Genomic DNA, 72,089 nt, shown 5'->3' with positions numbered 1-72,089 from the left:
TAGAAGAGGCTAAAAGAGCAAAAGGTGAATTGCCTCAGGAAGGTAATTTTCCTGAGGCAATCAAAAAAACTAACAGGCCAACAGATCAATGGGAGTTGCTCCACCTTGCTGCTCATCTCTTCAAACTGGTAACATGAACCTCTGACAACAAGATGTCAGACATTCACCTTTATCATCGGTGTAGGTAATTGGCATCAGATGATGGCATTGGTTTCATCAAATAAATAACCATTGATCATGTAACATGTTAGTTGAGAAGGCTACAAAAAGGAGAGATCAAAATGATGATGGAAAAACATAGGGAAAGAACAAGGAGAAAACAGAAACACAAATATCAACTCTCCTTTCCAGGGATATAGTTTTCCACTTGACATTCTGATACAGTGAATGAGGTACAATACGCTTCAGTAAGTAAACAGCCTCTATAATCCAGCCTTGTTTTTGTATAAATTTTCATTCACATCTTGAGCTTCTGATACAAAAAGGGGTATAAATAAGTCCTAAATATAAATCAGTATACTAAGCCACAACTAAAGCTATAATTTGGTCCTCTCCACAGAATAATTTGGATCAGTTTCTATACAGACCTTCTTCCAGCGAGAGAGTTTCTATAACGTGCATGTGACTTTCTGATGCTGTGCCAGAATAATCCCCACAGCAAATCATCTGTAATTTCAGATACATTCCCAGAAATATATTCTGTATCCCATATCTTCAACAGTTGCTGTTGTTGATGGCAGTGATCCTTCGTTCCCCTGAGATGTGGTTCATGCTCTTTCATTATGCACAGGTTCATCTTTTCAACGGTTTGAGGATTTTGCATTTTGAAAGATTTCATCAGATCATTATGAGTGCCAGCAGTGGTATGTAATGTTTCTTACAACTGTAGCTGGGGATGGTTATTTCACAGGTCATTTGGCAAAAGCCACACAATTTTATAGGCTTTAAAAAAAAAAAAAAATATAGGAAAGAAAAGGTGGAGACCCTTTCTGGAGGTGTCTTTCCAATAATCTTTGACCTCCCAGTTTCTACCTCTGAGCTGTCACGCGCATAATGACTTTCCATGGGTGATGTTATTGCTTCTAAAAAGGGGCAGCATTCCAGTGCTACCATGTGCAACAAGTTGATTACAGCCTATGGGATCCATAAATCAAAATGCCATGGCTCACTGTTTGACGACTGTTTGCCCTGCTGTCAAGTGCAATTTCTTGGTGGCAAGAAAGCAATTCCTAATTAAGGAATTGTGCAATTCTATATGATATGCCCAAAGAGAGAGATGCAGTAGTAGACAAGCTTCCAAAAGAAGGAAGCAAGGAGTGAAAAACAACGTCAGAAGCAGAAAATTTAACATTGACTGATAATACCTAAGTAGCTTTTACCCTGCTTGCTGGGAGCAAGGAGCATTTCAGGACAGTTTCATGTGCCTGTGAGGGTATTCAGTTACATTTTTATCGCTTTGAGCTGTGATGGTGTTGATTTGGCAAGCAGTGGGGCATTTTTATTCCAGCTGGGTGACTTTTAATGCAAACAGGAATCTGTGCTATTCATCAGATATCTGAATCAACCAGTACTTCTTATTTCAAGGTATGAGTATTTAAAAAAAATCTGGAAATGGGATTTTACATTATGAAGAAAAATGTTCAGGAGACTGGAGGCTAGTTGCAAACATTTTGTAAATGAGTAGCAGAGTTTCCCATTATCTTTTTACTTTAGTGTTTTCCTGGAAAATACTAAAAGAAAGCAGCAGAAATTAATAATTCTCTTCAGCACCTTCAGTACAGCCTATTCAACTGCACAAATGATAATGATTTAGAGACATAACTACCTTCCATCTTTTTTTTTCTTTTTTAAAGACAGAGTTGTCATGGTTGAGATCTCTGCCCAAAACAGCAATCCTAATCCACATAAGAAACTTCACATTGTTCACAGAGCTTGTGATTTATTTTTTTTTTTTTCCTGTAGAAAGGGTACTTCTTCGCTTGCAAAATTAAAAAAGACTACTGTATACTGATATTTTGAGATTGTTTGGGAAGGAACTTCACAGTGTCTTTCAGTGTTGAGTACAGACTGGCCCTCAGTTCATGGTAGTCACTCTACAGAGAAAGAAGTGTCTGGGTCATTTAATATAACTTTTGGCGTGAGAAATCTGAGAAGCACCAGAAGTGAAAACAATGTCCATGGGTAAGCACTAGGCTAATCTACCAGTGAAACCTACCCTTTATAAAGAGCCTTGGCTTTACGGTCTTCCAAAAAGTAACACAATCAACTGAAAAATTAAACCACATCAAGCAATGGAGAGCAACTATTGTAAATCTTTTCTGAAAACACTCAGACAAACACACTGTGCTTTATTTATGTTTCTGGATATATATTGACAATTTTCTGGGAAAATATTCCAATGGACAAGTTTGGAGTCTGCAACACTTTTGGGGGAAAATAATATTTTAAGTAGTAATCTCAGTTACTGATGTGAACATTCACACTTACAGACTGATCTGCAGGAGTTACGCCTCTCCTATCACAAAACACTGGAAGAGCAAAAAAAAAGAAAGTCTGTGCAGCATGTTTGAAAATTAGACATCAAATGAGAAGCTGCTCATGAATAAAGCTGCACAGAGGAGTCTTATTATCTGAATCTCTTAACATCAACAACATCAACAGAAAAGAGCTAATGGGTGAATTACACAAAGACAGCTGATACTTTTCTTATTAGACTCTCATCAGTCCTATCCTTTTATATCCAGCCTGCAAATTTTAACCTCAGTCTTTTATTTACAACGCTGTAAGTTCAACTTATTGTTTTATCACTTCTGTATTCAGGTGTGCCCAGGGAGGGAATGGCTCAGCTGACAAAATCTCTTGAATATCGATAAGGGGAAAAATAGCTCAATTATAAATTGATAAAAATGATGCCCATCTTGTCTCAGTAGTGATTAAGACTAGCAGCCCCAGTTCTTTCACACTGCTGAAAGTATGCAGTACCAACATCAGCAAGACCCTTGGCAACACAAGTTTCTTCCAACTGTTGTAGCAACAAGTCAGACCTCTGTTAAACAACTATATCATCTCAGACATGCTATTTCCCTGGTCTTTCAGAACAGATTTTTCTCAAACTGAAGAAGATTAATTCAGACAGATATATCATATCCATTGTAGTGTTCTCATTAAATACCGTTGAATAAAATTTCTACCATTAGAACTACCTGGGCTTAGGCTAAATCTACAGGGACTTCAGGGAAAAAAAGGAAAAAATGAAAAAAAAAAAAAAAAAAGAGTTGATGAGACAGAGCTAGTCCTAAAATGATGAATTTAATCTCTAAGGGCTTACTTTGTAGGGAACAAAACAAAGACACTTTGTCTTTTGTCCCTAGAGCATTCTCTCAGAGGTGTCCAGGGTCATGTTAACCCAGACAGGAGTCTCCAACGCAGATCATCTAGCACTACTCTGGTCTGGTATCTTATTAAAAATTATACAAATGTTCCAAAACCATTAATAGGTATTAACATTAAAGACAGGCTCAGAGGGCTCAAAAGAAAATGCAAAGGGGAAAGGGCTGAGAGACTTATTTCCCCCCTTGAATGTAGTGTCTCAAACATGATGGTGGGGATATTTGAATCTTTACGTGCTGAGTTCCTTTTAGCTTCTTGCAACCTGAGTTCACAGGAGGTGCTCAGAAGCAAAGGCTTCTTCAGGAAATGCTGGGTAGGCAGTATTGTTTTACTTCTGCATCTGAATGAAAATCTGCCAGAAATTTGCAAGCACTGGAACGTTTTCTTTATTTTCATAGCACAGTCATTATTTTCTTCACAATGTGGTTCCAAAAGCCTTTAGGGTTTTTCAGCCCCTCCAGTCACTGGCTAATGGCTGGCACAATTTAGACTGATATTTACTTATTCTCCATGGTGTCTCTCAATAAACTTCCAATTAGAGGAGGCTGTTGCTATGACCTCATCTCAACCATCCTCAGCCACAGTTCGAAACTGACAGCAAAGAAACAGTAAAAGTTTGATATGCACTTCTCATTAGTCCCTATTGCTACAGCAGTGAGTACCCCTGCAGTGAGGAATGGAGCTGGAAGCATCTTGGAGGGATTAGCTGTGGGACATGGTAGCTTTGGAGGCTTTGTGAAGAGGATAGAGATTATACTCCGTAGCTATGGCCATACCGCCACTTCCCATGGAATTTAAAAGAAGTATGTGGCTTAAACGCACAGAATCACAGAATGGTTGAGGTTGGAAAGGGCCTCTGAAGGCCATCTGGACCAGCTCAAGCAGGGACACGTAGAGCAGGTTGCCCAGGACCATGCTCAGATGTATTTTGAAGATCTCCAAGGAGGGGGACTCCACAACCTCTCTGGGCAACCCATACCATTGTCCCCTCACCCACACAGTAAAGAAGTTTTAGACTTCAGCAACAATATCCATGTTGAAAAGCATAAGTTTTGCTCTCCCTGGGGACTGGATGACTGTCTACACTTTAATTTTAGTGAGCTTTGCAGGACCAAGTGTCACACAAAGCAGGCTTACCTGGATGCGACACTCCTGAATCATTGGATGCCACAACCAGACATCTGACAGGTTCAGAGGGACAGAGTGAGAGAAATAGGTACTAGCTGTACAAAGACATGGCGGTGTCTGTGCCTTTATCCATGGTCACATCATTTCCAATGGTGACTCAGAGGTAGCTCTGTAGAAAACAGGACTGAGGCATAGCTGCTCTAATGTTCCCATGACAAAGAAATGGGTTCTTACAGGCATCCCTTAATGAAAATGCAACAGGATCTGTGTATGCAGAAACAAGCACTGTTAATGTGAATATGTAAATGGCTGTTGCAGTTCAGACAATTCTCGCAGACCCTGCTTGGTCCTACACTGCAGGAAAACAGAGACAGAAATAACTGTGGAACAAAATTGCAAAGAAATCAGGTTCCAGCTGGAGACGTGGACCTTAACGTCTGATGATTCCATTCTGACAAGAAGTTCTTACAACAAAATGATTTTTAGTCTATTAAAAATGAATGATTACATTTGTTTACAGCACAACAACTTCCAGCAAAAATTATATGTAGATTTGGGATCCACTGTTTGATAATGGGAATCGCAGCTCTCTATTTAATTGTACATGTTGACTACTTACAGGACTGTGGTCCTGCTAGGAAAGAACCATCCATGTCTCTGCTCTGACCAGGACTCCCACATTGTCTAAAGGATAACTGCTTCTCTGTGCATCCTTTCTTCCCAGGGTTTCTTTATTCCTAAGTAGCCCAATAAACTGAGCAATACAGTAATGAGCAATATCGCAAACAAAAATCTGTTCTTCCCTGTGGTTTGGGATCTCCGAGAGGCTTCTCTCACATCTACCAGCTAAGGTCAAAGTTTTCCCTCTGACTGAGCTTTCTCTTTCCTGAGCTGACTTACCTTAAAATGGAGAATACATTATGTTGAGGCCTCTTTCCTTGCTGAGGATGATAATGTTATCTCCTTAGCCAGCTACCCGTGCTCATGGAATTGACAGTTAATTATTTTATCCATTTCGTAACTGTTTTGAAATTGGCCCATGGACCAAATGTTGCATAAAGAGAGGGAAGAGCACCTTGTGTGCACACACTCACACCACTCCAAATGTGTCTTATTTCCTTGCAATACAAGAGTGAACTTTTATCTGTTGTTATAGATAAAAACCTCGTGTTTTATTTTCACACTCTGGCCTTCTCTTATGTACTAAGTTTTTCTCTCCACATACATAGCCAGAACTAACAATTGTGCACACAAGTGACTGAATTTCCATTTAAAAAAAAAAAAAAAAGTTTTTTTAAATGGCATTTTTGTTTGTGAAAGGTTTATCCCCAATGGGCAGATGCAATAGGACTATTGTCTACAGAAATAGTACTGGAACTGGGCCTGTGTCACCAGAAGGCATGCAGCTCTTAGCAAACACATTCAGTCCAAGCTGAAAAATCACATTTTCTTTCATCAAGAAAAAAATTGTACTGTTATAAATAATGCCTAGATTTAAACCTGGCACTTGAAATAACAGCTAATAGTCCCATGCAACTTTTGGGTGATTTGTCTAAGTTTGACTGCAAGTCTCTAAATCATGCCCCTAATAATGAATCTTCATTATTGATATTTAATCCACTAAAATGCTATTTAAATAAAGCTACTACTGAAAATTCCAATATACAGAAATTCAAAGAGAGCAAACATCATTTTATTGCCAACCACAATCGTCTTCCTGATTTTACCAGGGTGATCAAAGCAGTAATCAAACTTTATACCACATATGCATATTATAACATTTGTATACGAGCACCTTAGAGTTGTCTTAAGTGTATGTATGATTCAGATTCAGATCTTGCATATTTTCTATACTATATATTGGGCTGGAAAGTGCTTCTAAGAAACTATCTGAAAAAGAAAAAAATACTTATACATTTGTTGGTTTACTCACTCTAAAGGACTTCTGAAAAGTATAATAAAAGCATGAATAGACCGAGACAACTTTTAAGAAGGTGGAATTCCTTTTCTTCTAGAAAAGATAAATGAGAGTAAAAATAATAAAATAGTATAAGAATTTGTTTTCATTTAGGTGGTTTACTTACTGTTTCTCTACTTCACTAAGACTTTTGGCTTTTTCGGAGAACAAATGCTACCTTGAATTACTGTCTTGGGTTCACATGGTGAGGTTTTGGTAGCAGGAGGCTGCAGGGGTGGCCTCTGTGAGCAGAGCCCAGCAGCTGCCTCATGTGAGATCACAGCCAGCTCCAGTCAGCTCCAAAAGGGACCTGCCGCTGGCCAGAGCTGAGCCAGGGAGCGACAGATTGGGATAACAGATTTAGGAAAGGGAGAAAACTGATGTGCAACAGCAGTTGGGAGAGAGGAGTGAGAAAATGTGAGAGAACCAGCCCTGCAGACACCCAGGTCATTGCAGCAGGAGGGCAGGAGGTGCTCCAGGCCCCAGAGTTAAATTCCTGAGGCCTGTGGAGAGGCCCCTGGTGGAGCAGGCTGTCCCAGGGATCTCCCTGTACTTATCTCAACCTTTGAGCCCTTTCCATTGTATTTTCTCCCATTTTCTTTGAGGAGAGGGAGTGAGGGGGTGTTTGTGGTAGATTTAAGCAGCATAGTAGGGTAAAACCAACACAATTACATGAAAATCTTACATAGAAAACAAAACTGAAATATATTATTAACTAAGTTTACAGGAGAACCCAAGTTGAAAAAAAAAAAAAAAGTTGATTTTGATTTATATTCAGGTAAATTTGAGTGTATGTGTAGACCACACAATGAGTGTGTTTGTTCCATGCATAGAGAAACTGGGACCACCAGGGAATTTTAATATTTCGCAAAATGCAGAAATATACTGTGTGTAAAGGTACTATACAACTGAGTTCACTGAAAAGCACATTACTTTAAGCCACAGAAATAGAACCACTCTTTGTAACTTTATCTCATTTGTAGGTTTGGTTTTTGGACCATGTTTCTGCTAAGCAACAAGACATCCTTACATGAGTTGTAAGGATAGAGTTATTAACTCATAAATAAAAAATACAGCACTCCTAATGCCCACAAATGGGATCACAGATCCCATCATTTCCACTTCATGATACTCTAGCCCATATAGAAACTTTTGTCTTCAACTGCTGAAGACAAAATTAAAGCCGTGGGCACATGATGAGATCTTTCTAGGTTGAAGCATGTTTTTTGTACTTGGAAAGCAAGTACACCCAGTTCCAAGTGAAAGACTGATTGGTAGCTCCAAAGGCTGAGAAACAAGAGGGGTAATTCCCTCCTTCCCTATGAAACCCAAGTGCTCCTCAGTAAACACACAGTCACATACCCTATGAACAAGGCTCTCCAAAGGAGCCCACAAAGGAACTGCATAACCGTGAATCTGGGAAGAGAGCAAAGTAATATTAGCACTAAGCCATCCCTGTGGTGGTCAAGGTGCTTCCCCCAGTGTATACCCACAGCCCATATTGCTGCTCCCAGCAAAGCCAGGCTGCAAGCGGCAAGCATGTGTAGGCCTTTTCAGGTGCCTTTCCCTTTTCTAGCATCTCTGTGCAGTAGCAGACAGGAAATGTGTATTATCCAAACCCAAGAGTTTGTCATAAAATTATTTTCCCCACACAAAACTGCGTATCCTTTTAGGATACTTTCCCCACTGTTGACTTATGCTTTACATAGTTCAGTGAAAGCAGGTCAAAGAGATTAATTGAGGATAAGGTGTATCAACAAAGAAAGAAGTAATTTCTTAGATTTTCAAACACGATTAACTTTTTTTTTGGTGGTGGTGGTGGTTCTGTTTTGGTTTTGTTGTTACAAAAATATATATATATATGAAAAGTTGCTTTGTATATAGCAGTCTTTTAATTATATGAAATGCTTTTGTTGTCAAGACACCATACAGTTATGAAAGCTTTTGCTTTTATCTAGGATTTGAAGTCAAAGTCAAAAACAGTTATGTTCAGGTCATCTTTTTTTTCCTCAAAGAAGAGTGTTCTTACACCAATTTCATTTTTTTCAGTCAATATCTAAGTAGTTATAATTGAGTCTGAATGACTTTTTTTGACAAAACAAAAATCCAACAATGCAGTTTTCTAATGTGCTTTTGTTAATCACATGATTGTTTTGACTGTCAAATAAGCTCTGACATAGCTGTGAGATGTTTTAGCAAAGCATTCTGAAACGGCACTAGCTGACTCTCCTCAGCAACTGCACACATAGCAGATAAATTTGCCCTTGCTTACACAGTGTAAATATGTTTCAATTACACAATAATAAGTAAAACATGGAAGATTAGATTTTGATGAAAATCTACCTTAGATATAGGAGCTCTATGCATGTCTTTGTATCAACTGCAGCTTTTGTTTGTTTAATCATACTTTGCTGGCTATAGCACAAGATGCTGTTAATCTATTAGAAATAATAGCAGAATAAGCTTTTAACTTGTTAATTTTATTACACCAAAGATCAAATTTACTTTCAGTCTCCTGTGCCAGAAGATCCTGTCTGTTTATTCTAGCTGGAGAACATGACAGTCAGCGTTACTTAAAAGGGATCATTTTTCCCACCAGGAGATAAATGTTTTAAAACATTTAAGCACTCTAATTTTTCTTCTTCAGAACACATGGCTGTATGTTGGCACTGCTGGGAGTTATTATTGTATTTAATAGCATACCATTATCTAGCCTCCAGCTGTCTGGGAACACAAGTGAGGAAAGCACAGCTAGATATTTTTACCATGTATGATGCTTAGCCCACAACATATAAGGCTGATCAGAGGGCTGTGGACGGTATCCAGCAAAAACTTGGTTGAGGGGTTGTTCTTGTTTTGTTTTTAAAGGGCTATTCAAAACTTCAGCTGCCATCCAGGTCTTTGCACTGTTTTCTCTTTCTTCAGTTTGTAGTTAGCAAGGAAATAAAATGCAAATGAAGATTCCTCCCCAGTTTCACTGCTTGCCGTGGCTTGGTTTTATCAGCCCACACTAAACATGCACCAGGAAAAATGCTGTCAGTGTTTTAGGAACTTGGGCAATAGCAAATCACAAGAGTTTCCAGTTCAAGACTGGTGCAGTAAAACGAATGAGAAGATGGTGGTTTCAAAGAGAGTCAAGGAATGGATTCCTGACACCAGCAAACCTCTCCCAGACACTGCTACTGGAAAAACACTGCCAGACCTCATGGCTTGACCCGAATCTAGGAGCTAGCCAGCCCCAGCTGTGTTTCCTAGAAAGTTGCTGCATTTCTACATCATAAGTGCAGTTAACTCTCCTGCAATTCATTTGAAATAAGTCTTGTTCTCTAACATCAGTTTTCTTGCACCCATTGCAGAGCAGCTGAGAAACTCATCAATCTACGTGGTCAGCTATTATATTCTGTTAGTCTTCCCCATGTCACCCTAGCCAGAAACATCCCAGTCTAACTCTACCTTGTAATTAAGTTTTCACTGGCACAAGGAAGCCTGTTCTTGCAGCTCCATTGACACTGGCAAAATGACACCTGAATGCAAATACTGTGAGATTAGAATGGTGTCTAATGTGTGTTTTCTCCTTCAAAAACTGTTTTGAAATCAGCTCATCCTCCCATTCGTTTCACTGGTCACTCATACAGAGCAGAAACAACCATGTAAGTAAGTTGCAGTAATTAAATTCAGAGTCCATGAGATGCAAAAATGTGGGGGGGGAGGAAGGACGGAAGGACAGGGGGAAGGAAGGACGGAGGGAAGGACGTAAGGAAGGAAGGAGAACTTCAGTGAAGCTATGTCTAAACTGTGCGATCCAAGAGTACTTCCCACTCTCAGATCCTAGTGTTCACCGTTGCTGAGTCCCGACTGGAAGAGGTCTGGGCATGTCATCCCATAAAGTCACAGAATGATGGAAGTCTCCTAGATAGGTGAAGATCAAAATGAAATTTTTGATCTTGATGCAAGATTTTACTTACTGCTTCTATTAAGGAGAGTATCTTGCTACATGATTTAAAAGATTCCTCCAGAACTTAAATTTAAGATATTTTTGCATCATTTCCATCACAGGTCACCAGCTGCTTCCCCAATTAATTTGTTTTTTCCTCAGCAGCAGGCAATGCTAGCTCCTCAGTGCAATCCATCTTTAAGAGCCAGATCCTACTGAGAGCAATAGATTACAAATCACCAAGCTGGGTGTTACTTTAAAAGTTTGGAGTTGTGATTTTTGTTTCTTCTGTTCTCTCTCAGCTTCAGTCCATTTGTTATATCAATTACCAATGCCAGAGCCTGATTCTGGTATAGAAGACAGGGGTTCACAGGGTTGTCTATATATCTGACTCAAGTCAGTTTTCTCTTTAAATGTTGAATAAACATAGCATCTCTCACACACACATCTATTTAGGAAAACTAACTAAATAAATAAATGAAACCTGTTTAGTGAGAAAACAAAAGGAATAACCTACCATATCATAAATTTTAATGAGGAAAATAGTCAAATCTTAGCAAAAGAAAGTGACTATATTCCCACTGCAGTTATCAGATTCAGGGCTGCACCATCTGGACCAGCATGACTCCTCATTACCTTGGGACCTCCCACACAGGCGCTGATAGCTTCTGCTTACATATTTATGCCTTCCACTGGGGGAGACAAATCCTTCAGGAGCTCTTATTACACGGAAATGTGAATGGGGCAAACAGCCCTGCCAGGCTGACCCTAAGGTAGTGGTGCCCCATCAATGTGGGTCAGCTTTAAACAACATCATCAGCCAGGACATATTTTGGTGGGCAGGATCTCTCAGCCTTAGGCTACCTTTCCTTAAACTCACGTTGAACTGTCTTCATCAACTGATATGTTTTCTGTCAATTCTACCTGTTTTCAGGATAGCCTGCAAATCCCTGATTTATCAGGGTATGGAAGAGTGAGAAGGGACATCCAGAATCTAGTGGCTAGAAAACAAACCAAGAGCATTCACCATCCCTGATGTCCCTCTACAAGAAGCTCTTGAAGGGAGAGCTTGCACTTTCCCAAGAGAGAGGCAGCACGCGTGACTTTTGTCTGCATGTTTGGAATATGTTTTGGAGCCAGCAGTGGAAAGGGTGGGATTTGTCAGCCCCAGTGTAGGCTGTTGACTTATGATTCATCTCAACCAAAGACGGTCATCTAAAGAAAATGTGGGCCTGTGCTCTAGAAAACATGCATTTCCTAAGTGACTCTAAAGGAGCGTGGATATCTAGTTTTTGCTGTGGACATCCAAAATGTAAACATCTGCTTTGGGGCAGACCAATCACATAACCAGTTTCTCATTCATAATCTCTGAACTTGCAATACGTCTTTATACCTTGCACCATAACCCACAATCGTTTCTTCAACCTTCAAAGGAGATCTGTCTATTTTAGGTGAAAATTGGACTCATAAAAGGCAGTACCATCTCTAAAGACACCAAAAAGAGATAAGGCATGAGAGAATCACTACTGATAATATTCATCATTGTGCATTTTACCTGCCATTTGAGATGCTCTTCTTCTTCTGATAACCTGTAAATAGTAAAGAAACAGACATCTATGAAGAGTACTCTGAGAACATCGGTGTTACTCAGGGACTCCCCATCCAGTACCCAGCCACACAGTTTCCTGACTGGGAAGGAGCTGGCCCAGACATACCTAGTGTAATTACAGGCTCTGCTTTCAAATCCATTGCATTGCTTGCACGTCACACAGGCTGCTTGCTACTTAGGGGCACCAATGAAAAAAATCCACATCTCCCTTTTGAAAATGCATTGTCAACAGTGTTTGCAATGCTGCTGGCCTGTATCATCAGGACCAACACGCACCAAAAACAGCCCACAGTGTCATCGTTCATATCTTCTGTTTTCATCTCTGGGAACCAAATACACTCTAATTAGTAGATTTTAGGGTGTGAAAGCTGATTAAGTGTTTCTCCTCAACAAATTCTGTGATTATTTTTTTCAACTCTGTTGTGGTTTGGGGAGTGATTGAGCAAGTGTTTGGAGAGGGATGTTGAAAATCACTCAGCATTTGCCTGACTCATGGGAGATTCACCTTTGGCTCCAACGGCAGGAAAATGCTGATCATTCTGGAAAATTCCAAACCTAAAGGCTTTTTCAGATATGTTGTTTAAAATGATCCTGTGAACAGGAGCTTGTGTTTCAGTGTATAGCTTTACTCTGATGATAAAATAAAGCAAGCTTTTGCAATTTAACATGATTGTTTTTCTGTATGAGAACCTTTTGCATTTCTAAAGAACCTTTCATCAAATAATCCCAACAGTATCAGTGTAATCTTACAAATACACTATGACTAATTATTATCTATGTTTTGACTGGGGATGAAAACTAATATCTATTTGAGTGAAATGGGTGTTCAATAATAAACCCCAAAACTCTTTATCGTCTGTCCCCTCTCCCCCTCCCTTCCAATCTGCTACTCTATACTTCTGGAAAGCAGTGTCACGAACTATTTAACAGTCTTGGAAGCTGATGGAAAAAAAATTAAAATGTAGAGATTACAAAAATCAGGGCTGTTTTTTCTGCACAGTTTCTCCATCAGAGAATAACCAGATTAACTATCATTTATGTGAGAACATTGCATATACATCCTTCTGTAACAACACACGGTCTGAATGTTAATATCACGGGCTCAAAGCAACATGTTTAACTCTCAAAGCTAGATAGTACTCATCCCAGCTTAAATGGTATTATCTGTCTCAACTATATATGTAGACATCGTTTTAGCAATCTGGCTGAGATTCTTCCATTAGCACCACCTGGTGGGAAATGCACACTCCAGATAACATGATGGAGTTGCAATTCCATCTCTGTGCATGTGGGTGCATGCACACACACATGCACTTGGTATGCACAGCTAGATTTAGGGAAAAGTGAGCCCAGAGGGGAGAGAGAGGGAAAAAAAAAAAAAAAAAAAGAGAGAGAGAGAAAGAAAAAAGACTTCATTTTTCTGTTCCTGTGTTTGCAGTGCAACAGTCAAACTAGTGCCTGCCACAACATGTCTTTTCTTCTCTGTTGAAAAATAGAAAGTTTATGGAAAGAAAAAAAAAAAAAAGAAAAAAAAAAAAGATAAACTTGTTCAATAGTTCCTCAGTAGCAGAGAGCAGTCAAAAAGGCTGTGTTTGCCTCTTGTATTTCTAAGCCATATCTGTCTCAGAAAACAAGCCCTTGCCAGCTGCATTCACCCAAATGTTTTCAAAATGTTTCTCTTTGAAGTGAGCTATTTTGAAAAATACATTGCTTTCAGTGAGAATACTCTTAAAAGGGAAACATCATAACTTTATTTCAGAAAAAAAAAATCTAATTTTAAGATTTTCTTTTTATATTATTTGTACAAAATTTCGTGACTTCTTAGACAAATCTTCCATTTATTATGGAAAAAAAATAAAAAAAACTCTAAAACACTGTAAATGTAATGTTTTGAAATGTTTGCATTTCAAAACAAATGTTCACTTATTTATACATCCTCATTTTCTGTAGCAGTTTGTTTTGCATGAAGTCTTAAAACAATGTTTTCATTCTCAGACTAAAATGCATTTCCAAATATTGATGTATCTAACAAGATAAAAATGCATAATGTCAACCAGATCTTATTACCAACCAGCTCCTCCAGGAAGAATAACACAGCAAGTCTTTAGCCCAACTGGCAAATAAAGGGCAACATCTGATCATACAAGTCCCAGCACAGCACATAATTAATACTGGCCTATGAATTCAGACTCTGAAGTGGGAGAAACATTTTAAACTTTTATGTTACACATGAGACTTCAACAGAGATAAAAAAAATTACGCTTTCATATATAGGAGAGAGAAATTAATTGCGTGAGTAGTCCTTACCGATGACCTAGTCCACAAACAGGCCTTGAGAGACTGTGATAATAGGCACTACAATACGTTTTATTTTATTTATCCATAATGCTATTATTGCTCTAATCAGAACAATGGTTTTAGACCAGTGTCTTTTGAAATAAATCCTCTTCACTGAATAAAATCTAGGAAAAAATTAAACAGGTAAAATATAAACTAGGTCTTAGTCCCCAAATGACAATAACTTTTTATTATCACTTTGTTTTTCCTACAACTATTGCCATCATTTGTTTATTCTCTTACTACAATGGTGTTCGTTCTAAGCATGACAGTTTTGTGTTGTTTTGAAGTGTATTAATGGCACTGGAAAATTGCGAACTTGCATGGTAAAATACACTGGAACTGATTTCCCATGGAGAATGGTTCATTCAAAAGCCTAAATATGAAGGGGTTATGGGTCAGGGGGGAGAAGAACATTTCATTACCAACTCACATGACTGCACTTCTGATAGGATTATCCTATGACTTCCAGTGTTGCTTTTCCAAAGACAAAGTTGGAAATAATTGGCTTAAACTTTTCAGTCTTTTATTACTCTGATGTTTATTTAGAAGTGGCAGAGAATCTCAGACAGACTATCAATTTTTTGCATTATTTCCTTCAAATTACTACTATTTTCTGCACTATGTTGAATTTCCTGGTGACAGCGTAGGAAGTAAAAATACATGGCACAGAGAAATAAATGACTGAATATACTCTGTTTTCCAAGGAAATAAGCATCTGAAGTTATTAGGTAGGTGCAAACAATTGTGTCAAAGCACCTGAAGTTGTGCTCCTCGCTGGCAATAAAGGGAGCCTTGAGAATCATCCTCCCTTAGACCCACATGTTTTAGATGGCCAGACTGCATCAGCCAAGCCATGCAGCCACCGGTGGCTGCAACTACTATCCTTGAAGCAAGTAAAGCAAAAAGCTCAGAGGCAGAACTGAAGCATCCCTTTTCCAACTCTGCCAGTAACCTGCTAAAATAATCCCATAATTATTACTCACTGGGGCTTTGGATAACCACTGCAAAGCCAATAAGGAACGTACCACAGGATTATAATGATGTTTTTTTGGTAGTTACTTGACCCATGGATGAAGGATGAAGTCCGTGAGAGCAAAACTGCATGGAGAAATATGCTTAGAGAGGCATATCTTTTGCCTATTTTAAGCCTCTATTCTCAGTTCTTGGACACTTACAATAATCCCTTACCTAAATTTCTAATTAAATATATATATATATACATAAATAAATATATAAATACACACACTATACAGGACAGCATTTGGGAGAATGGTGCGCATTGTGTTTGGTATATGTGAGTCACCAGGATGCAGACAGCACAGCCTTAGGGATATTTTTATTCTTGTTTCAATCAGCCCAGAGGTAGAGCTAAGAAAGAGTTTGTGCTGTTCCTGGTTATATACGTTAACATATACCACATACACCAGACTGCAGCATGTGGTGGCGGAAGAGCCACTCTGAGCAAGGGGAAAAAAAGAATAAGGATAAAAGTATTATCAAGGCTTTTAAAATAAAACTTCTAAAGCACCTTTAAATTGTAACATCTTGAGCAAAGAAAAGCCTGAATTATGTAAAAGCAGGCAGGGAGCCAACATCTGGCAGTAATAAGATTGTTTTGTAAGCAAGCAGTTTTCTACACAGCACGCAGCTCTTGGTCCACATTAGAGCAAATAATGAATCTGTGAAGATGTGCATGGTCTCTGGCTGCCAGAAGGATACCCTAGGCTTTGAGTGAATTTTTTTGTGTCATTTGATCTCCTAAAACAGCCAGCTGAGAAGAGTTATATTCCCCTTGCCAGGAACCTCGAAAGAATTGTTCAAACCATACACTCATTCCTGCTGAATTGGAAACAAATGCCATAGCTTCATTGTTGGACTTTGAAATCGAACTCTCTCCAGCTCTTCCCAACGTTCCTGGGAGGAAACAAAACTCCTTCCTGTGTCTGCCACTTTTGTCTCTGTGGAGGGACCTCCTTCCCTCTGCTACCCTTACTCCTTCTCATCCTTTCTCTCCTCCTCCCGCGATCGCAATCTCTCATTCCAGAAAGCCACATCACAGGCATGTCCCATGTGTTAACTATCTTCTGTTTGCTGCCATTAGACTCTGCCATCGCCTGTAGAAATGGAGTTGCTTAATTAGGTCCAGAGAGCTGGAGAACAAGGCCAGTCAGGGTGGCACCCGGCCAGCTGCTTCTTCCCCTAGCATTTTGTTTTGTTTTGCTTTTCCTCTTTTCTTTTCTTAGAAGGGAAAAATCTCAAGCCATTCCATGCTCCTTCCCACCTGTAAAATCCACCACACAGTTGAGTAGGTTAGGGTCTTAAACCAGCCCTTGCACAAAGAGACTTTCTTGCAAAGCTTGCCTGACTGCTACTCCAACCCCTGTTTCCCCATCTCTCCCCTCAAAAAAATAATTGAAAAAAAAAAAAAAAAAAAGGAAAACCCTATGTTTGTCAGGTCTCAGGACACCAAGGCTCCAAAAGCCTGGAGTGCACTCAAAGAAGAGTAAGCAGCCACTGATAGTTGCTCTCCAAACCATGGAGGGCATTGACAATCACAGCCACTCATCAGCATGAGGCAGCATGTTAGGAAAAAAAGGCTTGGAGGCTGTCCTCCCAGTGCTCAGAGCTGTGTCTGGGTATGATTTAGATTTTATTCCAGCCTTCATAAGAAACAGTCACTTCCTGTTAAGTCAAGAACAGTTGAACTTCATCTCAGATATTTAACTCTCGGAGTATCTTTGCTGACAGTGAAGCATGCATGCGTGCTTCTTTTCAAACTGTCTGGCTGCCCTCCTCCTTCCTCCCCACCTCCCACATCGGGCATCAGAGAACATCCAGAGATTTATTACTTCAAAGCTATTTCACTGCAAATTGTACGCTCACCTGCTGAATAATTAATTCATTTTATTAAAATTGTTTCCTCGATCTTCTTATTTGATTTCTAGTTTTTATTTCATAGAGTGATTATGCCAGAGATCCAAACTAAGCTGTAAATCACTGCTGCTGCATACCAGCAGAAGTTTGGGCCAGAGAATGTACAGCCGCCAGCTATTAGCCAGCATAGCTTAGGCTTTCATAAGTTTGCTCAGTAACATGTATTGATCTGACACACAAGCACAAAAATTATGAATTTGCTCTAGGAAAAAAAAAAAAAAAAAAAAAAAAGCTTGATCAATTTGTTCTTAACTGCTCTAAAAAAAATCTATATATTATGCTGAGAATCAGTGAGATTATTTACAGCATATATTTCAGCCAACCCTGATGAAGCAATGCCATCAGATTCTCCTTTAAAATTTAGTGCGCAAAAGGGGAAGGAAAGAAAAGGCTACCATTCATAAGTTGCTTGTACTTTTTTCACCTGGAAACAAACAGTTTTTTTCTGAATGACAATGTATATCAGCGTCCTTTGAGTTTCAAAGGTCACTCCTGCTGGAGTATATGGAATGGAAGTGCTGCTACAGCTGGCTGAAAGTTAGCGGGTTATGGGTATAAATGGAGAACCATATTTGTATAGGGAGACTTCATAAGTCTCCTGTACACAATATGGAAGGAATTTCCTTCTAGACAGAGAAGCTATGTCCAGAAGAAGAAATATGCAGAGGCACAAAATACCCAAGTGTGTAGATTAGTTTTTATCCTATTATTTATGGTTTTGTAAAAAAAAACTCTATATTTTTTTTTTAATTTCTCTCATCTACGTATGCCTGCAAAGTACCTCAGTCTGCATGCTGTCAGCTCTCGCAGTGACAGCTCAATGCGTGCTCACAAGCAGCACCTGGCCCTTGGGAAGGGCCTCAAGAGGAAGCGACAGAAGAGGCCTTCCTCTCCCACTTCAAAACAAAGCTTCACTAAGTAGAAAATTCCTGGAAGCTACATTCTTATGTCCAAGGACAGATTTCTTCAGAGGAAGTTGAAGTGAGGGGAAGATCAAAGACCAGATAGGAAGAAGCAGGTTGTAGCAATGGAAGACTCAATCATCAGACAAATAAACAACAGGGTGCATGACCCTGGAGAGGGCCACAGGGAAGCTTGCACTACAAGCAGAAAGGTGGTGGATTTCACCGGAAACCTGGACAGGGTCTGAGGAAACAAGGGGAAAGACGTGCAATGGGGATCTGCTGGAATATCAGTGGCACAAGCAACAGATGGACCCCCTGGAGGTAACATTCACGTTCACCAAAGGGAATCTACAAACCAAGACTTCTATAGTCCATTAGCTAAGGGTGACAGAGGAAACTGACTATAGGATAAGGAGAGTCCTTGCATGAATAAATTAAGTGAAAATAGGAAACAGGGTATGAGTAGTCAGTTTTCACAACAGAGGGAGGTCACCAGTTCAGTTTTACTGGCACTGGTGTAGAGAAATGAGCTATTTAATATATTCAGGCATTATTAGAAAAATGGATAAGGCATGAGGTAAAGACTGCTGATGACACTAAGTTATGCAGAAGACTAAGAACGTGATCAGACTGTGAAGAATTACAGAAGGGCCCGATGAGACTGAGTGGCTGGGCAATAAAACAGCAGCTGAAATTCATTGTGCATAAACATAAAGTGATGCATGTGGGGAAAAACAATCCTAGCTCTGCATAGACGGCGATGGTTTCTGAGCTAACAGTTACCACTCTGGAGCAAGACCTTAGTGTTATGATAGATGGTTCCATAAAAGCATAGTGAAAATGTCAAGAGTAATCAGAAAAAGAAAAGAGAACAAAGCAAAATTATTTTGGTGCAGTACTATCAAGCCGTGGCTCTCACATACCTTTCAGATTGCATGCCATCCTTTTGGAGAGGAGGAGGACACAATTTAAATTGGAAACTGTTCAGAGAGGTGCAGGGAAGCTGACAAGGGGAGTAGAAGGGCTTCCATATGATGAACAAGCCAGGAGTCTGAGAGGAGTCTGAGCCTCTTTGTTCTGGAAGAGGGAGGACTTAGAGCATCTCTAGCCAAGGACTACAAAAATCACACAGGGTGTGGAGAGTCTGGAGGCAGATCTACAATCCATTCTGTCTCAAACACAAGCAACATGTGCCCAGATGAAGCTAGGAGGAACCAAGTTCAAACAGTCAGGTGATGGCTTTTCATGCAGCCAGTGATAAGGCTGTCCTTGTTGACGGATGTTGTGAATGCAAGCTTGCAAAAGTTAGTGGGAAGAAGGGACCAAAAAGGTCCATGCAGAGCTACTAAACAGAGAAATCAGGACAGGATCACTAGGTCCTTGAGCTGGAAATAGATGCTGGAATCAGATTGGGTGGTGGGGAGGTAGTATTAAAAATATTTGCCCCATGCCTACTCATCCTAGTTTTCCTGTTAATTATTGACAGTGATAGAGACAGCACTGAATGAGACAGACCTTTGTCCCATCTGGTACTGCCATTCTTCAGAGTAACAGTAGTCTCTTAGATCCAGTCAGACTGGTCTCCCCTCTGAAATCTACTGTTTTTCTTCTCAACCAGAAAAGCAAATCAAGGGCAGGAAGAGAGTGTTACCGGAGAAAGATGTCATTAGTCATCTTACCCCACACACCATCACTCACAACTTGAAGTAACCTAAAGTTTTCAACAACAGATTCAAATATTAACCCAATTTGTTCTCCTCAATAGCATTCCTATACTTTCTGAGCTCATTTTGTACACATATTTTGACTGAAACAGCAGGAAAATGGTGTGCACACAGAAAATTAAACTCAGATTTGTGATAGCAATTGCTCATACCAACAGTTGATTTCACGAGTGAAATGAGGATGATCACAGAATGGAAGTGTACCTTTAATTCACAACAGAATAAAAACATCTTGGTTTTCATATTTTACATATTCTGCTAAGAATGTACATTTTTTCCACAATTAACTTATAATAGCAAACATATTTTTAAAGAACAAAACTAAAATGTGTTGACAACATTGAGGCCAAACAAAAGGTGGGGAGCAGAAGGGGTAAAACCCATGAAAAATAATTCCTGCATACTATTTGCCCAGATAAACCCAAGTAAAAAAAAAAATATATATATATATATATATGATAATAATAATGAATAATAATTATGTAAAAATTATTACTGAACACTGGAAGATTTCCATTCAGTTCACAACAGAGTGAAGGCTAGCTTACCAGCAATTATACTAGACTCCACGAGCCTGGCTGCAGTGACCTGCAGAAGAGTCATCACTTTATTTTTTTAAGTTTCTGTTAACCCTCTCATAGCTCAGCTAATATCAAGTGGGGATTAGATCCAAGACATTGTAAAACCATCACACACCCCTTGATTTTAATATATATTATTATTTCTCATAGAAATAGCTCAAATTCTGAAATAGCAGGAGGTAGTATTTCACCCACAATGTAACTTCTGTGAGTTTACTATTATCATGGGAATGGACTTAAGTAATTGGAGAAAAGTAGGAGGAGCAATCAAAGGAAGAAAAAAAAAATGCTAATTGAATGTGCTTTCTTCAAACACCATTTTTCTCAGCCCATTCACAGTTCCCGTCAGAGCTGTAGATTGCAGACCTGTTTTTTCCTCAAAATTTTCCAATCATAACAAATTTAGGGATTACTTCTAACACAAAGTATTGTGCAGTGATTGAATGAAACATCAATTCAAACTGATGTACCTTTTGTCACTTTTTTTTTCCATATACATTATTACCATGCTGTATCTACATGACTACCAAAGAAAAGGAAAAAAATTAAATATGAATAGAAAATACTAAGAACTTTTTCAGATTCAGTTTTTGCTAATTTGCAGTAACGTTTTTTCCAATATCAGCACATTTCAGCTAAAATGTAGACAAAAGACAAAAGATTATTACTGCATCTGCTGTGATGAACAGATACTAGCACTGACTTCTAATAGCAGTGTAAGCTATTCTAGAGACTTAATGAAAACCCTCATTCATTTCAAAGTTCAGTTTATAACAAACTTTGAAACAAAATTAAGAGGCTTTGTAATCATAAGATAACTTTGTGGGATCATGGAATAAAACATGCTTGTTCTGACTGTTCCAATTCTGTAGCTTTTGTGCATGCTTGTGTCATGTGTTGTGCTGGGAAAGGGGTGGTTGCTCAAGGCAGATGGCAATACCTTTTAATGTGAATGAGAAAGTAATTGAGAATAAATCTCTCTTTTTTGTTTGCCTGTTTCTTTTTCATTATGTATAATATATTCCCCTCAGATGGGCAGATTTTCACTGATGTAGGTCATCAATGTGGATGAAAATTTGGAAATAAACAATACAGACAAAATCCTCATCCTTCCCCAGTTTTGGATGTGTCACTGTTCTAACATAATGATCTGTAGCAACAGCAGAGGTACATACTAATCTGATAGGCCTGCTATTACCTATATTACACTGATTTCAGATGGAATACTTCTCTTTACATCCTCAAAGCCTTCCAAACCTTAACTATGCCAACCAGTAAGTTTCTCTCTTCGGTGTTCAGCAGAGCTGGCTATGAGGGGTGATGGACCCAAAATTTTTAATTAATGGGAAATTAGAGAAACTTTATTGGAAATTAGAAAAACTTTATGGGAAATTAGAAAAACTTGGCTTGACACCAGAACAAGAAAATGAAATGCTGAAGCCACCCTTGGGGAAGACGAATCCCAAAGGGACAAGGACAAGGAAGGAGGGAAGGAAGGAGGGAAGGAAAGAAAGCTCTAACATGTTTTTAGGAATATGTTGTAATTAGTGGTTTTCCCAGGCAGCTATGCCCTTTCATGGTTGTTCTCCCCCACTGAGGCATTCAGATTGTCTCACTCCCTAAAAACATACACAAACATAGACAAAAACATAGACAACAGTCCATGGAGCCCCTAATGCTTTTAGGAGATGGGATTAATACCACATCAAACCATTAAGTAAGCCGTCAAACCATTAAGTAATCTTCAAGATAGACCATGCCTGTCCCATCTTCTCTTGTGATTTGTGCAGGCCTCTTCTACTCTAAGTCCTGGGAATTCAGTTCATCCCCAGAGGATGACTGGAAAGTGGGAGGGGAGCTGCTAAACTTCTTTCCCTTTTCTTCCTTCCATGTAGTATTCCTCTCTTTGTCTTCCCTTCTCAAGCTTGCTGCAGCTCCTTGTCTGATTAACTAGATCTCCTTAAGGTATGTGATTCACATAATAATTGTGGACTGCCATAACATCCTCTGCCAAAAGACAATGAAAGAAGGTATGGGATAAAGGCAATGAAATCCAGGGAAGAAACTATGAAAAACAGTATTAGTAAACAGAGATTCATATAAATTCAACGTATGAAATTAAGCAACCAGACCTAGACTAAAATCTCTTCCAAATCACCTCCAAATTTTAACTGAAGGATGATAAATAAGTGGAGTCAGGATACAAATCACCCAAATGAGACCAATGTTGTACTGATGGAAGAAAGAAATAAACTTGGAATGAGCCCATAGGCAAATAAAAAAGTGGATGCCTCAGCCACAGAATCCCTCTGGATTAAAAGGTGCCTGGGACATTCTAATGCCCATTACAAAAGTTGTGAGGGGAAACCCATGGCAATAATCACAAGAGATTTCAGTTACTTCCTTGCAAACCAGAAGAGTGACACAATGGGTTGTGGGGCAAAAGTCTAATCAACTATTTGTACATGGTATAAATGGCAGCCCCATGAAGCAAACAGTCAAAGATCTGACAGAAGAAAAAACATTTATTGACCTAGTTCTAAGCAATCCACAGGATTTAGCTCAAAATTTATCACAACATACTCAAATTCAAGATCCTTTCATACATACTCAACATACTGAAATTCAATGAATACGGGGAAAATTCCACTGTAGAATCACTTAAGAAACTACATAAAAGGAAGAGATGTTAAAGGAAAACAAGATAAGTTGCCAAAAGGTTAAAGCAGCTGAAGTCAGCTAGGAGACCATCTAAAAGTATTTTACTAGGGTTTCAGAATAAATGTGTACCACCTCTTTAAAAGTTTCATACGGGGACAGAAAAAAAAAAAATCTAGCATTGATAAATGTCAGGCTAAAGAAGGTTCTTACAAGTAGAAAGACATAAATGAGAAGCAGAGGTCATGTCCAAGTGAAGAACATATAGTGTAGAGAAGTTTGTATGTGAAATGCTAAAACATAATAAATCAGAAAACATTTTGAAGAACATCTTGCCACAGACATCCCAATTAATCACAAAAGTCTTGCAAACACAAAAGCAGCAAGAGCTTTGTCAGAGTCTGTGTTACTAATACATGACAGAGGTGTAAAAGGAGAGTTTTAGGACGATAAGACCATATCAGAAAAGCAAGATTAATTATTTGTGCTGGTGTTTATAATGAAAAAGCTCAGCGAACTTTTTGTGTGAAATAAGATTGAAATCTGTTGTTTTGTGTTTTGTTTTGTTTTTGCGGGGGGGAAGGGGTTATATTAGGTAAATAAAACAGCAGCAAGTCTCTGAGATCAGATGCCACTCACCTAGCAGTCCTAGAGGAAAAAAATCCTAAGTATGCCTTTTATCACTTCACTGACTTCTAATGGCTCCCAGCCTAGAGAAATAGAAGGCTGCACAGGTGACAAAACTTATTGAATAGGTCTCAGGAGCAAGAAAATACTCTAGACCATTAGTCAGACTTCTACGTTAGGCAGATTGGTTGGAACTTTCATAGCAGGTATACCCATAAATATCTCATAATGGAGAAGAAACAAGTAGATTTTATAGAGGGCTGTCATACCTCCTAGATGCATTGCACTTCTTTGAATACACCAATAAACATGTGAATGGAATGATTCATCTGCTAATATATTTGGATTCCCAATAGGCTTTAGCAGACTGGGAGACATAAAGAAGCTATAAAGAAGCTAATCTGTCATGGAAAAAAGGAAAAAGATATATTTAACTCATAAACAGTGACTTTAAAAAAAAAAAAAAAAAGGAAAAAAAAAAAAAAGAAAGAAAAAAACAGCTAGCTCTCAAAGGAGAAGGATCTTCTCCATTAACTTCATTTCTCAACCTATCCATGACAGACCTGGAACAGAGGCTGAATACTGAATAAAGATTGTTCACAACACAAAATTTCTCTGAATCATATAAATTAAAATATGCTGCAGAAAGTTACAAATAAGACTGGACAATAAGATGTCAGTTAGTAATTAACACCATTAAATGTAGAGTAACATACACAAGTTAATTATATAAGGACAATGGTAAGCTCCATGTCAATTTTCATTCAAGATAGATCTGGGAAACTGGAAATATATAACCAAAGCAAACCTTTAAGAAAAATAACATATTAGAAACTGCCAATCTTACAGGAAAAGAATAGAGGAATTAGAAAATAAAGTATTGCTATCATGCTTTTAGTATTATATATCTGTGATGGGTTTGTCCCTTGAATGACATGGGCAGACCTGGTCACTGAAAGGAGATAAGTTAGAACACAGAAGGTAAAGAAAAAAGCAATAGGATAGGGGGAATTATAGAGTCATTTCCTCATGAGGGAAAAAAAAAAAAAATGAAGTTAGCCAGATCTCCTCAGACTGAAAAAGAGGCAATAAGTGACAGACATGATAGAGATCTGCAATTTCTGAAGGGCATGGAGAATGCAAACAGCAAAACGTTAAACTTCACATGATGCCACCAGACAACAGATTTAACACAAGCTGCTGAAATTCCTTTTTCACACAGCAGATGACAAAATTGCAGAACTGTTTGCAACATACTATTATGGATGCTAAAAGCAAAAGGGGCCCAAAAGTAGACAAATATGCAGAGAAGTCCATAAAAGATGCTTAAACACAACCCTAAGGGAGCCTCCAGCTCAAGAAGGACTTTAATGACAGTTTGCCAGAAGCCATGAAAATAAAATATGGGAAAGCGTTGCTGCTTAACTACTCCACCAGTACAGTTTTCCACTGGCACCTGGTACTGGCCATCATCAGGGAGGGGACAGTATTCTCTTTCCACTGACCCACTGTAATGGCATTTATGCTGAAGAGCAGGTTTTCACTAGCATGTGCATGGCAGGTTTTTTCCACTGACATAGTCCAGGTACACTGTATAACTGGTCAGTGCAGGGTCACTGCACATTTTCAGCTCTCTACTTGGTGATTCTGATCAGGTACAAGTACAAGTCACTTTCCAGACATAAATTAAATGTGACCACAAGAAATCCCCAGAGGAGCTACTGAAATAAGAGGAGGAGAAAGGGTAAGAAGAAATTAAAAAGGCATACAATCAAACAGCAACCAAGCTCTTCCAAGTGTATTTTTCATCCAGTGATTATCCAGATCTCACACTTGTCTGAGAGCATATCGCATGGCTTGGGCCATGTTGAGCAGGCACTGGGAACACGCCAAACCTGACTGAGGCCCAATTTGCATGTGAAATTACAAAAGCTTTTATGAATTATATAAAGACTCTATAAAGCTTTAAAAATATTGCATAATTCTGCTTTCAGGTAATGTAGGAGTATGGCAAGAACCAGTTTTCTTCAATGATTCTATTTCTCATCTTGCTGAAACCAGAAAAATACAAAGCATTTGTTTGTTTTTCTCAGCTGTTCCATTAGTTATCAGATAACTTGCTCTGTATCACCTTTTTACAGCCTAATAAGTGGAGCTCCCCAAATGAGACCACAGTATTAATGGTTCCTCACTGCAATGTGTTACACTGCACACAATGTATTCCAAAGAAAAAGGGCTTTAAAAAGTCCCTGAATATTACTACAGACAGTTCTTGACACTGTTGACACAGTCTCTATGATAAAATGAATACCAGTGTGGAAAATATTAGCCAAAAGATATCACTTAAACAGCATCTCTTCACGTTAAGTTACAAATGCAAGAAAGGCTCAGTCAGTTACAATAGCTTTATGCTTGCTGGCGTCACAAACAATGTCACCTTTTCAACGAAATGGCCACCAGAGTAACATACTGCAAAAACAATCCATTCTGACCAGCAGCAATGACTTTTTTTTTTTTTTAGAAGGGACAGAATTTCTACTGTTGTAGGCAGTTGGAAGTAAGCCTCTCAGGTCATGGCATCACTAACTTTGTCTACACCAAAAGATTACAATAGAGGTTTCTTCTGCCATTATGCGAACCCTAACTTGCATTTGTAAAGTGTTTCTGAGCTATTGGAAAGGCATAATCTAAATGCAAATTAATCTCTCAGTATAATTTGGACCATTCCAGAGCATTAGCTATGTAAACAACTAGATTTTTATAGGGTTTTGAAGTTGCTTGTGAAGATAAATATCTCTGAAAATGAACAGACCCTACCACAGAAAATTTACTAAGGGAAAAATTGCAGCAGCCTTTTTGGGAACATTCTTAAGGGAGTATGTCATACACTAGGAAATCCATTCTGGATAATGCTATAAAATTGCTCACCTTACTTCATATGCCAAATTCTTCTCTATTGAATAACAATTTATGGTACACTGCAGTGTCTGCCAGAAATTGCTGAATGAAAGCCACAGCTGTGTCTGTTATTGGGCAGAAACTACAGTGTTGTCTGATGCATTTATTCATTGTATGAATGAATTCCCTGTAAGCCTTTTCAATAACTATCTGGGAACTATATAGAAATGTCTTTATCACTTTTTGAGTGGTCTGAAAGGGCTGTTCCTGGTGACAAGCTTACTTCCCATACAGACAACAAACATGGGAGCAAAAGTCAAATGCCTGATCTGAAGATTTTTCCTGGAACCATGGAAAGGCCATGTGCTTGAGGACATCGAGAGAGCCAGAATGCTGCTAATAGACTCTTTGGCAGCATAATATATGGATCAGCTGGTCCATCCCCAGCTTTCCTGTAAAGCATTTTGTGTAAAGATGTGGATCAACCCAGAGCTTATTGCAATCTGACCCATACATAAAACTGTACAGAGTGGAGAGTGCTCAACAGGGATGCAGTAGACATAGACCAAGAGCACCATCACGTCACTCTCAAACTGAATGGTATCCTACCTTGTTACAGAACATGATTCCTCATCCTTGAAAATTCAAAAGCATCAAGAGAAAAATCAAAACAACAAAAAAAATTAGATTCATATTTGCCAGAAAGTATCAGACACATTTCAAAAGTTTCATTTCAAGCTGACAATAGAAGATCACAAATTTTTAAATTACACCAGAAGCAGAATGTATAATTTATGTTTCCAAATTATTCAGTGCCCTGTTCAAATACTTGCGTAACATGCTAGCTGTCATTTTTGCATTTGCTCAGCTTCATAGGTCGCATTTATACCCTGTGCTCCATATACAGGAGTGGGCTGAACAGAAGTAACTTCAGTTAAGCTATTCAAAATTAAAAAAAAAAAAAAAAAACAGCAGCAAAATGTGGCTTGGTGTAAGAGACAAGGCATACATGTTGGCATTTGAATCCAAAAGCGTTAAAACTTCAGTCCCAAATAAAGCTGGGATAGATTAAATCACACTGGGAATATTTTATCACAGTTTTCAAGAAACACTTTTATTTTTAAGAAAAAGCTAGAGCTGATGCAATTGTATGATCCAGGCTTCACAGCAATTATCAACTCATGAATGCAGCTTTGATTAAAGCAGAAATCAATCACATCATAGGGAAGATTTCAAACAGTTCGTTATTATACCCCAGACTAACCACTTTTAACATTTCTTATATTTGGGGAAACAGTGAAGAGCTGCAAACACATACAGGAGCAGTACAAAGACACGTTCAACACACAATGAAGGGAAAGTCAGAAGGACTATGGTGAGATACAGCCGTCCTTGGGACCAGGCCCTTGCCCTGCTTGCCCTCTGGCTACCCCAGACCTGCAGCATCCCTTCCTGGGCAGCAGCAGCAGATGGCTCATACCTGTCTTCATTCACCAACACCCTTCTTGCCCCATGCTTATCACAGCATTTGAAGAGGTTATTTCCATTCATTCCCTAAATAGTTTTCTCTCAAGTGCATTACATACAATACAGGCCTGAACAGAGGAAAATAAAGACAAATAATAATACTGAAACAGAAATACCACTGTGAGCCACTCCACTGGTTCAAAGCTGTATCTCTCAAGATGATGGCCCAGGCTTGTGAATGGCCCCAGGGTTGCAATTGCATAGCTTTTAAGACTCAAAACCTGCAGTCAGCTCCCTCACTCTACCCTCCACCTCAGGAGATGGAAATCTGGACCAGTCTCCTCATATCTGTCATGCTTCCAGTTGTCTATGCCCCTAAGGGAACTGACGAGAGGGAAGCAATCAAAGGTGGTGTCTGCTCAACACATGAAAATGCTGCTCTCCCCAAAACCATAACGTGCAGTCTCCATACCTAGATGTTTTCAAGACCATATGCCTGAGCAACCAGAACTGACCTCAGATCTGACCTGGCTTCAGGCAGCAAGCTGGGGTTGAAACCAACCTGAATTATCCTCTGGCATTACAATTAACCGCAGGCAGTTCTGTCATTACTACTTTCAGATTTGTTAACGAAGGAGATTCTGTGGAATGAGGCTGGCAATTCAGCACTGTTCACCTCATTTTGGAGGTAACTATTGTAACTTAAAACCTGAAAATTGAATAATTGCATAGCATTATCCAGACTTCTTCAGGGGAATATTACCAGGATGAATTAAAGGCGATATTAATGTTCTAGATTCCTATATATATATACACACACAGAGGAAGAGATTCCCTGAAACCAAAGCAAAGAAAAAAATTAAAAAAAAAAAAAAAAAAAAATTAAGGGTCTTATTAACTATTGTAACTTAAAAAAAAAAAGTTTAAAACAACAACAAAAAAATAAATTATTAAATCGAATAATAAAATTGTTTTGTTTAAATTAATTGTTAACAATTTTAATAAGGGCTTTATTAAAGCCAGAGTTTCAATTGTCTTCTGAAGCATTGCATGATTATTTTGTAGGCTTTAGTTTCTCCTTCCTCTTCTCCACCTCCCAGTAGAGAAAAATTAGTGAAGAGAAATTTGTTTTACATACCAAATTTCTCATAAGCTTTCTATTATGTTTTCAGTTCAAGTTTCAGAATGCAGAACTTTTAATTTCAGAATGAAATTAGTTAGAACCAAAACTCACAGTCAATTATAATACTTTCTAAACAGAGCTGGTGAGAACCCCAGATATTCTGTAGCCATGTATATTCTCCCTCTCTTGATTCTTATGAGTCTGAATCAAAATTCAGATCCAGTTTGGTCCAAAACATTAGAAAAGGTTAAGATCAGTTTTGTTACTTGCATGATCTCTATTTATGAGCACTGGATTTTGCAATCCTTGTTTACAGAAGGATCAGAACATCTGGGATTACTGGAACTGAAACAAAGGGGATAGAGTTATACAAAGAAAAAAAGTGTGCAGCATAAATAACAAGCCAGGTGCTTCTACAAATTCCCAATCAGAACTGTATGACCTTTCAATAGAATCAACAGGAATATAGCTAGAGCTAATAAAATTAAATAGTTATTTTCAAATTATGATAAACGCTTCATAACACTAAGAACTTTTTGTTGTTGCTTTTGTTTCTAATGAATCTCGCTAAACTGAAAAATGATATATCACACTTTTAAATAAACAGAAAGAGTAAATTCAAAGTTTGTTACAACATTTGATCTAAACACCAAGCTTTCTGGGGTATGAACCAAGTTACATATATATATGCTATATATGCTTACATGTATATAAAATACTTCATATAAACATATGCATATGTACATGTATACCTATAGGTAAAAACTCCAAATTTGTAAGTTCTTACAAAGTTCGTACAGACTTTTAGGTTCTACATGCACCGGATCGATTGATCATTCACTACTGACCACATTGTTTCATGTAACTATTCAGGAGAAGATGCCTCAGCATCATTAGTCATCTAAAGTGTAGGACTATCAAACCAAGCAAACACAACTAGTGGATGATACCAGTTTTTGTTTCCCAGCATTCTAAAGTCTGCATTAGCACCTGTGAAGAAGATGCCTGAAAAACAAAGTAAAGCCTCAATACAAAACGACTTTGCTATTCATGAAGCATCCGAAAAGTGCCAAGAATCACCAGTCATTTTCTCAACATATCTTTATCAAAATAAGCTTAGTTCCCAGACTCATACACAGACAACTTTTCTTCCAGTGGGGACCAAATAGAAGACTGCAGTGATCCTTGTAAGAGTCTAGATTTTGGCTTTAGCAAAATAAGGACTCAGGCTGGGTGTGCATTCCAAGGTCTCATTGCTTCAGTTCACCCAGCAAAACACAAGACATGAGACAAATGAAAGATCCACTAGTACTTTAATTAAGCTGGTGACTCAGGTATTTTCTCTTAGAATAGAGACTAGAATGGTAGACTGACCAGAACATTTTGCCAGAGGATTTCTAGCTGTTCCAACCTGCCTAACACATTTTTAGTATTTATAACTATTTGTGTCCATACAAAAGAAAACAATGAAATGCACATAAATCTGTCTTGCTAAGGTGAATCACAAGGAGCACATCATGAAAAGATACTCATCTATTCTAGAACTCCGGGGCTCTGTTACGAGTATGTTGCCCTATTGACATAATCTCCAGCTGTATTATTTCTAGCTGTATGTCACCAAAGCTGGAATGTTGAAAAGTAAAAGAAACAACAACAACACACTATAGAAACCTAAAATGCCCCTAGATATCCTTAGGTTTTCAAAACCCAATTCTAAATATAAAATTAGTCTTCAAATGTCTCAGAAGCTTGATCTTCTTGTTTTCCACGTATTCCATCCAAGCCCTTGGTGACCTTTTATGCCCTTCCCCATCATTTCACAGGATCCCATAAAACACATAGCATTTCTAAAGCACTTGCATGTCACTGGACCAAATTCCTGCTGTTCTTGCTTGTCCAAACCATGCCATCTTGAAAGGGGTTTTGTTCAAAAACAGACTGAAGAGGTACCTGCAAATTCCGCCCACCCAGCAGTTTCTCTGTTCAGAGCAGATAGGCAGCACAGCTGTCAATTTTTCAGATCTGTGGTCTGAGGTATGCAGCCTGGGAGCTACATATCTCAACACTCCATCCTGCTTTCCTATAAGAGATGAGAGAGGCTGGGAAGATAACATCACTTGAAAAATGACTAAAATTATTTCTCCACCCAGAGGATTTATTTGAACTGATAGTGATATGTTTTTCTTCTACACTGTTGCAGTATTATGCTTCTGCAATGCAATAATCTCAGCTCTGGGCACTCTTGGAGCAACAGCAGCGCAGCTTCAAACCTGTAACTGTTTATCCTTATTGGCATATAATTTCGTCTGTTCATCTCCATTATCACATGCATCTTGACTTTGGTCTCCCTGACATATCAAACACATTTTAGTCTCAGACAGAAGAAGGATTTCTTAATGTTTCTGTTGCTCAGAGCACAGCTTGTAACATTACCGTGTCTCAAGCATGCCGTAAACGTGGAATCTCTCTCAAACTGTGGAGCAGAGCCAAGACGAGATCAGAACCACAACAGCAGCCAATTTTTTTATGCTCCAATTATCAACTACTCAACATTTTCTTTCTGGAAAATTTCTAATTCAACAGCTTATTAAATGAAAAGTTTGTTACAGCACAGACATTAATGAGGCTTCTTTTAAAGAATATATTTGTAAGTATTGCAAGGAGGCTTAATTAACAACATCCTTCTCTAGTCTTTTGTTAAATTCCTTCTCTAATTTAATTTATGTTAAAGAATATTTTCACTTTTATGTCTCTATTAGTGAATTAAGCAAAGATGTCCGATTGCATGATAATTAGAGAGATAGTGACCTTTAAGTACCTTGGAATATAGTACTCTGGCATTTAAATTTTAAAGTTCCATAAAATTTTCCATAGATAAAAAATAATAGTAAAAATAAAGTGAAGCAGCAAAGATTTTAATTAAAGATGAGTGACACTGAAATTCTGTTGAATGACCCCCTTTGTTTATGCTTTCAGCAGATGAAAACACAGCTGAAAAGTGTGAAGTGACATCTGAGCTGTTTCTTTTTTTGTTGTTGTTTTTGTCTGAATATCAGTGAAGAAGATACGTAACATTTATAAACAATGAACACAATAAATATATTTGGGGCACTTCAAGAAAATTCATAACATTAGAAGACCTATGCATTGACAATTATGCTAACAATAACATCTTAGGAAAGGCAGGTAAGTTCCACCACTGCCCTCCATGTTGCTCAAGGATACAGGAGTGGATGCAGAGGTGAGGGGGGGGAATGGAAATTAAGCCTCTTTACCTAATGGAGATATCTTTCTCCAGAATGCGAGATTGGCAACAGTGGCCTGTTTTAGACATTTTGAATCAATCTCCTGGGGAATTTCATTTTCCACCAATGACTAGAGAAAACACAAGTCATCCTCCCTGGGTTGAAGCTAGTTTTTCTGTAAATATCTATCAAGATAATTATATAGATGATAGTCCAACAGAACAGAGTCTGGTATCAACTTTGTTATTGAACTTAGTGATACAATACCTTAACATTTTCTAACTACTTAAGTGAAGATAATCTTATTTTAGTATCATATAAATGCAGGGGAATCTTGGCACTGTATTCAGTGCAAGGCAAAAGGGACCTATATCAGAGTAACAATATTACTTAGGTTATTTCCCATATGAAGGTGAAACCTCAAAGTAAACCAAGTAGCTGTGTACATTTATTTTAGTTACTCTATCTATGGGACATTATTAACAAAACTTTAAAGAAAATTTATGCAGTTTTACTGCAATTTCCTTTTTTACCCAACACTCACTTCCAAACCTTTTGAAATATATTATGTTCAATTAAATTCTTTACCATCTAGCTTCTTAAAATTAACTAGGACTGAATTTTCAGTGTTATGCCTGGCCCTACATTTAATTACCCACACTTATATTCTAAGACACCATGCTGATTTCTGCCTAGAGGAAATGACCTAGGATCATTGGAAGCATATGAAGGTCGTTTTAAGATGGAGCAATAACTTATATTAGAGGATGTAAAAGGTCTTAACCTTCAGTCCTTCAACATACTGCAGCAAAAAGTTCCCCCTTTTTAATTAAAAAGAAAAAAAAATAATAATACCATCTGCAATGCATTTTCCCCCAAAGTCACTTAACAGCCTTTGAAGAAAAAGTGTCTCTCTGGCTAAATGACTGTGCATAAGTGTATATATAGGAGGCATCTTCCAGCTTGGCTAGCTGGCTTTGCTGGTTGTTTTGGGCATTATATTTCCTTTGTGTTGCAGCCTTTCAGAACATTCTAAAGCACAATCTTTATTTCTGTTAATTTTTCATTAGAAATAAAATAAAAACAAAATAGGGGAGACACACATACACACTCCCCAGTGTAAAGTCTTTCCAGAGCTTCATTTTGCTTGAAATTCACTGCTAAAAATGTCTGACAGTTTATGGAAGCAAAGCTAAAGATTTGGCTGGCAGTTGCCAGTTCACAAAAACATGGTGCCTGCCTCTTAAAAACATAAATGTGTGCAACTATCATAGGAATTGTTCAGCACTTGTCAGAGCACTGTTCGATTTTAGGGAATTAGTGTAAGTTGGTTACTCAGTACAGGAATTTTATAAATGCTTCAGAAAATGAACGGCAGACTTGCAGATCAGTTTTGTCCAGACATTGTCAGCTAACTGAATGAGTTATTGACACTTTCCATTAAGAGTACTCTTTCTGGAATTTACTCACTACTAACTCAGTATGCTTGCAAGGACTGATCCTGAGAGTACTATAACCTTTCCTAAAACAGCAAATTGAGCTCTAAAGGCAGAGGCATTTTGCCTTTGAATTATCAGTCCAGGATGTTCTAGCATGGATGATTATTGTAGGCAGGTAAGTCAAAGACTAAACCAAAGGGGTATGAAAATACCTTGTAAAAAACAATGGCCTCTACTGAGAACATGTGATGCCAGCTCTGCAATGAGAAAATCTTTAGGAGTAATTTAGAATTGGAACTATAGTAAAAAGACTCCAAGAATACCTGGTCTCAAGCAATGCAAATCTTAAAAGATTAACAGCTGCACCTTAAGTTGGCCATGCAAACATCTGACTGGACATCACTGGAACAAGTTATCACAAGATCTACTGGAAGAGATTTCTGATTAAGTTTATCATGGACAAAAAATTACAATTTCATTTGGAAAGCTGCATATTTACAGTATTTCCTGATTTTACCTCGTCAGCGAAACAAAAATACAGAAGCCTGCAGCTGCATTAGACATCGACTGTCAGCTTGTTAACATCAAGGTCTTTCCCCTACTTCAATATCTAGAATTCCTGGCCTCACATCTATTTTCCTAATCCTCCAAAGCTGTCCCCCTGTCTCAGACCTCTGTTCCTCCATTGCTGTTTTCACTGCCATTCAGTGTATGGAAGGAGAGAGCCAAATGTCCAAAGCTCCTTCTACCTCTCTAGGGCTTTCTCACACAGCTCTGCTGGGCCCCAGTGCTAGCACATTGGTCCTAGGGCAGCAACCGCTCATGTTGACTTTGTCCTGTGCAGGCACTCCAACACATGGGGTCATGGTCATGGGCCCACGTAATGTGGGTCAAATGCCTTACCTTACCCATGAAATGTGATAGGACAGAAAGAAGTTAAGATCAACTTGCCATTCAACTACAGTCTAAACATAAAATCATTTTTAAGGATGGCCATTTCCACCCTTGATAGGGCAAAACACAGTGCTTTAAACCTGAAGAAGTCCATGCTCTGCAGGAGTTTGTCCTGCATTCAAAGTTTTGAAGAAGATATCACTGACTTCTTTTACCGTTTGCTTGCAAGTTTTGCACAAACTAATCTGACAGTGTTTCTACCAAAATCCTCCTGTCATCTCAAAACACAGTTAAGATCATTCTCCAAACATTTCCAGGCTTGCAAAGCTCTCTTCAAGTCTGCTGCAAGTGCCAGCTTTTACCAAGTTTGTCACAGTGCTGGCTGAGAAAGATTATACAAACCAGCAAAAAAAAAGATTGCAAATTTCAAAAGAACAATTTATGTCCGGTCCATGGTTTGGACAAAGTTTCAGGTTAGATCTTTATTTTGCCTCCGCCAGTTCCCATATTGCAGTTTATGACAGAAACCTGAACCAAGGAATGCTCTTAGAGCAGCTACAACCAGTCTGGACACAAAACACTAAAATCAAACTCAGAGATTTGTTTGTTCAAGAGCACTGGCTGAGCACCTTTACCATGTGTTAAATACAAGTTATTTGAAAGGCATTCAAAAGCTAAATTGAGCTTAGTATTACCTTTTAAGTTTTATGGGTTGTGGAAAATTTCCCTGCTTAATTATCAAAGCATTTTATGGCCTTCTACAATCTCCAGGAAAAGAAGGACAGAACAGAGAGGTGGGGGAGGCATCCGGATGAAAGTCTGACCTCCAAAACTCCTGGGGAAGTGTAGCGGTTGTTAGCCTCCAAAAGCAAAACAGTGACCGCCCTTTCCAGGAGAGCTGAAGGCTTTGAAATTGGAAGCTGAGATGCAACAGCTGGAGTGACTTGCATGGCACAGGCCTGTTGTGCCCAAGACTATGCACCAACCACAGCTCCTCTACAATGGAGCACTCGGGAGGATGGCTGAGGCCTTCTGAGAGCCTCCTCTGATGGCATCTCCTCCACTGCATCATGGTCACCAATAAAACAGGCATGGTGGCTTCAGATCACCGTGCTGCCTACACACCTGGTGCAAAGCAACAGAACAAAGCGGCCTGTCTTTCTTGTGGGCCTGGCTGAAACATTAAGCACCAAAGAGAGTGGGAAAAAAAAAAAAAAAAAATCAAATTATGGCCCAAGTTATACCTTTAATAGCCAACGTAAACAATGCCAAAAGGCACTGTTCTTCACAGTCCCCATGGGCGAGGCTGAGGCAGCAAAACATCTGCAGAGCCTTTAGAACTGCTGGAAGCCACTGTCAAGGCCGTGGAGAAGTGAACCGAGCTCTGCTAGAGGATCAGCCACACTCTGGGCAACTTGTTTCCTTTTCTGTGCCTTTCTTCACCCATTCTCCGACTACCTCAACTACTGTGACAGTGAAGGACTTCTTTCCTTTGTGTTTGCACAGTCCAGTAGGGCAAGGCCTTGCTACCCAGCCCTCCACTTACAGAATCAAATAATTGAAGAATAAACTTTTCTAATGCTTATCCAAATCCCATCACACTCCAGAGGGAATTTGGTACCTAAGCTTCTTGGAAATCCTGCTGGGAATTTAACTGGATGTTGTATAACTAAGGCTCCTTAAAAACATCGTGACCTTACTAGCCTATCCTTTGAAGATTTTGGCATTCAATAGCAGTGACTATGAAAGACTTTACAGTGAACCATAAATTCATTTCCAAGTTACAGTAATAAGGGAGTGTCACATTTATTCAGACTGCTTCCTTCCTTTTTCTATCAGAAGTTAAACACCAAGCACTGTAAATAACCTAGGCACAGTTGCCAGAATCAAAGTTTGGCCCAGGTTTTCAAAGATGATTACAAGCTACTCAATGAGCTTCCTAATGCTGTTAGACAACCACCAACTCCACATTTTGAAAAGCATAGATTTACTTAAGCACATATATTTCTTCCATAACATGCCTGAGTGGACAGTAGTTCAGTGGTTCTAACACATACATGTAAAGCTAGTGTTCAATCAGTTCACCCACCAACATACATTTTGCATGCAAGGCATAGGATTTACATATGCCAGAATTAGTACAGTTTTAGGTGCTAGATAGGTACTAGGCAGAGTTATTTACTGTATATCATAAGGAGCAACACTCAAGAATATAATTAATACCCTCTGTACTCATACATTTCCCCACGCATGTCTGGTTTATGTCAAATCAGGTCCACTTCAAGCCATGAAATTGAAGTGGCAGCAAGACATTTGCATTTTGGCTTCACAACAAAGATAGGCCACCACTCTGCAAGATCGAAATAAAAAGAGCTGAGAAGAGTAACAGAGAATATGGCAGAGAAAGAAAAGCTACATAGAAAAGAAATATATAAATATTAATCTGAAGATGTCAAAGGATGTTTTTAATAAAATACGCATACGACAACCAGGAGAGAAATTTACAAAATATACTCTTAATTTTCACAAGGTATTTATACTGTCTGAAAACACTACAAATCCTGAGAAGTGAAACCTCATCCTACCCCCTTAAAAAAAAAAAGTCTGCCTAGCTTCAGGTTTTTCCCACCACTTCCCTCCCACCTGCCTTCAGCCAGGCAAATAGCATTGTGCCACATCACTGTGTTTTTACAAGAAACAGGCTGAGCAGCAGACTTCATGGTTTACTGAAGCATCAGAAAAAGTGGATCAGCTTTGTGGATTGTCAGTTGTGCTGCCTCCAAGCACTGATGAGCACTTCCTAAAGAGTAAAGGAAAAAAGGAATGGCATGAACAGAGGGAAAGGGTCATATCCTGTAGAGTCTTTACTCCAGTCACATAGCCCTCCACCTAAGGCACAGTCCAACTGAACTCAGGGATCCTTTTTATGAGGCAATGAGAAGGATTAAACCCTGTATCCAGCATCACGAGAAGTACCTCAGCAGGACATCCCCTTCAAACTGAAAACTGACAGCAAAGGACATTACATTCAACCTCTTGGACACCTCACTTAGACTTCGGTAGCTCTGAGGTAGATAACATTTCATTTCAAAATGCCAATAAAAGATTCAGCCCACTGATTTCAAGTGCTTCACCTCAACAAGGCAGCTCTTCCCTCCTCCTGAAAAGGTCAGACCCTGATGAAAGGAGACAGTCTGTACTGTATGCCTTGCAGTGAGATGCCTTAGTAAGTGGATTTACCAGCTTGCACTCTTCTAAGACAACAACAACAACAATAAGAATATAATAGCAGCTATATCGATTAACATGCAGGCCCAGAAAGCTTTCCTCTTCCATCCATGAGGAAAAATGAAGCCTTGGCAGCTAAAAATAAATAGGGATAAACAAATATCTGAAGAAATAAGAAATGACAACAGAACAGAAAAAATAAGATAATTTTAGGTTTCTAAATACTAAGAAAGGAATGTACGTGCCAGGTATAGAGGCTTCCTCTAAAGTCAGCCCCTGGGAGATTAAGGCTATAAGTCTAGACAGAGGAACTCGTCCTGCAGCCTAGGGCTATTTAAGTAAATATTAAGGTGGCAAAGTCCCAAATCAGAATTTCTAGCTAGTAAAGCAGGGCTACGCACCAGCTTCACATCAAACAAGAAACAAGCATTTTTGCTCAATAGTAGCAAAAAGGTACTAAAATAAATTAAAAGACAAACTACCTCCAAGTTGGAGAAAAAACATAATTCATTTTTATTTGCTTTGATAAGGTTTTCAGTCTTTTAATTTTCCTTGGTTTAGAAGGGGAAAAAAATCTTTTAAATTAAAAGTTAATAACTTTTCTGTCTTTAATGTGATACAATCTGCTAGTACTGAAACATATGGCTAATCTTATCATTGTAAACTTGGCAAAAGGCATCTTAAGTCTTGGAGATACACTACTTTTAGTAATTCCTTGTGTTGTTGGTTCAGTTTATGCACTATTCAAACAGCTGAATTATTGTTTTCAAGGACAAACCATTATACTGTCCTTTTACATCGGTCTTTTTATTAGTTATTGATAATTTCCTGTAGCATGAGCAAAGTTTTGCTTTTGACTTTTAGATTTTTTATGTTTGCTTGTTTTCAGATCAGGGATGCTTTCAGTTGTACATACCTGGTTCCTGCTCTATGAGTCACAACCAGCATCACCTTTTGATGATCCTGTCTTGAAAAATGCTACCAGTAAGGCCACTGCTATAGAAATCATCAGCAGACCAGATGCTTAGGACCAGGGTGCTGTAGTGCACTTCAACACAACCTCTGTCGCAGAGTGGAGACAGGCGCCTGCTAGCCTACTAGGTTGTAGCTAATCACACAACCTGCACTCACCCCCACCCTCTGAAGCTCAAATTTGGTAATTTTACAGAGAGAAGCTGAGTGCTGAAGAAATTGGGAGTAGGAATTATCATAGGAATTAGGACTGTCTAGCATATGGCATTCTGAAAATGAAGTTATCATTCCTATGAGTTAGCCTCTGCAATGCAAGGGAACTTACCCCTGCTGTCCAGCTAAGGGGAGGGTACTTCTTCTAATGTCATTCAGAACTGTATTATTGTTGTAAAAGTATTTTTATCCCAACTGAAACTCCACAGTCACCTCCACATCTATGATTAGAGACTGACGATTCAATGCAGTATATTTTCATTCATGCGGGTCTGTTCAAAGTACTTCTTAATTTGCCTCCACACCATTTGCATTGTTATCAGCCCTGGTGCAGCTCTCCACAGGCTGATTAGCAGGAAGCACAGGATGGTGAAATGGTCAGTTGTGACAGCCAGGTCACGTAGCAATAACAATATACCTTGTACTTTCAGCCACATCAACAAGGGGAAATAAAGTTTGCTGACTACAGTGGTACTGGTTCCTCAGCCCAGCTGAAGGCCTGCATCACCTGCTTCTTTGTAAAAGGTCCCAGGCTTGATGCTCAGAAATTGACTAAAGTAGATAACAGGGATACAAATGACAGCAAAAGGATGAAGGGAAGGAAAAGAGCAACGATGCATACCTTTACAGTACCAGGTATGCTGTTGTATCTTACAGTTATATGGCAGCAGCCCCCTATAAGCATAGAAAATATGTATACATATATCTAGCAATGCATATTTTCAGCTCCTACATATCTACAAGAAATGAATAAACAGCAGCAGTGGAAAGCCATAAGATTGTCACCTAGATAAGTTGTTTAAGTCTGGTATTTCAGATCTCTGAAAATAGACTTTGGCTGTTTGATTCAACCGTAAATCAGGATTCCCGTTAATCTGGCTTTAGAGTGGCTTTCCTGTGCAGGTTTGAGCGTCTCAAAGGAATATACTGTTCATTGATTTATGGACTAGTCTTGCTGAAAAGTTGATTTACCATTGCTTTCTGCAAACAGTGAATTGCAGCTCGCTGGTTTCTCTGAATATGCAAAGCCTGTACTGTATATAAAGGTGGGAGAGTTTGACAGTTTGCAACTAAGTAAATCACACTGATCCCAGTGTTTGCCTTGAGATTTACAGTGCACACTATAATTTAGGCACCAATGCTGACCCACAAAATACAGACAAACAGGAAAGTGTTTTGTCATCTTTTCATATATTAGAACTACTTTATCAAAATTTTAGCACATTTTTAACAAAATCAAATTTGAAAAGCACAAACAATAGCATCTAGAAATGGTTTCAAACTTAATTTGACAATAGTCTCAGCCAGTACATTTTAGTTCTTCAAGCAACCCCTAGGCTTCAAGAAGTTCCCTTTAGATTTCTAGCAATACTTGCGTATTGTAACACAAGTCACTGAGTACAGCCTCAATTAAAATAGCCACATTAGTGGCACATTAGAGCATTAGTTTAGGAAAATTTCTGATGCCCAGAAGACACAAAGAAACAGTAACTATTTTGACACCAGTAGAAAAGACCCCAGTGGAGAATAACAAAAGTCACATTAGTTGTTGTTCAATCGATATTCTCTATACGTACTGCTGCATTTGATACAAATACTGTCATATTTATTTCTATGCCAATGAGACACAGTCCGGCCATCAGCTATAACTCTTTAACAGGTGGTTCAGAACAACACATCTGCTCAGGGTCAGTCAGCCAACCCATTCACCACTTTTTACAGCTCTCATCTAAGATGAATAAATGTTAAAACAGCCATTACAAAAGTGGCTGTATGAAGAAGGAGGAGGAAAAAAAAAGTTGATAAATTCATGATTGGAATTCAAGATCCTCTTGCCTCATCTTATGTTCAATCCACCATAAGTGAAAAACTTAATTCCAATACTCACAGTGGATAGGAGAGATGCAGAAGGCAGACTGAAGGGCTCTAGGCTGGCTGTCAACAACATCCTCCGTTCCTCCAGAAGAAGGAAAGCAAACCCACACAACGTCTGGGTGATTACTATTCCCTGAAACTGCCAGCAGAACAGAGGTCAGTGATCTCAGGGTGAGACAGGGTGTTTCTTAAAGAAAAATTGAGTAATATTCATGAATCTAGTTTCTTTGCCTACAGAGGTGACCCAGCTGTCACCATACTGCAGATATCAAGTTAGCAGATATTTTTCTTTTTGCTGTTGTTTAATTTGGCAGACTATAACTTGACATGTTCTTTATAGTGACTTTTCCTACTTCTGGCAAAAAAATGTGCACCTCGTTGGCCAGTTGAATAATGAGGAAAGATTATCTCCTTTGTAGAAAATTGTGCCGCCAGTGTCACAATATTAAGCCAGAGTAATTTATAACTACTTGTCTCCCTTCTCCTTTAATTTTGGCCTGGACACTAGGTCTTTTATATCAACTTTCAAGCTATTTTTCATTTTAGGGGCTAATCTGTTTGGTTACTGAAGTGGAATGACAGAACACACCTGTGATCAAAGGAAAGGTAGATGGAAAAAACATCTCCCTGGTTCATGTATATATGTGCATTATCCTGAGCCTGTAACACAGTGCTTCATATAAATTTGGTCAATTATTAGACATTTTACAGTTATTTTCAGAACAAAGAAGCTATTGAGCAAGTTTGGCATGTGCTTGGTTCTTTATTAATTTAAACTGTCCCATGAAATGACTTGAGAGAGGTCAAATATTTTTAATAATAGAAAAAAAATAAAAACCACCTCCTGTTTAAAAGAGCATATTCACAGAGGCAAGAGCCAGAAATCATCATTCTTCAAGATGGAACAAGACCACCCCCTGCTACTCAAACCAACTGACTTATCAAGACATGCTTTAGAGTAAAGAAATCACAGCTTCAAGACTCGCTGAGAGTTTTCAAGACTCAGATTAAAATAATTCAGGGTTTTCCCACAAGAGTACATTTAAGTGTGTGTTTTAGTCTAGTAGAGAACAAAGGAAACTAAACTTTTAGTACTGCAGTTTTTCCACAAAGATGGAATTTCTCTCACCAGCCACTTTTCATTAATTTGAATTGCATCATGAGAACATTGACACAGGATGGGACTGTAGCACTTACAGAACCAAGCTAGAGCCCCAGTCCCAGCCCAGCACTTCAAATAGGCCCAAGACTGCTAGCCTTACACTTAATGTTCCTCTTAAAGTTAATATATTCTTACACCAATCTTAGGTTTGGTCTTCTATCTCACCCAGGGAGCATGGGAAGAAAAAAAATGGTGCAGAAGTAGGAATCACCTCTGAGCAAATTGTGAAGAAGCTGGTTATTGGTTTATCTCTGGGATATATTGATACTTCTGTCCCCTGCCAGATACCCAAGTCACGTTCCCCTTAACATTCTATTGCATCAGAACCTTCCTCCATTTGAAATCATAAATTCTTTGTGATTTTGTTTTCCATTGATATGGAAGTGATTACAGTGGAACAGAGCATGAAAGCAGCAAACAACACAAGCTTAGTGAGCTCCTTCAAGGGAGCAAGAAAATGGTCTATCTACATCCATCTAATTATTTCCCATAGCTGAGTAGCATCAAAATGTTAAAATAGAGAAAATAGAGAATTAAATAAATAAATAATAATAGGATTTCAACATCTCTTTTCCATCAGATTTAATGAAGCACATTCAAAACATAAAATATCTGTCCAGAAGAAACAGAAAAGTTTATATGTTTATTTGCCTGGGATGCATAATCTTGTGCTGTTACAAGACACACTTTCAGTCCTTCATAGATAAAGGAGACACTTTCCCATCTCCTTAGATAGGCTTTTTCCTCACTGCTATGTTGGCCTCCATCTCCCCCACCCCCAAAGGATGAGCAATAAAAATGCATCCATCTTTTTCTCTATGGGATTATAAAAACCAGGTGTTAGAAATTCCAGAGTTGTTCACTGCAAAATCGTTATACTATCTCTATGAACATAAAACATGGTCTTCCAAATACCCTCCTATTCCAGTGTCATTAAATCCTTTCTACCAGCACAAAAATGAATATACAAGTCAAGTTAAATAACACTTCCAATGGTTAAAAAACATCTATTTGTTTCAATGCCATCTCATTCTGAGCTACCACTCTACAGCAAAGGAGAAGGTATTCTGACAGCACCACCCTATATGCCATAGAAATATTTCCTTCACAACAGTATGGAGAGCATCAATAGAGAGGCATGAGACAGTATCCAAAATTATCAGTTCCTCTTTCTCACTGATCTGGTGCACAATAGCATCCAACAGTCTTACAGCTCGTAATCGCAACTTATACCATATCTCCACATTGAGGACTGGATTCTGCCCCAAGCAAAACCAGGAGATCCCATGACTTTACAAAGAAGTGGAAAGTTGGAAGACAAGCTTTTGCTGTTTTTTGTTGTTGTTGTTTTATTATTATTATTGTTTTGGTAAGTTTTTTTGAGCTAGAAACAAAAATCTGAATATTTTCTCAGTGATAGGGTCAGTGAATTTTGGAAACAGTTTTTTGCTGTTGCAACAGCAGTTTATGTAAAATGTTAAGATTACAAATATTGGTCACACAAATCAAACTTCTGAGAAAAAAAAAAAAAAGAAGAAATGAAAATAGAGCATTTTATATAGAACATTGTTGTTAAACAATTTTTATTTCTGGATGTTCCTATTCTAGCTGATTATAGTTAAAGTCTGGAAGAAAAAAAAAAAAAGTACAGAAGATTATTCTTTTGATACCTGCACCTTGCTCAAAGTTAGAAAGCTTAGAGAAAATGCTTAAGCAGCTCTGAACAGGAAGAAAGAACCTTCAGGTACTCATTGCAAGTTTTGCTGTGAAAAATCCAGTTTATCAAACTCAAGATTAGCTGTAGGAGGTAAGCACCCATTTCAACAGTAGTGGGTGTTTGGGTGTGAAGAGATGGAAATTGAAAAAAGGGGAAAAGAGAATCGCCTTAAGCCCAACAGTTCAGTAAGCAGCATACCCCCTTTAACACTATGAATTTTCGAACCATGGACCCTATAATGACTCACAAAATCAAACACCACAAAGAGGATTAAAACAAACAAACAAACAAACAAAAAAAATGCTTATGAACTTCAGAGGGAGATTGGTTCTTCCTTCACTGAAGTTTTGCACCTAACTTAATTTGAATTGTATTGAACCAGCACCTGGGGAAGGAGTATTTTCCCCAAAGCCACAAGCTACCAATAGCTAAGAAAGTTAGATTTTGTCTCTCCTCTCTCCATTCCACTATGTTCAACAAGACTAAATCTTAATCTTTTTTCTGTTAAAATCAAACCCAGCTTTTAACAAGCAGGCAGTTTCCAGTAGTATGTTTTCAAAGGGAAAATTCCCAAGAAGCCTTACTTAAAATCAAGCCAACTTCTAGGTCAGAGATCTAGATAAAGTAATTTGAAGAAGTTTCAAAGGAACTTCAGTTTCTTCCACATGAATTTCCAAGTTTTTCCTCAGCTATTCTTTACTAATCTTCTACAGTTGAGTTGTTTTGTTGCAGGAGTGAAAGAAAAATTAAAAATTTAGAAGCTAGAGCTAGAAAAATCACTGTTTTTTTAAGTACAAAAGGAGCAGAAGGGAAAGGAAAAGGACTACTTAATAGCACAAAGAATGACTTTCTGATGACAAAACAAAGAGCACAAAGACTGAAAAACACCCTAAACTTGCTGATAGATGGGATGTAGGTAGAAGGGCAGGCAACTCACTTCATGGCTTGTTCTGGGGAGAGAAAGAAGAAACATTCAACCTTTTAATGCTAGCGCTATTTACAAGGACTAAAACCCTATAGGGCTACCTATAAAGAGACATGAGCTTGTTCTGCCTATAATCTAGCTGACAAGAAACCCACAGCTGTGGTTAGTAGGGCACCAAGCCCAAGCTAATAAAGTTCAGCTGAGGAGCAGGGTATATTAGTTTAGGCCTAGTGCCATGCTAGTTTGCTCTATGACTTCCAGTCAGCTCAGAGCAAAGACAGAGTAAGCTCACATCTGCTTGCAAAAGATCACGTAGCCATTATTTTAGATAAATACAAAAACATTATATTGGAGCTCTAAGTCTTCAGGCTTGCAGATGTACAGTAGTTAAAAGTTTCTTTGTTTTTGCAAACAACTCTGTCTCATCCATGGGTTATGCTCACTCTTGGTTAATCCACTTGAACAAACAGGTGTTTCACCCCATAGAAAGGCAACCCAATTAAAAAAAAAAATAAAAAAAAAAAAATGCTGCAGCCAGCCAAAGACATAGGATTAAGAAAAATCCAAAAGACCTGGGACACGTATTTCACATAAGCAATCTACTATTTCAGGTTTTTGAAAAAAATCTGTGGAAACAAGAGAAACGAGGATGAAGAAAATGTGCTAAACCTGCTAGTGGTGTCCCATGAGAACTTCATGTGGTATGTTAAGACGTGCTCACACTCCAAAATGTTACATGTAATATGGTGTTATGTTATGCTCATGACATGTTTACAGCTCACAGCTCTAATACAGTGTTTAAAGGGAGAGACTGATACAGTGGAGATGAGGAACAGGACCTGAGAAAACACCTGTCGACATTCACCTTTTGGAGGTTAATACCACTGGTCTGAAGTACTCAACTCCAGTTTGCAAGAATGATTAATATTCTGCCATGCTTTTTATAGGAGAAAGAGCTTACTGTGGCTGTCTTCAGAGCTGTCATGCTCCTACACCATAATTTAAATTGCTACTGCTCTTTTGACATCTTGTTAAATTTCAGAAGCTTTCTAAGATAAAAGCTTGCAAATCACAAGGCAAATAAAAGTTGGTATCAATATCTAAATTACACATATTGTCTGCTGTGGATAAATTTCTTCTTTGGAGATTAGGCTTACAACCTGTAGGAAACAGGAGATCTTTCATCCTTTCAGTCCAAAACCATATTAACGGCAAGGGATTAAAATGTCAGTAAATTACCACAACTGCTCACATTTCACTACCAGAGGAGAGAGGCTGCTTCATTCTTTTCTGTCACACCTGTACAATGGCTTCTCTCACACCTCTCATCCGTGGAAGAACAGCAAAGTGATATTTCCAGGACTGATTCAATCTCTGAGGCATCTGTCAAGCAAGCAGGTGTGCAAGTCTTTACATTGATGCATGTCAAGCTGTATATTGGCACCTATATGACAGTACCAGAATTGGGGAGCTACAGTCAAATCTTCAGAATAATTTCCACTGTAGGAATGATTCAAGGAAAGTATCTGAAGAGAAGCACGCTGGTCATGAGATTGCGACACCAGACTGGGTGCAGGAAACTGGTCTCAGCCTCTTGTTCTGCCGAGGACTCCTGTGCAAGGGCAAATTCACTGAGCTCCTCTTCTCCCCTAGTGAAGTACAGAATATAATCACACAAGTGTTCCCCATACCTGAAGCATTAGGAATAAAAACAATCATGTGCACATGTGAGGTGTTAGATATTTCTGTAATGATTTATTCTCACAGCCTGTGAATACAGCACAAGATTTAGAAACGACCTCAAAATGAATTCCTCTAGCAAATTAGCTGGCAAACTCTTCACACCTGCTGAGTCCAGACACCATAACTAATTCATAAGCATTCAGTAACTTCTCTCATCCCCCTTGAGATTTTCTGTAATTTTAGCATTGAGTACACTACATCTGAGATTATGATTGAGAAAAACCCATCTGATTCTCACCAGAAAAAAAAAATAAATAAATAAATAAAGAACAGGCTCAAATCTCTTATCTGGTGTTGATCAAATGTCAAGAATGATATTTCTGTGGCATTTACACAGTCTCATAGATTGAGAGAGATTCATGGGATTTGAAAAGGGAAGGCCCTGTTGATATTTATGTAAAATCATGAAGGCAAAAGCGTGTTTGCTCCACCCAAAGCTGGAGTAACAGCAATGTGCTGGACTTGGTTTGCATGCATTCTTCCCATGCCACATAAATGTCCAATAAAAACAGGTTTTAAGTCCGATCTCATATACACTTGTTTTCACTGGGTAGAATTTCTTTATTCAAGACTTCTGTCACAGTTAAGTGAGATCAGAAATGTAGTCCATCTCTATTTTTCATATTTTAAAGAAGGGTGGGGAAAAATAGAGTGTGTTAGAAAACATTAAAAACTCCAGATTAGGATCTACTCTGAAAATTAAAGCCAGATATAAAAAGGAAAAAATAAATAAATACATAAATAAAACCTATACGTCTCTACCTCCCTATTACTTCTATAAGGTCTGAGTGTACTGGTATTCTTTGTGAGGAAATGGGGAACAAAATATGTGAAATTTCCATTTTACTCGATTTCAGTTTGGAAAGCTTTGCTTTCCTCCACTTCTTTCTTCTGCAAAATTTGAAATCGAAAATTTGGTATAGAAAAACAGTAAAATGACGTGCTTTGTTCTCCATGGAGAAACGTTTGTCCTGAGTTAATTTTTTTTATTCTAGAGTGGATTTTTTTATTATAATAATAATTTTCATAAATGTATGAATTCTTAGTAAGAGAAGCCAATTTTCAATTTTGTATACAATTCTGGAAGAAAGACAAAAGCATGGAGGCATTTTCTCCTCTGCAAACTTGTTTTGTGACACTTAATATCAGTTTATTACCTTCAACTAATTATAATATAGACAATTGACTTTTCACAGTTGTACTTCTACGCTGATATTTACAAGGAGCTAGAGGACCAATTTTATATACTGTAGATCTGAAAATTACTCTTGGATTTAACACAGTCATTTAAATGCCAAGTTTTTGTAAAAGCCTTGCAAATGCCTTGGATTTGTAGTTCATGAAAAGTTTCATTCTTTGAAAGACTCTCTGAGTGTTCTTGCCAGCAAAGTGGTGGTAAAATGGTTTTAGCACTTCTGTGAATACTGAAGCATAGATGATTAGAGATTATAATACACAGAACAAGACCTTGGAGAGTACATTGGATTTTAACAGCACTTGAAAGCTTAACTAGGAGCTGGTCAGGAAAAAAAAAAAAAAAAAAAAAAAAAAAAAAAAAAAAAAGCTGGTCTTTTTGTGCATACAAAAATGTGAAGAAAAAAAAAAAAAAAAAAAAGAAAAGAAAAGAAAGAAAGAAAATATTTATATTGAGAATGGTTGTGTTGTCTCAAAGAAGATCAAGTCAGCCTGGTTAATGTTACCCATATGGCAGAATAGTGGTTTGAGGCTACAGAATTGGCAACCTCATCAAACTGTGCCATGACATATCCCAAACTTTAAAATGCCCAAAAATTCACAAATATTCATACTAGAAATAATAGTGGGAAAGAGTGGAATCTGAGTTTGCAATTTGCCTGTGTTAGAATGACGACAGAATTGCATAGAGAAAAGAAATACAATAGGAGTGACAACAGGCTGTGGTAGCAGTGGTGGAGCAGCAAGAACAAGTGGATGGGATATGAAGATAAATGTCAGGTAAATTTTTGACTCCCTGAAGTCAGCTTCAGGCCAAAAAGGTTTCCAAACAGGCTTCAAAACTGGGGTTCAGTATATCCCACACAGCATTGTTATTTAGCCATGAACTGAATTTTTGACAGATATTTTTAGCGAGCTTTTGTACACATTTTTCAGCTGACATCTCGGCGAGTCTGAAAACTACAGCTGTTGTATTTCCAGCCCTTTTGAAGACAACACTTCTAGCTGGTAGTGGTATCAGTGGGACTGGAATGAGCTTCCTTCAGAAGTGGTGACACAACCTGAGAGGTCTCTTCAAGGAGCCATACAAACATTACATACTCACGGAGAGAAAGGCAAAGAATTACAACAAGATCAGAAAGAGGCTAGAAAAAAAAATGATAACGTTGAATGATGAATTCTCTGTGTAGCAGTCATCAACAAGAGCCTTGAAATGGTGCACTGCTTGACAAATATATTGTAATACCTGTAAAAATGGGGGAAGGAACTGACAGGTGATATAGTTATTTAGGGCTTCATCCAGGCCAGGGTGGACCATGAGGTCAGGCAAACCAGAACAAAAAAAAAAAAAAAAAAAACAAATGTAAAACACAATAAACACCTTTTTGACAGGCAAAATGTAATCTAATCTTATACCTGGCAAAATCCTGACAACCATTTCAGTTGGAGGAAAGAGATTGTGAGGCATTGCAGATATTTTGGAGAAAAACTCTGTGTTCAGGGGCAGCCAAGAGCAAAGTGAATGTTATGCTTCATAAGGATGGGGAGGAATAACCATCTCAGTGAGGGTATTTCAGGGTAGAGGTAGGTTTAGACAAAAAGTGGATTCTCCTGTCAAGCAAGTTAATAAAGTCTGGAATAACTAACATTAGAGAAGTGGCAAGTAGTCTGGGATTTGATGGAAATAAAATATTACATATTCTGAAAAGACTGGATGGGGGCCTTTCTTCATCCTGTCCTGAACCCTATTGTCACTGCAATAAAACACAACTAATATCCACAGAAATTAAACACTGCTTGTCTGTAAAGCACAGAATTAAAACAAGGAACACACTTTCTCAAGAACTGGGGAGGCTGAGGCATGGTTAAGATTCAAATACTGGGATAAGGATATAAAAAATACTCAAGAATTATCATCATTTATGATGCTTTTGGCAGAGATGTTATACTTTGCATTATACAAACCAATTGTTAGATACTGCAATTAAAGTTATGTGTAGGCAAGATCAGACTAGCTGCATGATGCACAGTTCATGAATCTCCTTCAGGAGCCAGCTGGAGAGTCTGCAAGTGCAAAGTCTGCAAAAGCAAAGTGTGCTGAAGCTCTTTTCTCATGGTGGCAGGAGGCACAGGAAGATCCTGTGGAAAAAAAAAAAAAAAGTTTAAAAAAGAAAGTAAATCAAACTCCCACAGTCCTGCTTGAGCTATGTTTTTCTGATCTTTTAATCAGCCTCCCTTTTTAATTTTGCCCAATGCTCTATGCTATGCATGATTTAATATTTCAAATTGATTGCCTCTCTGATCTAAATTTACCAGGCACTTTGAAGTCAGACATAGTGACACCTTTTCAAAATGACTTAGACAAAAACAATTGCCTGCAGTTTTTTGCTATGTCTGTGAAAATTTATAACAAATCATTCAGCATGTTTTAAAAACAGGCTTAGAAATACATATGGCATAAAGCATTTTTGTGTGTCTGTGAAATAAACTTAGAGAGAAAATCACTTCTTTTAAGAAATCATCTTTAGACAATTTGGCAAAGATGACTTTGTGTGCCCAAATTCTTTAGAAACCATTTATCCAAGCAATAGTGGAAGATAATTATTCAACCACATGCTTACAAAGCAAGGCAAGATTTGTAAGAGAGATAACATCTTTCAAGTTCATATAGCTGGAAAAAACAGACAAGTTTCCAGCCATACAAGCCTTCCTCCAGCTCTTTTTTTTTTTTTTTTTCCAAGCTACATAAGTTGGTATAATAAATAAACCATTTACGTCCCAAAACTATCATAGCTACAACACTGAAACTGATACTCACAAAGCTGAAGAATTTAAAGACACACTGCTTATGAGCATAACTTGTTAGCTGAAAATTGTTTTAGCATAGTGGTGAGGAAAATCCAAAGCCATACAAGCAAATATTTCTACCGGAGTGCTTGTTGAAGTTCTACCTTAAAGATCATTCTGGTGAGAATGAAAACCTGACAGGGTTTTTCAGTTTTATTTCATTTTTGACTGTTGATGTTAATAGGAATGTCCTGTTCAAAGAACTTCAATGCCAGGAAAAAAAAGGCAGACACAGGGGTGACTGGATGCTGTAGATTCCTCACAGTTATAAACGAAATACCGGAAAACACATCTGGGAGCCACATTGCTGCAGGCTGAACAAAGTGAACCTAATGAACTGAAGGCTGAAGCAGTGGTGGAACTGAAGGCAGAGAGAGCCCTGTGTATGCAGTGGACCCAAAATGTGGAGAATCATGTCTACATCCAGCACTTTCAGCTGAAGTATCCCAATTTTGCCAAACTGTTACCAAAAGAAACTCATCATACCTTGTTTGTTTCTCACAGACATGCAATGAAGGGAGACAGCAAAATGCTGGAGAAAATTGCAGCTTTGCTTCTCAATATTCTCCTGTTCCTTTTCCAACTTAATACTGGAAAAGCAGTATTATTTGGGTGCGAATGCCCACCTTGTTCTTCCCATTGGAGGAAACAATTACAGGTAACATGAGCTGCTCAACGGCAATCTTTAAACTCTTGGGAAAATGTTATACACGCAGACTGCCCAATTCCTGCATTTGCGGGATCACAATTCCTTAGTCTAGGTGTGTTTGGAGAACAAGAGCTGACTGCTTGGAAATGTAACCTAAGAGTTTGGTTTCTCCAGTGGCCCTGTGGATCACAGTAAGCCTTTGAGCTGCTGCTGGCTGTGATCCCTATGCACATACATGTAACTGATGTCAGTGACAGAATAAATCATCCCTCATTTGTTCTTGGAAAGCTTCTCACCTGCATTAGTGTTTTCCACTACTCTGGATGCTTATTCATACTTGTTTTCAAAGGCCCTTTAAACCATATTCTTGTTTTCATCTACAGTCTGTTTTATCTCAGCTCACAGGATGGACACCAGACACTTAGGGAGTCATCTCCTGAGGGGACTGCTGTCATCCCAAAACTGCAGCCGCCATTCTCATCCCCATCCACAAGAAGAGGAGCCATCCTCAGGCTCCAAGCCTCATTGGGACAAGGTGCCCGCTGCGCTTTGTGTGGTGACACCCCGACTTCCTTGGAGCAACAAAGGAAGCCTCCAGGCATGAGACCAGAGCTTGCTGGCCTGGAAATCCAGGGCTCATCTGCCTCTGCACATGCAGCGCCTCGAGCACAGCAGCATTCATTGTCAGCTGCTTTTAACCACAAGCTGCCAGCTACCACCAGCTTGAAAACAAGCAGAGACTCCCAACACAAAATGAAGCCACAGCCACACTCAGCCAAGCCCAAGTCTACCTACAGCTGCTGAATTAAGTCATGTAAATGAGACTCAGCAATGACAGCAGAGGGGATAGGAAAACAACCAAGCAGAGAGAGAAGTATTGCACCTGTTGAATGCTGCCAGGTACCAAGTCAATTTTGGGAAGTGGGCTATTCCTGGCTGCCGAGTAGGTTGTTGGTTTGGTTTGGTTTGGTTTGGTTTGGTTTTGAAGAAATTTCTCGCAGAAGCTCCTCAGTGCACGGCCTTTCATTTTGTTATGCAGCATTCCCAAACAATGAGGCCCCGCAAGCTACAGCCCTGCAAATAATAAATAGCTTTAATTAAAAAAAGATTGTATTTGTATTTATTTATTTATATTTTTGAAACCAATTTGCCACTCCCAGGATACTTCAGTCAGCTCTGCAGACATATTAGAAGCCATGAGAAACCGAAGAAAATGTTAAATAGATGAGGAGGGGGTTCAGATAGGGGGAAAAATGAAGGGAGTAATTGCTGTGTGTATGGCTTAGCTAAGCAATGGCTGAGGGCACATATGTTAACTGGCTATAAGCATCTGTTAGAAATAAACAGCTAGCAGAAGAATAACAAGTTAGGATAGTAAAAGAGCAACAACTAGAAATAATGACAACTCTGAGAAAGGCAAAACTTAGACTAAACATCAAATATTTTTTACTATAGCAGGTCTTACGCAGTGGAATATTCCCAAGGACCTGAACAGAAATACCTTTGCTTAGTAAACATTGTTTTATCCTCCCGATTTAAAGTCAGTCCATATGGAGGACAGAATCTTGCATTGTTAACCTCAGAAACTGCCAGAGTTTCTATGCATAAGCATCATCTTCCAGATAAGGGGCCACTGGTTGCAGGAAATATCATTCGTTGCAGAATTCACTGCTAAAAATTATCTATTGCTTATGTAAGATAAGAACAAAAGCAAGCAAGTGGAAAAAAATAAGAACAGACCTGTTCATCAAAATGGCAAAGCTGAAGTCATTTCATACTGCCCTATTTCTTAGGGCAGTGTCTTTTATTTTTTGAGCAAAAGAAACAATATGGACCAGTGTATCCCAAATCCCAGGATATTTTAGCAACAACATTGATCTGTTTGAAAATCTTCCAGTGTTCCCGTGCTCTTCAGCTGGTATCTCTTCTGCAATTGGTTAAGTGAAAACCAGGTGTGTATTCTCCAGGGTCATCTCAGAGGATGTATATTCAGGAATGACAATTTCTGGATGATATTCAAACATTCCTCTGGATCCGTGTCATCTTGGCAAACAGCTATAGATGTGCATATTGACCTGTATCTCTTCATCTGCTCTGTGTTTTGCTCAGCCCTGTAAGCACAGCCAGTATTTGGATTTCATCACACAGAGGTGCCAAGTCTCTGAGAAGAGGAAAAGCGTGTGACTCATCCTGAAGAAGGCCAGATGTAATGTTCCCATTACCTGTTACAATGAACACATTACCATTTCAAAACAACCTTGATTTTAAGGGTTGCACTGACAGCTTCATAGCTTTTCATTATTATTTGGAAGAATTGCTCCCAGAAAGGTCTTTTCTCTTACAGTGGATGCACAGGGAACCTTCAGGAGCTTTCAGGCTCATACTACTCCATAGCTGCCTTTTAAGTTTACTCTTCACCAGCTCCCAAGGGGTTTCTTCATAACTTCGTGAAGCTTAACCAAACTGCTAAAGTTAAACCCAATCGCTAAGCATCAATGCAGTTCTAGAACATGTTGCTCAGCTCCCCCCAGCATGCAGAGACACAGAGAAGTAAGCCAGACCTTCCTCCAAAGATTATGGCTTTACGTTCAGCATAGACTTAGACCTAGGAGTTGGGCTGACTGAGATGACTACTAAAGCAGGTCATGTGAATCTCTGTCTACATTAAAATCCTTCCTCTTGCCTCTGCACCACCACAGAAGCTTCCTATGCTCCCTTTGATGTGCCCAGTTTGGCATAATCTACTAGTAATAGTAGCTGGGAACATTTAAACAATCCCTTCCACGCCACCATCTTTTACGTAAGCTTGTGTTTCTCTTGCCTTTGGCTTGAAAATATAAAATATAGGATGCCATCCTTCAGTAATTGCAGACAAACCACCTATTCTCCAAAGTGCAGCAGTTAAATGCTTTAGTCATTTAAGAATGGCTGACAGTTTATACATAACTTCCTTCAAAATAAATACCCACAAGGACAAAAAATAAAATAATAATAACAATACATCTATCCAAAGTTTTAGACATGCATTTGATACATGATCTAATTCCCCATAATGCTGGCTCTGTGACTTAAGGAAAAAAGTTGAAAATGAGCAGCAGTAATAGGTAGTACAGAAACCCTTTAATCTCTAAAAAAAATGAAGCTGGCAATACATATTTACGGAGATACAAGCTGATCTCTTCCACAGACTGAAATCACAGGGTCAAAGTACGTGTGCTGGTAGGCATTAAATATTATTTTGCCTGAAATACTGTTTCTTTTGGTACCATTACTTATTTTCAATAAACCAAATCTATCAATTTTCTACGAGTTTGTGGGTATGCTTGAAAGTAACCTCGTCTGGCATAAAGCAAATCTCCACTTTGTTTATATTCATGTTGAACCACTGCTGAGTCCGGGGCCACTAGCTTATCCCCAGGCTGAGGTCATAGAAATATTGCAGCTCACATCGAAGCTGAGCAGAGGGCTGAGACAACCAACACAATGACCTCACGTAAGTGAGGGTCTGAGTTCAACATGCTTCATCTTGATGCCTTTACACAGGGAACCAGCTGATCTGAGATGTGATTTCAGCATCCCACCTCACTGCTGCTTACCAAGGTGGGGGGGTGGGGAAGGGGGGAAAAAAAAAAGGGAAGGGAAGGGAAGGGAAGGGAAGGGAAGGGAAGGGAAGGGAAGGGAAGGGAAGGGAAGGGAAGGGAAGGGAAGGGAAGGGAAGGGAAGGGAAGGGAAGGGAAGGGAAGGGAAGGGAAGGGAAGGGAAGGGAAGGGAAGGGAAGGGAAGGGAAGGGAAGGGAAGGGAAGGGAAGGGAAGGGAAGGGAAGGGAAGGGAAGGGAAGGGAAGGGAAGGGAAGGGAAGGGAAGGGAAGGGAAGGGAAGGGAAGGGAAGGGAAGGGAAGGGAAGGGAAGGGAAGGGAAGGGAAGGGAAGGGAAGGGAAGGGAAGGGAAGGGAAGGGAAAAAAACAGTCTTCAAATATAATACCTACTAACAAAACCAGGCAGCAGAAGTGAAGTAAGGTTTTCTAAGCTTAAGCCATGTGTATCACCTGGAGAAAAAAGTGTGTTTAGAGAATGAATAAGCCAGAGATAAGAAAAAAACACATGCAATTTCCTTAGCCGTCTTCCTTTGTGGCTATTTATAATATGGGATTAGCATGGAAATGTCTGTTGCTTGCTCTGCCAGTTTCATTTTGGGGACTGAACAAAAGATCCTGGATAGTGTCTGAGAGGGGTGATAGTGTCTGAGAGGGGTGTTAGCTCCTTGCTATTCAATTCAGTGCACTTAGATCAGCAGCAGCAGTTGGGGCAGGAGAACTGGTACAACACAGAAAGCAGGAACTGCTGGGTAAGCCCCTGCTGCTGGTGACCAAAAAATTGTTTACTCGTGAGGGCTGTCACCAGGGAGGCATTTGGACAACAGAAAAATCTGCTGTAGAACAAAAGAGGGGGTTGTTCTCCTGAAATCTCTGGTATGTTCTGCTTTAGGAATGTCAAGTCTACCACAACAATATTTCAGCATGTCATCCACTCTAATTGGAAGAGAGGCAACATAGACAGAAGACAGCAGTGCAGAAGCACAATCAAATTAAATATAATTTTGAAACACAGTAATGATGCAACCTTTTCATATAAGCAAGTTTGGAATTAACGATAATCATAACCATGCATGTATGTAAAAATTAGTGTCCCAGGATGTTCTGCATTAAAGTTAAAGCAATCACCCATGTACTTAAACTTAGCCAGGTTATCCACTCTGGGAAAGGAAGGGATGGGGGCAAGAAGAGTCTGAAAGCACCACCTGGGCACCTGCAACAGCATTTGGTGATCGATTATTCATTGTGTTTTTAAAAAGAAGGAAAAAATCAGTCAGACCTAACCTCCTCCTCAGGCATACGAACAAAGCCTGCTTTTATAGGACATCTGTGCAGGCTGTAAATTCAAGCCCTCAAAAGCAAGGGCACAATGAAGGCTGAATTGCTCAGAAACCTGGAGGGGTTTGTGCTGCAGAGTGGTCCAAGGAGAGACAGTCCTCCTGGCTGGACTTGGCTGAACCTGCATGGGTGTGGGAATACGTGCTCAAGGAGTCTGGGACTGCGAGGAAGACAAAAAGGGAGTCAGCTCTTGGAGAGGCAGATTTTGCCACTGCCTGTGCCCCAGAGATTCCCCACAAATCCCAGGAAAGTTATGTAAGGCAAACTGTGAATAACCTAATTTCAGGGGTACCTGAGCCTTTGCAGATGCTGACATGCTCTCTGGCATCATGAGTCAGAGGCAACTAGACACTTCATCCTGTTAGGATTTTTGGAAAAAACAAGTAGATATCTAAGTACATTTGAAAATTGTGTCTGCATGGACATCATATTGCATATGTATTAATAATGTGATGACTAGCTTATTAGGAAAATAAAGTTTTAACTGCTATTATTCAATTGGATTAAAACAGTCATAAAATTAAGACTCAATTATGTGCAAAAAAAAAATATTTTACGAAGATTTTCTTATATAATCAGGGTATTAAAGGGCATTTTACTGAACAAATAAATTTTCAGTCAAGCTTACATTTCCATCCAAAGCCAACCAACTAGAATGCAGATCTCTTTACAGAAAGCAGTATAAAAGATGCAAAGCAATCGTAAATAAAATTTAAAACTGTTATTTATATCTTGATTTCTTACTCAGGTCAGTGTTTACTGAAAAAACTACTCTGGGACATTCAAGGGATTAAACCATCAAGTACCATAGCAAAACAAGGCCAAACAAAAGATGCCCAGGAAACCTAAATAATGTCTTTCCCTAATATTTGAATCCTTTTGTAACCCTATTAGCATTCCTGTAAGATTACAGAACAAATGGTAAGTAAACATTATCTGAAGAAACATTTCTACACTAACGTATTTCCAGTAACCCTGGCAGGAAAAATCTGGATTACTTTTATTTCAACATCCCACAAACTTTATTAACCTTCCTAATCTAGTCATAACTATCTATGATTGTAAAAAAAAAAAAAAAAAAAAAAAAAAAAAAATCTTTACACTGAGGAGGGTGGAATTCATTCTTGTCCTGATAGCCTTTGATACACTAGACAAGCCATAACTATCCTGGAGATGTGGAGTAAAAGCATGAGGAGGTGGTATTTTCTCCACATAGCACTTGCAAGAAGCCAAGAGCATCAACAGCTGCCTGACTACAGTGTCTTAAAGTCTGAGCCAAAATCCCCTGGTAGCCACTCCTGTCTTCAGTGCTCTTTGGAGTAATCCTTAGGTGAACAACCATTCAGTCAAACACTTTACTGTATAGTTTTTTCTATACCCCTCCAATAGTACAAATGGTATTCTGATGATGATTCAGCCAGAAGTCCAGCAGTTTTGCTCTGGAAACCCATCAGTCCCATTTTTTTCAGCTACAGAATGATGTAGTCCCGTGGCAGCTGCTTGCTGGAGGCGCTCTGTCCTCTTGGCTCCGCTGACACATCCTCACCTCTCACTTCTGTGCCCAACACCAAATTCACTAGAGACCTCCAAATGGAGCTCTCTTAAACCAGAATGGTCCTTCAGCAGCCCCTATGTGGAAACACAGTTAATTATGAATCTAATAGAGGATGTTTTTACATAAGTCTGATTTCACCTCTTCAGACATCAAACCTGTAACTGTGGATGGGCTGACAAATGTGGGCTCTCCCCTCATGTGGCATGGATTTGAGCTGACAGTCACGTCACAGAAGGTTTCTTGTCATTGTAACACTGCTTGTTACTATGTAAAGAAGCCAGGATTGTTAATGAAAACTAGTTTTTTTGTGCCATTTTCAATTATAAGAAGATTTGTGAAGGGTTTTTGGAGATGTTGTGCTGATTCCTCGCCTCCCAACTACCTCCCGCATTCGTCTTTTTACTTTGTCTTTCATCTCCTTTCTGATGCCCCACATCCCATCATGCCACACTGCACTGGCTAAATAAACCCCTAAATCTAGCTTTTGTGTATCGCTAATCCTTTTATTTCCTAAATCTTATTTAATCCGAAGGGCTTCCTTTCATCTCTTCAACTGTCAGTTGGGTCACTACTGTTTCCTATCAACAGCTCCTGCAAATCCTGGATGGAGTTAAAAAGCTTTCAAGTGTTTCTATGATTCTCATTAGATCCTGCTCTCCCCGACACCTGCTAAATACCGTACTGCTGCTGTTTGTGCCCTCCTGCTCCCCTCTCCCCAACACAGCTCACTCCTCACACTAGCAATAAGCAAACTGGAAAGGGCTTCCCATGTTTTTCTGGAAAGCTCTGGTTTGCCATGTTTTTCTGGTGACTGTATCTCCAACTTGTGCTTTTGATTCTCCTCTCGAGACCAGCAGAGCAAGTCTGGATGAGCAGGCTGAGGGGAGAAATTTTAAAGCTTTGAGATGCGTGGGTGAAAGAGTGAAGAGGCCTGAGATGACGTGGTGGGTTCACACCAGTAGATAGGTAAGCCCCACCACACTGCTCTCACTCCCTCTCCTCAAAAGACCAGAGCAGAAATACAATGAGAAAAAAAGCTCAAGGGTTGAGATAAGGACAGGGAGATCACTCAACAATTATCTTCATGTGCAAAACAGACTCAACATAGGGAGATTAATGTAATTTATTGCCCATTGCTAATAGACTAGAGCAGTGAAAAACTAAAAGCAAACTAAAAACACCTTCCCACCACCGATCCTCTTCTAACTCCTTCCCCCAAGCAGCACAGGGGAACAGGGAACGGGGGCTGCGGTCAGTCCCTGATGCTTCATCTCTGCTGCTCCCTCATGGTCCCTCTCTGCCCCTGCTCCCCATGGGGTCCCTCCCATGGGATGCTGGCCTTCCCCAGCCGAGCCTGTGGGGGCTGCCCACAGGCAGCAGCTCTTCAAGAACTGCTCTCACATGGCTCCGTACCATGGGGTCCATTCCCCAGGAGCAAACTGCTCCAGCACGGGTCCCCTGTGAAGTCACATAAATGAACAAAACTGTGTTGATTTTGGGAATGTAGGAACATCTCAATTTTCCAAAGATCTAACACTTCTATCAACAAGAAGGACAGCAGCGCAGTCCACAGGTTCTTCAAAGTTACCTGGAGACCAGTCTTAAATCAAGAGACCTACAATGGTATACATCTCACAGGCTGTATTCAGATATATCCATCTGACATGCACACAAAAATATGAACAAAGTCCCTCAACCAGACAAGTAGCAGTGCATTTCCCAATACTGAACAAAATGCAGAATGAGCTGAAGTGTTAGCAGTAGGAGGTGCAACTGGCAGACCATCATTTGTCAACTTGGTATTTTTAATCAGGGTTGTGGTAATAATAAATAAATAAATAAATAAATAAATAAATAAATAAATAAATAAGAGGAAGAAAGTATTGAAGCATTGGGCATTAGGAAGGCTCAGAATTTGGCTTAAAAATTCTAATGTCATGTAGTCAACTATCTGTTTATACAAATTTAAACAAAGTTTATGTTGCCCATTTGCTGCTTCTGCTGCATCCTCATTTCAAAAAACACACAGGCACACCAGCATCTAGGCATATTCCACAACACTGGCAACTTGGGGAGAAATATAAAAGGAAATCCCCCAAATCCCCATTTTTCATCTGGCTTCACTTTAGATTCTTTCATATCCTGAGATCATCCTTCAATGGGAATTACATGACTTGCCCTCTTACCAGAGCAGCTCACAAATAGTAAACGTGTTTCATAACAGAATGCTAGAAGGGAAAGAAAATAACCACAATTGGGTCTTGAATTTCTTTTTCATTTTTGATGGAAAAAAAATGAAAATGATTTCTTCCAGCTTTTTTTTTTTCTAATTTATGAGGAAAAACACTTCATGTTTTATGATAACTCCACTTTTGGGTCATCAATGTGACATGGGTTACAGTGTGGACAAGTGCACCTTACTTTAGCTGGCTGTACAGCTTTGTATTAAGTCTTTCAGAAAACTGTCAACACTGTGTGCGGGTAACAGTTCAAAATGCTCCAGAGTTTATAGAGTTTATAGGCTGTGATATACACTATGACATTATGTGGTGAATATAACCTTTACTGAACACAAGCTGGAAAAACTTTCCATTGTAAAAGCAACTTCTTCTGTAGATACGGAGATCATAATTACTATTGCTGCCATACTCATCATCAAATTATACGTATCGTTCAGCAAGGAAATTCTGAGTAAGCTAGTCAGCTTGTCACAGTTAGAAAGAAAAAAAAGGAAGCAGAAATTATATCACAGAAAGGTCTCAAAAGTCAGCCTTGCCATGGAGAAAACAAAATCTTTCCACCCGCTCACATTGCCAACCGAATGCTTGTGTTCATCTTTTTCTGTCCTTTGTGCCATCCTGGATGCTGGGGACAACCGCACTGCTGGTGATAAGCCTCATCAAACAATCCTGGCAGGGAGCTGTGGGGTTTTCCTGGGAGCCCATGACCATTTCACAGCTCCCTGCAACCAGACTCAATCGCAGCACTGTCTGCTTTGATCAGGCCTCTCTCCGAAAGCATCTGGATAGAGCCTCAGACAAGAGGCGCTTAGAAATGAGGTTGGCTGCTTGCCCTGCTGCAGCTGAAGAATTCGAGTGGGGTGGAGCGGAGGGAGGGCAGAAAGGGAGAGATTTCCAGTGGAACGAAAGATGCAGCCAAAAGATATCCCAGATCTGAGGGAGCTTTATCAGTACATGGGATCACCACGTTTACTTAGAAAAGTAGGTAGGAGGGGATGGGATAGATGAGATGGGTTTTGAAAGGTCTTAATCCATCTCCAAACCCAGTGCCTAAATCTAGCCAAATCTAGGTTTAATTTCTTCTCTTGTGCTGTGACAATTCATGGAATTCAAGGTAAGAGAGGTCTAGATCAGGCCCTGTTCTCTGCCAGGATTTCCTCTCTGTGCAGTCATCCACAAGGTGCTCAGACGGCACCAAATCTGCCTACCAGCACTATAAACCCATTTTGCACAGGTGCAAACAGTACAGAGCACAAAATAGCTACGAAGTGCTTCCAGTATCACAGGCCATCGGGTTATATTGCAAAAGCCAGGGATGCAGCAGGTAGGTGTCAGACTGACCAAGGAGAACCTTTGTGTCTCCCAGCGTGCCTGGGTGATGGAGGCAGGAAGGCCGTAATAGATGTATTAGCACTCTCTGGGTAGTAGTGACAGGTCTGAGCTTTGAGCTGCATTATGTGGAGAAGCAGGAGAAGATACTCAGCTGCTCTCTCGCCTCCCATGTACAAAAGGCAGAAAACCATGTGCGGTTCTTTATTTTCTTGCATGTCATTTTGTAGGAGCCTTACTATCACTAGTAGTGTGTTTGCCAAACTGAAGCATCGTTAACATTTAGGAATTGCACAGCCACTTTTTTCCTTTTTTTTTTTTTTCTCTCTCACAGAAAGCGCAACAAGCTGCAGTATGTTCAAAAATATGGCCATTGCAGATATCAAATGTTCTTGTGAGGTCTGAGAAAGCCCAAAACTGCACTGTTATCACCCAGACGTGTGGTAGCCACAAGAGTTAGCAAAGGGCAGCTCATCCTTGCACTGCCTTTCACTTGTAGTCCCTCTGTTTGCTGCTGACAGCCCTCACCCTACTGTGGACTGCAAAGATTTGGAGACTACAACAGTAGAACAGTGAAGACACTGGCTCTTAAAAACTGAACCAATTCTGCAGGACAAAATCAGAAACTCCCTCTTGAAAATGAACTCCATGTAAGTAGAAACTAAAATAAACTGGCCTTTTGAGCTCTACAAAGCTCAGGATGCTACCCATACAGCCGTCTTCACCCAAGAGTGAGCACAAGCTGAGTCTTGTGTTATAGCCAAAGCCTTGCCCTGATACTCCAGCCATGTTCCATAGCACGAGCTGTCCAGATCTGTCTGACCTGCTACAAGGAGCTGGTCTCAGCAGCAGCACCAGCTCCGAGCACCTGTGAGTGATGAATAATCACTCCTTTATCCACTGAGCAAAGCCCAGGATCATTGATGAGGCCCAACATCATGCATGGATGGCACCTGATGGGGCGCTTCCCAGAGCCCCAGGGGGTAGAATGAGGCCTTTCAAATGGCGAACTCTGCTCCAGAACCAGGCCACAAGGTCTCACCACCATCCTGTCAATAGATGTGCAGAAAGTAGGTTACGTGGAAATGGGGCACTGCCTATAAGGAAAGGAAGGCTTATCCCTCCTTGGACATGGTATTTGCCTAAGGGCAATTAGGGCTCACATACAGGAGCCTCAGATGTTCCCCTTCCCTGCTGTCGACTTAGAGATAAAGCAGCACAACCCTGCCAGTACCTCAGCCAGAGGCAGGAGCACCAGCGCTCCAGGTGCCCTCTCCTCCCTGTTGCGCACGTACTGGAGGTAGGAAAGTTGATCTTGGCAGCAATTCTCTGGGCACCTCTGCCTGGAAAGGTCTTCATTGCAGAAGAGGCGAGAGAACTCCTGGGAGCCTTAAAGTCATTCAGGTTTCTGGTAAACAGCAAACTTCTGCAATATGAGATTTAGTAGCACCTCGGGGAGCTTAAAGCAACTCTATTTCTAAATATTTGCTCAAACAAACTCAGTGAAGCTACTGCAGTATTTGCATCCACCAAGAACAGGGCTGAGGCAGATCAGACCCCATCTGGCACAGTCTCACTCATCTGTCCTGGTCTGGCTGTGATTTTTGCTGGTGTCACTTCAGTCACCAGCAGCCATGGAAGAATTCCTGTTGGTGTGTTTTATTTATACAGATGTCTCACATACTTCTGTCTCCACTGCAGGAGACAGCACCAGCTTGGGCTGTGCAACTGCACACCAACTACAGCCAGTCAGCAAAGCAGAGAAAACCCTACCTGTGAGAAAAAGCCCAATCTGCAAGTATTGCATTCAGTGCGTGGCACCTGGGGGTCTATCCAAACTGCTGAAACCTCGTTCTCCTTAATGAAGCCTTTGTTTGAGGATCTTGGAAAGGCATCACAAAAGAGAGTGGTAGTGTTACAGAAAAGAAACTGTGAGACCAAATGATTTCCAAGACAGCAAAATCTAGAAGAAAACATTGTATTGACAAATAAGTATGTAAAATGTTGCCCCAGACTCTGAGTTTGGGACACTCAGAAAATCCTCGTGTTCTCAGTCTCCTGCTAAAGATCTGCAGATGCAGCTAAGCCAACTGAACAGGACCCTCTTCTCACCTGCAGCCCACACTGTCTTCTGGCCCCCTGCTCACAAACTGATCAGGTTTGACAAGATGCTCTCCTTCCCCATCACTTTTTCCTCTCGTGTTCATTTTCTTCTCAGGAGTAGGCTGTTATACAGGGTGCAGAAACAGTAGGGGTTTAGCTATATAAAGCACAATAGACTTCATGAGTATCTTAATGTTTCCAACCTAAATGCCATATATTATTATCTGTACATGTGTTCATTACTGAACAGTCAATGGGTGTACCCCTCCATCCCTCCTCAGGGCTCTTCAGCTGTGTGAATGAAGCTCACAAGCACAAAATTCATGTAAATGCTAGAAAAAAAAAAAAAGAAAAAAAAAAAAAAAAGCTGGGCTGAATTTGAGCATATCAAGTCTATGTGGCTTTGTTTTGGGGAAGGCATGGAAAAGAAAATATAGATGGGAGGCTTTTCAGAAAAGATTCTCCCAGAAAGATTATCACAATTTCAGTTTTCAATTGGAAAGTCATGGCTACAAGAAGTGCTATCATACAATCTCAGCATTTGTTTTCAAAGCAAAATATGCAAATATTTTCCCCCAATCAGCACAAATTAATAGCATATATGCCCTGTAAGAAGAAGTGTTTGAGAGGAACAGCATTTTTTCATTCATGTGTGGAACATTTTCTTCATTATTTTTTTATTGTCACTTTTTTCCTTCAAAGCAGTGGAACATTTTCAAACCTCATGAAACAGCCTGTTCTGGGTTGGCTCTAGTATTGGATAAAGATTAAGATACATCTTCACTACAGCCAAGCCTGTGCTGGAGGATTTGAGCTCTGTGTGGTTCAGTGCTATAATCTACATCCATCCCTTCCTTCTGCATTACAGCTCCTCCCTGCCAGCCATGCCATGACTCTTCCTCAGCACAGTCCCTTACTGCCCTCCAGCTCCTGGGGCTTTTACTTCCACACCTGTGCCCAAAGAGGAGCAGCTGATGGCACTGACTGCACGGTGAGAGCTCGTGGGCAGCTTTTTGTGCCCCAAGCCCCAGTGTAGCACCAATGCTGGCACATGGCTGAGGCAGGTTTGGTGCCCCGATGGGAAGGCTCACGTGCTACATGAGAGCCCCGGCACTGTCGGCAGCAGAGGTGGATGAGTGCTCGAGCTCTTATAATGCACAGGCTGCTGATAACAGAGCATTTATCCTGTACCAGTGCATGTTTACCTTTCAGCAAACTAGTCAGCCACCACAACTCACCAAAGCTCACAAAGCTCAGCCACCTAGAAGAGCTAGCAGTGCTGGGGTGAGCATGGACTGCTCTCCAGTTCTTTTCTCTCTCCCTCTACTAGGGAACTTTCTCGACCAAGAATCACCCCAAACTCGTATATTTGTACAACTCTGATTCACCCCGCACTTGCAGGACATTCAGAGGAAGCAGTCAGCACAGGCACATGTGTACACTTCCATTGTTCAGACGCACACATTAACTGCCTCTACCTCCCTGCTGCTTTAGACAGTGGACACAGGATGTTTGATGCAGACTGCATCGATACACCTTTTGCATCACAACAAAATGCAATGCCTTTCACCACCATGGAAGACCAAGACACTCAGGTAGAAAGCCCTGGGTACAGTTCCCAATCTGAAGGCCAACAGCAAGCCACCCTCTTCTGCAGAGCCCTGAGAAAGAAAAAGACTTTGAAGTGCACCATGAAGGTAATAAATCTGGGGGGGGGAGAGAAGGAGGGAAGATCACAAACAGCTAGACTTCCCCTATGTGGAGAGGATGCTTGCTTTGTCATCTCTGCTTTGTCATCCCACAGCAGCACCATCATGGAGGGGAAAAGGGTAATCTCCCTGATAGTTAGATCTCATGCCATTCAGCTATTCACATGGCCAAGCCAAAACCTTGAATTTCACTTCTTAAGTTGATAACACACACCAAAATCTCAGCAAGTGATGTCATGCAAAAATCCAAATGAGCAGCCTGAATCCACAGATCTTCTTAAAGATAAACGGTGATCACATTTAAGATCATATTCACTTTTTGAGATTAAGGCAGGGGGAAAAGGCAGCAATCAAGCAAAAATGAAGGTAGATGATGCTTTAAAATATTACTTCTAACAATATATATATATATTTCTTTTTTTTCAGAGGTACAATATGTTTCTTAGCATATTGCTTGTTGGTGTGCTTTCCACCACGCTCATGATGGGAAGTATTGATGCTCAGTGTCTTAGGGAAGGGAAGGCATTCATACCCTTTACCTCCCATCTTAACTCACAGCATCAGAGAGCTCTCAGCCACTTCTGCTGGTCATGGACTCTTGCACACTGCAGGAGCTCAGAGTCCAGCTGAACACCAGTAACTCCTGGTTCCGTCCTCAGAAATCTCTTCTAGGAAAACAAGTTCTTCAAATTAAAGAGAAATATTTAGAGAAGCAGCAGGACCCAGAAGATAAAAAGCTACTATGGCTTACAGGAGAGTAGGGGGTCCTATTCACAGATGCATTCCAGGTAGCAGTGCAAAATAATTAGTTTTCCTGAGCAGTCAGTCACATTGGCAAGAACAAAGGCTAGCACAGAAAGTCAAGACTTCCTTGCTGAGTTTCAGTAACTTTAATTTACATGGTTTTATAATTGTTATTTAATTTATGTATGGATACCACAGGTTTAAACACAGATAGAGAGTATTCAAAAGGGACAAACTCCTGTGTTGAAATTATTCTTGCTTTCTTTTTGCTTATCTCAGTCAATTATTTCATTCAGTCATAAAACTGCAAAGGAAAAGAAAAAATAAGGAGTCAGTATGAGAAGTTTTTTTAAGGTGGTACGAAAATATCCAAGCAGCAGCATAAAAGCATTTCTGAGGTTATGTTAAGTTCAAATCAAATCAACTTCAGCAGGTGACAGCAGGATGACATTGCTCTGCCACGTTAGGATGTAAAGCTAGTGTCAGTGTCTGTACACATTTCCCCTACACGGGGCTGAGGCTCCAACAAGGTTTTTCCTGTGTATTCAGTGCACAATAACTCACCCTTAGTCACAGTAAGAGGTAAGATCAGTATTTCAGCTCCAAAGAGAGACCCAACAGAGCTGTCAGCATGCAACAGACCCACTGAAGAATCAAGGAATAATGTTGAGACTAATAGCGGAAGTGATTTTTGCAAGATTTTCAAAGCACAGAAAATACTTCAGGAGCAATCACATGTGGCTGAATGGAGAGAAATAATCATAGGACAAGGTCAATGCAAAGAAAAAAGAGCTTCACTGTGAAATGGCATGTTGATCCAGCTAAATTGATTTTCTCGTATATGTGTAAGATGTATTAAATAGTTGTTCTAAGACCCTAACAAAAAAAGTGGTGTCCCTGTTTACTGAATTGTTGAAGAAATTTAACCATCTTGACATTTTACAGTTTAATAAAATGTTAATGGGTAGGGTGAGGGATTAAGCTGGCTACAGACATGGTTTAATTTGTTGGTAATTTTAGCCCAGCAGAAAAAAAAAAAAAAAAAAAAAAAAAAAAAAAAAGTAAAAAAAAAAAAAGGAATATAGTCTGACAAGAGGAACAAACAAACCTCTTAAAGAAAATTTTTTCTCGCATGGTATGCTCATGTGTTAAGAATAAAGTGTCGTTACAGCAGGCATCACAAGCAAGACTTTGTGACTTTCATGGGTTTATGAAGCAGCTGGTGCCTCTCATTTCTATTTGTGCCATTATTATTTGTTGCTTAATTACTAGTCTTTTAATTACCCCAAGAGGTTTCAGTTCCCCCTCTGCCTCCTCCTGCAGAAATAGCATCTTAAAGAAACCCAGAGACCGGGCTGGTGGGAGGCCTCCAGTCCTGAGTAGCTTTGTGGTGGACCCCACCATAGCCCTCAGCCTCATGTTTCAAGTCAGAGGGAGGGTGGCATCCTCCCATCCCCATCCCTGTCCCCACGCCAGCCCACAGCCAAGCCAGGCAGGATCACCAATATGCATACTAGTCTAGCTGCTCGAAACAACCAATAATCTCAAAAGTCCCATCTGGTGGACAGCTTCCAGAGGGCCAAAGAGTTTTACCACCCATCAGGGGCCTAGCAGCCACCCGTACCCCAACCCACCCCTGCCCCAGTGTGGATCCCATTACAGACCCCCCAGTGCCTCCTCTCTCACTCTCCTCGCACAGAAAGGCAGCGAGACTGGGGGAGACTTGAGTGCACAACAGTTGTTTACATCTTTGCACAGGGGAAATCTGGGATTATTTATGGAAATTCAGATGTTGCTAAATAACAGATGCTGTTCTGAGAAGGAAAACTTTTTTTATTATTATTTGGGGTTGTTTGAGGGTTTCGTGTTTTTGTTTTTTTTTATGTAGTTTAGAAAAGAGCTGAGGGTTTGCTCCAGCATATAGAGGAACTGCATCCAAATAAAATGATTTTTTCTTGGGGCATGGGTTTCATAGGGTACCTACCCTTACTAGACTTTGGGGGCAAACTAGTAAATAAAAAAAAATACCCAGGACTTTATGACTGCTTTGTTCCATACCCCACAGAGAAAGCTTGTTCTCTTTTTTTGCTAGTGCTCTGCAAAGTGTGGCAGAGGAAAGGGTCTCACATATAATAAGTGAAGAACTACTCTGAATTTAAGAGCTTCGCTTTTAATACTTAAACAAGAAAGATGCAGAGTTTGGCAGAAGATGGAGAGCCCAACCAATTGCTCCAGCTCAGCCATACCAGCTTGCCCTCTACATGCTCAGCACAGCTGTTCTCCAATTTTGCTTCATAAACACACCACAGCTCTTACTTCTTGTTGTTTATGGTGGATGTTTCAGACAAATGCCTTTTTGTTAGATACCATATTTTGCCTTGGTATGGTTAAAAAGGCTTCACATTTAACCGACTTTACTGTAAATGTGCTTGACATTACTAAGGTCTTCCCCTGCTTGAAGGTTCTTTGATGCATGTGCAATTTTCTCACTTGCAACTTCAACTTTTAACAAACAATGACGCTTTTTCTTATAAAGATAATATATTTGACCCGCTGAAAAGAGGTCGCTCCATTTTTTCAAGGATTTAACAGTCCAGCAGTGTGAGTTACTACTGTGACAAACAACATGTCCAGGGTAAGCATTAGCAATGCAATTAATCTGACCTGTGATACATTTTAAAGAACATTTTAGATGCCCAAATCACAAAGCTAACTTTTATCAGAGGTCTTCTTTCCCGTATTTTTCATAAGAAACTTCACAAGATGGCTACAAAATTATATCAATACATCAGTAAGAACACACTGAAAATAAATAATGAAGATTATAAAGAATAAAGAAATGTCTTAGTTGTTCTAGAAAGCCTCCCAGCGTCCATCTGCTAATATTAAAATGACAAGATGTTCCCCCTAATTTGGGATATAATGTCTTTACCAGAGGTGATAACATATCATGGACGGGTAATGGAGAGAGGGCCAGAGTGCATTTGGCTACAGCTTATGCACAGAGCACTGCAGTAAACATTGGATATAGTGTATTTAGAAAACAAAGAGAGAACACACAGTGCAGTGCTCAGACCCCTGTGAGCTCTCTCTTCTCAGCAGCCCCACAGCAGGAAGCTGGAGTGAAATGGAGGCCCTCACCCCCTCACCTGTCACACACTGCATCACCTCTGGAAAAAAAAAAAAAAAAGAAAAAGGAGAAGCACACCAAAAAGCAAGACTTACATTGACCTAGGATCTTGCAGAAGGAATTATATGAGAACACGTAAAACTTAAAGTTCATAAAGCACTCCAAAACATCCCTTCATTATATTTATAATACAGCAATGCCTGGGTCTGATCAGCCTGAAGCAAACAGCCAGTTTTGGTGATCCAGTAAATAGACTTTATCAACAGAAAATATTAGGTAAACTTTAAAAATAGCCCCAAAATTCTCCCTCCACAGTGCAAATGTTTGAGCAAAGCTAAGGATGTTTAAAAGGTGTGGTATGGATCACCACATAGATCTGCTTTGAAAAAAATGTAGATAATTCCCATCAATGCTTCCAAGTCATTCTTCATGCTGGGGCACCTTTTATGAACATCTCTTCTGTTTTTAAAACATCCTGATTGCCAAAATCAACACCTTTACACTCAGCATCCATTGATTTATTGGTGGTAAGTTGGGAGATTCAGAAATGGTCAACAAAAACACCAACCAAGAACGTGGGAGATTCCAGTCTGAAAATTCAAGTCTGTTTTGTAATAGGTTTCTCAAGTAATGAAACCACATTTTGGACAGGTCTACTTTGTGAAGTGTATCACCAAGATGGCACAGACCCAGGCCAATTCATCTGTACAGCAGGATGTCCTATAATGCCCTCAGATTAAGCCTACTCACCTGAAGCTCCTCGCCTGTCTCCTGAGATGTTCACAGATACAATCCTTGCCCAGAACTTTATTCTCTGCCATTGTCAATCTAGTAGTTTTCATGAGTATACTTTTAGGAGAAAAAGAGGTAGAGAAACAAACAAACAAAAAGAAAGCTCTGTAAGTGAAATTTTTGTAGAGAAAAATAATAATAATAATTTTAGTGAAAGCCCAAGGAGTAAAGCACAGGGAAACTTTCAGTAAGCCATACAGGTTCTCCATAGCTCCCATTTGTAAAAAAAAAAACAAAACAAAACAAAAAAAAAAAAAAAAAAAAAACAAAAAAAAAAAAAAAAAAAAAAAAAACACCTCTGTCTTTACTAGCCAAGCCCAACCACCCCAGGTAGGTAGAAACCACAGCACACAGCAGAGCAGCTGTGAGCTGCCATGGCAGGACTGGGCTGCAGGTGAGCAGCTGAAGGCACAGGTGTCCCAGTGTTCCCTTTGCTCCCATCAGCCCAAGGTACATACCACACAATGGCAGGAACCAAACCATGTCAGATCCCAGCTTCCCTACAAAGATCCTCTGCCAAAAAAAAAAAAAAAGAGAGAGAGAGAGAGAGAGAGAAAGAAGAAAAGCCAACACAATTTATTCTCTTTTCAGACCAAATAAAGCCCAAACCAATAGGACTTCTATGCAGATCTCCCAACATGACACATTAGCAGTCTCCATCTACGCCAGTTGTACTTCCCCTCACCCCCCCTTTTTTTTTTTTTCATAATTCATGATGATCATCACACACCCCACTTAATCATGTACCACAATCCTCATGTCATCACCACTCATTCTGGCATTGAAGGACATAACCCATGACAAGAGGTTGAATTACTCAGACTCAGTTGCAGCAACTATAGAGGAAACACAATAGGGGAAAATACTGCCCAAAATCACAATGTGCACAAGCTGGAGAACTGTGTTTAACAAAATATTAACCACAAACTACTCTTATTTTGGAAAAAAAAAAAAAAAGGCTTTTAGAAAGGCAGAGTGGAAATAATGTCATGTGATGAATTCAAGAGATTTCTCAGCAATAGGCTTCTCCATTCTGGAGAGTAGGTGCCATGTAAAGGCAGCTTCATCTGATAATGGTGGCTTTACAAGATAGAGAGTAGGGGAAAGAGTATGTGGCGACATCTGTCAAAATAATAATTAACATGCAAAAGCAATACCACAAAATCCCCCATTCAACCTAAAAAGCATTAACACCTCTAAATTTAATCTCCGTTGCTTCTCTACGAAGAAAGTCAGCAGTCAGAAAGTATTAGGTAAATAAGGGCACTTACCAAACTAATCAAATTGCATCAGGATTGTCTAAGGGCTGTACACAGAATCATAGCACCAAAGAATGATTTTGGTTGGAAGGAACCTTAAAGCCCACCTAGTTCCAACCCCCTGCCATGGGCAGGGACACCTCCCACCAGACCAGGTTGCTCAAAGCCCCATCCAGCCTGGCCTTGAACACCTCCAGGGATGGGGCAACCACAGCTTCTCTGGACAACCTGTTCCAGGGCCTCACCACCCTCATAGTAAAGAATTTCTTCCAGAAATTCCTCTTACCCAGAATGTTTCATGTTTAAGTGGGAAAAGAATAGCTCATGGGAAGTACATGTCCACTGTCTCTAAAACTATGCGTCTGAGGTTCAGCCTGGTGCACTAGCTCGAGGTGAAACATTCAGTATGGCAGGGGTTCTTGAAAAACGTTAGTTGTAGACAAAATAAATAGTACCAGCACTTGCAAGAATTTTGGTTACTGCTCATAAATAGTGTCCTAGTTTCAGCAAATGTTTGCTGATTGTAGTAAACATCTTCATTACTGAAAATGATAATAATAAAGTACAATAGGTATATAAAAAAATATCTGTTAGTAGCTACAAATGAAGACATCAAATCCTGCCAGTTCCTGCATATGCACTGCATTGTAAATTCACCAGTAATCCCAAATTAAACACATGCAGATGTGTTGACAGGATTGGGACCATCAGCGACTTATCCCATAAATACTGACAATCTAAGTAATGTGCTAGCTTCAGCTAGACTACTCCGCATTGTGAGACAGACCTCAGGCACAAGACATCCATAACATCATCAGACCATAGGTTAGGGCTGGATACTGCCACCCTTACAACTAAAATGTAAGGTAAATCCTTGGCACTTAACTCAGCAAGCATGTAAGTGCATGCACAACTTCAAG

General features: G+C 39.5%; 2 long non-coding RNA genes across 2 annotated transcripts; both read right to left on the bottom strand.

Moving 5' to 3' along the window:
- Window positions 1–37,288: 37,288 nt before the first annotated feature.
- Window positions 37,289–45,115, bottom strand: LOC137850985 (uncharacterized). The gene is made up of 3 exons (XR_011092934.1): window positions 44,958–45,115; window positions 41,155–41,280; window positions 37,289–37,653 (listed from the first exon to the last, which is right to left on the bottom strand). It is a non-coding gene; the product is annotated as an uncharacterized lncRNA (long non-coding RNA).
- A 2,160-nt stretch (window positions 45,116–47,275) lies between these two features.
- Window positions 47,276–70,134, bottom strand: LOC137850984 (uncharacterized). Its single transcript, XR_011092933.1, has 3 exons — window positions 69,869–70,134; window positions 52,262–52,452; window positions 47,276–50,021 (listed from the first exon to the last, which is right to left on the bottom strand). It is a non-coding gene; the product is annotated as an uncharacterized lncRNA (long non-coding RNA).
- Between the last annotated feature and the right edge of the window lie 1,955 nt (window positions 70,135–72,089).

Source organism: Anas acuta, chromosome 2 (assembly GCF_963932015.1).
Source record: "Anas acuta chromosome 2, bAnaAcu1.1, whole genome shotgun sequence".
Taxonomy (NCBI): Eukaryota; Metazoa; Chordata; class Aves; order Anseriformes; family Anatidae; genus Anas; species Anas acuta.
The sequence above is the reverse complement of the archived record's forward strand: the minus strand, read 5'-3'. Positions and strand labels throughout refer to the sequence as shown.